We start from the raw sequence: 50767 nt of genomic DNA, 5'->3' as shown, positions 1-50767 counted from the left end.
ATTTTCACTAGTGAAAAATTTCGCAAGTGAAACAATTTTCCCTTTCACTTTTTCGCCTTATCGTGGTCCATGGGGGAGATGGAAAAAAGGCGAAAAAAGAGATAAACAAAAAGATAAAACGTTAGATAACTTTTAGTGTTGCCATGCTGTAGTTTTCTGTGGGCTGTTTGGGGATGTTCGTGGGACATACACATTTTTTGCTTTCCCATAAAAAAATTAATCGATAACAACAAATTTGGCAACTCTGTACAGTAAATCTGTAGTGGTGCTGTCATGTGTGTGTGCGCGCATTTTTTGTTTACTTTGTCCCGGTCCACACTAGCGTGAATTTCATTAAAAAATTTCATGAAACTATGCGTTCTTAAATCGAATTCCCCACTACAGCAATTTTATGATTTTACTATACTATGGAAGTCGATCTAGAGACGCATAATTTCATGCAATTTTTTCAATGAAATCTCTCTAGTGTGCATTCGAGCCTATTCATGTGGAAATAAAAATTGAGTTTCATAGAAAAATACCTATTCTATCAATAATTAAATGGATTAAAATTGCAGCATTGTGTTTAAGAAGGGTCTTTAAATTCATGTTTGTTTTAAATATTGCTAAATATGATGTTTTTATTAATATTTTTGCCCAATTCGCCATCAATTTATTTGCGAATTTTTTCCCTTTCGATTGTGATAGCTACTTTGCACACTTGGGGATTTTTTCCCTTCCGACCTTCTCCATGATAAGCCGAAGGGGGAAAGGGAAAAAATTCACGGGGAATTGCCGTTCATAATAAGGCTGATCGTTTCGTTACAAAAATTAGAAGTCTGGGGTCTCGAAAAACATTTGATAAGGATTGAATCCTTATCAGAATGATGAATACTGATCTATTGAGGTTATGACGGGCGGTATCATTGGGAATTCGGGATTCTTTTTATATTAAATTGTTATGACCACGTACTATCGCTTATTAGGGTCTTCGGTAGCTCTTCGGACTCAGGGAGGGCTCTCAACCTACCCATAACAAGCCTCGGGCCTAACAACGATAAAAGACAGAAACATACAAACAAAATATAATACTAACATGACACAAGACATTAACGGAGAACATCCTTTGGGGACACGAGATCCTTGGTGGATGGACCTCCACTCGCCCTCCCAACCTTGGCCCAAGACTCCCCCATGCATTTTTACTTGGACCCCACAAACTCCCCATGACAACCATATCACCCTTTTTAGCCGTCCACCCCCCTATTTAAGTTGAAACTACTCCATTATGAGTCTTTATACTCTAATACATAATGATATTTATTGATTTCTTTTTAACACTAAACACTACCATAAACATGAAAACATTAACATTATTCGACGATTCTATGAAAAAATCTGAATAAACAGAATCATTAAGAATGAAATATTTTATCTCGTCTATTATTATTTTTACTAAACAGGATCATCAATGGGTTCAGCGATCGGGTTTTTAGGTCTAATTTTCCGACCAGTCTTATAAAACAATCCCAACCTTACTCTACCTAATTGAGCTCAATCAAATAGTTCCGTGGGAATATCAACGTTTCCAAATTTAAAAATAGCTATTACCCTTTCACCCTTCCTTGGTAATCCCTTACACTATTATCAGCAAAAATAAGGTTATAAAAAAACAAAAAAATTATACAAAAAAAATGAAATGAATAAGATTAGAATAAAAGGACAAAAAAAAAAATGTCAATATGCTTATATAAAAAAAATGTACTTTTAATAAATATAATATGGCTTTAAAAGAATGAAATCATTAATTACTGCTTCTCTCGTCAACGCCTAAAGTTCTGCTTCACTTACTAGAACTCTAGGGAATATAATAGTTTTCATTTCTTCGTATGACAGCTAGTGGAAATTGGTATACATTTAGGGCAACACACCGACATGCAAATGGGATCACAAATATCCCCATAACAGGTTATAGCAGTTCCAGCAGCTAAACATATGTTAACGTGTCTCGGCTAGGTTCTTGTGCCAGCTGCAGTTATACAGCGGCTGATTTTTTTCTTAATGTTTTCTCCACACAGGGTGTTCCGTAACTTAGCCAGATTGATACGTGCCAGTCGTAGCGTATGACCTGACGCTTTATAAGAATTTTTAAAAATCTTATTTTTTTGCTTATTACTGGCCTCTACGCCCTTTAATACTATGGTCGTAATCCTACCTTTGATTAGATGTGTTGACGTATCTAATTTTCTCATCCAAAAAGCAGATTCTTTTTTTATTCGTCTATGACCCACTTTGACGCTATTACGCCACTGGCAGCATACATATGTGCACAATTCAGATCTTTAGCTATCTAAAAAGCAAAAACAAATCACATAGTGAATTCGTCGTTCTCATAAATTCATTTCTAAACACTCACTTCACTGTTTTTGCACTTAAAATTTGTCAATATATTGCCTAGTATCCAATCGGTGGACGATAAATTTAAACAAAACTTTTAAACAATTTAAATGACTTTTTTTATCTATTTTGTGGTTATCTTGTCTTGTCTTTTTACCAACGTTAACGTCCGCACTAGCAATGCTCAAGTAAACTTCTGCTCATTAAACTTGGTCTATCCCTTTTTATAAGTGCTAATTCCCATCGCAAATTTCTTCCAATCAATTGTTTAGTATTAGTGTAATTTAACGTTTCTTCTCTTTCGAGAAAAATAATATTTGAATTTACTGCCATTTTCTAGCATACGCCATGTTTACCACTCTCCCATACGTCTACATTCAGGGATGGTACCTGTTTATTCAGACCTACCCTGTCCCAATTCGTACGAGTGGTGAATTTTGTTGACATACATGAATGACAGCTGTAATGTGACAGCTAAAAAAAAAAACAATTGCAAACAAAACAAGCAACACGGATTTCGGGCGGAGCAAATTAAATCAATTTTATTTATGGAAAGATAAAAAGAAAACCGGTCACTACCTATGAGGAAATTAGCCACCAACCATGGGCCATTCTCTAAGTGGTTTTTGCTGGAAGTTGTGGTTTTGCCAACATTTGTGAGCGCATAATAAAATCTATGTTCCTAAGTTTGTATGTGTGTGTGTTGCATTGCCGGCAAACGACGGCATTAGCAATTCACAATAGGATTGTTTTTGGTAAATAATTTACTAAATGCCAGACATTGTGATATTTTTAGACTTATCTTTTCCAGAAACATACCTCCATGTCCGCCTGCCGTCGTGATAAACAGTGTGCAACTAAATAATATGCAAAAATTCAAACAAAATCAGCTCTTTCACGATGTACGAAAACCTCATGTAAACACCATACGGTATCCTCTTTGGCATGATTGGTTTTAGTAGGGCGTGTATGAATATAACTCCAATTAAACCCTACCGCAACAAAACTCCGTAAATTACAAGCCCGCGCTGTAATTTACGGTGTGCGGAGGGGTATTGTCGTGTTGTGAAGAGTTATGTTTTGGTTGTCGGCATTATGCTTTGTAGACTGGGTCCCAACGTGGGGAACTCCCACACCCTGATATCTCATTAGCCGGGCATGTGGCCTCAGGGAAGTTTTGAATATTGTTTTTGGTATGTTAAAGAGTATTTACTTTTGGTTAATCTATTCTAGGTCCCATTCATAAACGTACATGTTGGTGATATCTTAAAATTTTTCTGTGGCTACTGGATATGACTACATTGGACATCCTCAACCTACGGATACGGTGGTAAGTTCCGAAGGGTGTATATTAGGGTTATGACTTTTTTACAACCTGATATCCCTGTGTCATAGCGTGATGAGTTCTGTCATAAGATTACATAAAATCCCAATTATCAGGTGATTCGGTGATTTGAATTTATCAAAATTATGGACAATTTTTTGAAGTCACTGAAAACAGATATTTAATTGAAACTATACTTTAGAGCCTCATGAGATAATTAAAATGACATAAAATTTATTTCTCACTATTTTTCTTTAATTCTGAGTATCGTAAAGAATGTCGTAAACGCTTTTATTCAAAAATATAAATTTTTAACAAAAAACAAAAAATTTAAAATTTTTTAAAAGTGACTTTTTTCGCGACTTTTTTAATATTTGAATGAAATATTCGGTAGCATAGTGATTAATAGGCAAATGCTCATTCATCCCTGCTACAGGAAATCATTTTTGAGGAAAAATGTCAAAAAGTCATAACCCTAGTGTATATAGGACAAAGACTTATGCATATAAGACAAACACGAGACAATTAAATAAATAATTAGTTAAATAAATAATTAAAACGACTAATTAGATAAATAAATCAATAAAATAAATAATTGCCCAGACGATTATCCTATATTGCACTAAGTTTCCTATCCTAATATCACAGTCATGTTTCTCAGTATATCACAGTTTTTTATCACCTTTTGAGGTCCTTGGCATGTGCCACACCTACTGGGCGACCATGGAGATCCTCAAGTTCGTACATATTATTACCGATAAGTTTTGCTATTCGGCACTTCACGAACTTGCGCGCAAACTTCGCATTAAAATTTTTTCCAAAGTCACTCTGGTGGTAATTTCGTCGAAACACTTCTTGACCAGGAGCGAATTTGGTTACTCGGACTCTCTGATTATATTTTTTTGCGCTGATTTCATATGCTTTATGCATATTATCTTTTATTTGCTCTCTTATGAGTTGTAACCGATCACCTTTGTCCAACTGAAGGATTTCATGATCCGATAAAGACCTTAATTTTCGGGCTAAGTGGTAATCGGTTCCCTTCGTGTACATATGGTAGCCGAATAAGGCAAAGAAGGGCGTTACACCAGTCGCTGCATGGATCGAAGTCCGGAGAGAGCACTCTATTTCAGATAGGTATAAGTCCCAATCTCGATGGTCTTTTTCCATGTATGCTCTTATGGCCGCCAGAACGGATTGGTTAACCCGTTCTGAGGCATTGGATTGGGGTGAGTATGGGGCAGTTTTTAGGTGTTTAATTTTATAAATCGTCATTAATTCTTGGAATTGTTTTGAAGTAAATTGAGCCCCATTATCACTATGAATGATCTCAGGTACTCCGAACATTCTGAAGACTTCTTCTACCAAAAACTTAATTACATTACTGGCAGTTGCTTCTTTCATGGACTTGAGGCATACAAATTTCGAAAAGTGGTCCACCACCACGAAAATGTAGGCGTTTCCACTTTTCGATCGCGGGTATTTACCCAAAAAATCTATATATAACTTTTGGAACGGGCGATCAGTCTTAACCTCGTTACCAATTGTCGTTTGGGTATTATAATTAACATTTTTCGTCTCTTTACACGTGACACAGTTGCCAACGTACTGACGTACCTGAGAGGTCATGTTTGGCCAGTAATATTGTTGTCTCAGACGAGCAAGTGTCTTCGACATTCCCCCATGAGAAGCTGTAGGAGGATCGTGGGCTTTTAGAATAAGCTCGTGTGTCAACGACTCGGGTACCCACAATCTCCACTCGTACTCACTAAACACTTCTTGATTGTCCTTTGGCCTCATTCGTTTAAACACCAACCCATCTTTAACTTTGAGATCTGGGAGCCTATCTTGATTGTCCTTAATTGTTTGTTTCAGATCCTCATAGTCATCGGATTTGAATGCATCATCGTCGGATAACTGGTTAATGTCTAGCTCCTCGATCACCGGCAACCTAGATAATGTATCAGCCACCACATTATCTTTACCTTTTCGATGCTCTATATTAAAACGATAATGCTGCAACTGCAGCGACCATCGGGCGAGACGACCACTCAAGTCTTTCAAACTCATGAGCCACTGTAAGCTAGCATGGTCTGTTATGACAGTAAAGTCCATAAGTTCTACATATGGTCGGAACTTCTTTACTGCCATAACAGCCGCCAGACACTCTTTTTCAGTTACGCTATAATTCTTTTGGCTCGCGTTCAACTTTTGAGAGTAGAAAGCTATCGGGTGCTCATCCCCATGGTCGCTCAGCTGAAACAATACCGCTCCAATGCCATATTCAGAGGCATCGCACTGTATATAAAATCTTTTCCTGAAATCAGGGTGCCTTAAAACGGGTGCCGTGGTCAAAGCCTTCTTCAGGCTCTCGAAAGCCACAATAGCTTCGGGTGTCATCTGAAACTTTTTGCACTTCTTCAAGGTGTCCGTCAACGGTGCCGATATAGTTGCGAAGTCCCGGATAAATCGACGGTACCACCCCGCTGTCCCCAAGAAACTTCTCACCTCCCTGGGGTTCCTTGGCACCGCGATCTTCTTGATAGCCTCTACTTTCGCAGGGTCGGTCTTTAGCATTCCTCCACCGATTATAAAGCCCAGGTATTTTAATTCCTGGAAGCAAAATTGTGACTTTTTTAGGCCAATTGTCAAATTTGCGTCCTTAAGACATTTTGCGACTTCCTTTAAAAGAATGAGATGCTGGTCAAAATCGCTTGATATCACCAACAAGTCATCAAGGTAGACAAAAACATGTTCTTTCAGTCTGCTGGGGACGACCTTGTCCATTAGGCGACACAGCCTCTGCGCAGCATTGCATAGCCCAAAGGGCATTACGCGAAATTGGTACAAAGGTCGTCCCGGCACGGTGAAAGCTGTATATTTTTTACTTTCTTCGTCTAGTTGGATTTGCCAGAACGCAAATTTGAGATCTACGCTACTTATATAAAATGTCTCATCTATGCGACTGAGTATACCATCTATATTTTGGAGTGGATATGCATCCTTCTCCGTCAACTTGTTTAGCTTCCTCGCATCGAGGCAGAATCGGTTTTTTCCCGGCTTCCTCACCACGGTGGTTCGGTTGCTCCAGGGACTTTCACTTTCTTCAATCACGTTTAGTTTCAACATTTTATCCACTTCCTCAAAGGTTATCTGTTGGACAGCTGGTGACATGGGGTAATGTCTATCCTTAACGGGCTCCGAACCCTCTATTAACTTGATTGTGTGTTTCTCTAAATGGGTTTGACCCAGTCCTTTTTCCTCAAAGGTGTCAAACTCCTGTATTACTTCCTTCAGCCTTCTTTGTTGGTCTTCTGATAGCACATGGGGTTTTAATTTGTATTGCTCTCCCGAGTTTTTCAGTTCATCCATTATTTTTTCCATTTCTATTTCTTCAACACCTAATATATCAGGGGCTAGTTCAAAATTACGCCAAAAATCGATACCCAAATACAGGCGCTGCTCTAAATCAGGACATAAATATATTATCATTGACCGTCTTTGGTCTTGATATTGTATTACACATTCAATTTTGCCTATTATTCGGAACTTTCTTCCGCTAGCGGTGGAAATATTGTTGTAGACAGGTGTTATTTTTAACTCTAAGTCTTCAGCTAATTCTCTACATCCCTTACCTAGAAGACTGATGGATGCTCCTGTGTCTAACAAGCCATTTACGCACCTACCATTTAGTCCAATATCGACATACATTCTTGGATCTTTAGAATTGGAATCCGCACGACCTACTGTCTCGACCATCTGACGGTTCAATTTCCGTTTCTCAGCAGTTTTTTGACGGATCCTGAGAATACGTTTGGGTATATAACTTTTTGGGTCTATATCTGAAAATATTTTTGCCCTGACTTCTTCATAATTCCTTTCTCTTTCTAATAATGGGATATAATGTCTATTTCCCGACCACAATTTTTGACTATCTGATTCGGTGATAACATTTAATTCCGTCTTCTTTTCAGGTTCTTCTCGTGGCATTATCTGGTAATGGTCTAACTTGCAGGGTTCTCCGCCGGACGTGATTCCCCTGCAGTTTCCACGCCCCTTCGACGGTTTCCCGATTGGCAGTTGGGACATTTTGGCGTAATTGTATTAGGTTTGCCACATCTAAAGCAGAAGTATGCTCTTTCCGTGGACGGACAATCCTTAAATACGTGTCCCGTTGTTCTGCAATTCCAGCACATTATTGCTTTGTTTTGCTGCGGATTTGTACGTATGGCTGATACGGATTCGAACACTTCCCCTTGCATTTGCGGATCCTCAGGTGTGTATTCCTCAAGAACGCATTCATTTACCTGTCTGGCAGCTCGTGGGTTGGATATCAAAGGCTTCACCTCTCTCTTAGGAAAGTTCTTTTCAACATCTTTACATTCCACCCGTAGCATTTCCACAGTGGATATCGCCATTGGGTAGATAATCGCTTTGATATGTTCCCTTAAGTTTGTTTTTATTATCTTGACCATATCATCATCAGTTATAGGAAGCATCAACCGAGAACGAAGCTGTCCCATTACGTGGAAATACGCGTCCACCGATTCGTTCGACATCTGTTTTCTGTCCACTAAGTCCCTCATCGCCTCAAACGGAGACTTAGTGTTCCTATATTGAGTCTTAAGGGCATCTTTTAGCTGCACCCACTGGGTGAATTTGCGAATTTTCTGTGCTTGCCAGAACCAATCTAATACTGGTCCTGATATCAGCAGCCGAAAATCGCGCAAAATTTCGTCCCACGGTATTTCATACTGCTCTTGCAGGCATTCTAAACGAAAGATAAATTCTTCAACCGTCAATTTTTGTGGGTTCCCATCAAAATTGATTCCGAATTTGTCCACACGTATGCGTATCGGATCGATGATTACGGATTGGGGATAAAAACTTCCGTGGGACGACGCAGATCCAGGTGGACGTCGGTCCCCAGAGTTGGTGGACCCAGATGCCCCAGTCTCTGTTTGGGGTACATGTCCATTATTGCTACCATTTACAAAACTGACTGCCCTCGGAGTTGTGATATTGGAACCTATCGCCAGGCTTTGTACTGTTCTCACTAGCGTTTCCAGTGTCTGCCTCATTCCCTGTACTTCCGCACTAACAATCCCTTTTATCCTATCTTCCATCTCTATCTCTGTGAGCGGATTTCTAACCGGTCCTGGTGTTGAAAATCTCTCAGCGCCAGTATCGGCTCCAGTTTGAGATCTTAGAGGGAGAGTAGGAGTATTATCCTGGCCTGGACGATGAATGATTGTCTCTGAAAGGTCTCTAATTTGCCCATTCATATTTACTTCAGCATCTGATTCTGTCATTTTTTTCTTTTTCTTTTCAATATTATGCTGTCCGGAAACTGTGTCGAAGTTTGATGGCCAAATTCTCTTGCTGCCTGACCTGGTTATCATTCCCTACGCACGTATTTGACTGGCTATTATTACTATATCTGGCGGAAATTCAGTTCAATATGGTATACTCTTGATTAAATTTTATTATTTTTTTTTTCTTAGTGAAATATTTTTTTATAGAACTTTGTAATTGTATATATTGGCCTTTCAATTACTCTAGCTTTTAAAGTTGTCGTTTAAATGTATACGAATTATTTATCTTCATAAGGGAGGTAACGGCTATATTTTCAATGGATGATATGGTATTGGGAGAAATATGCAATTCTACATTAGACTGATCAGTTTCATATCAAAAATCACCACTTATTCATTAGAATCCCTCGATTTTGTCATGATCCGTCGTTTGCATAATTTTAAATATATTTCTCTACATTATTTCTTTCTGATAAGAGTGTTTTTATCCACTAAGGATGTCCTAGACAGGCAAACATATGATGAGGGATTTTCGGTGAAGCTTACGGTGCCATGCATGAACTTTTTTTTTTTCTTTTTCTAAGTCAAGACCTACTGGCAACGGCACTAGACACTCTGACTTATGGATAAATCTATATCCGTAACGGATATCATTTTCACCTATCCGTAACAATACACTCCGGATCCCCCACCTCACTAACAAGTACACAACTACACAGAACACAGGTCTCTCACACAAACATTCATAGTTACAAAACACAACTAGAGATTGCACTTTGACCCTTTATAAATTTTTCATCCTAGCCTAACTACCATACCTAATTCTATTATTGCACATTTACACAGAATCTTCGAGAAGTTCTGGCTGCAATATTAGTTAGATACCTTTAGCATTGGTCTAGAACCTGGGCTATTTACTCTAATACTGACTATTGCTTAGTGCTTCGGTGTTACGCACTACCTACATTCTTAACCTAGTATCACTGAAAAATTAAGATCTAGGTTCATTTTTTTTAGAATTGGGCGCCATTCTGTTATGACCACGTACTATCGCTTATTAGGGTCTTCGGTAGCTCTTCGGACTCAGGGAGGGCTCTCAACCTACCCATAACAAGCCTCGGGCCTAACAACGATAAAAGACAGAAACATACAAACAAAATATAATACTAACATGACACAAGACATTAACGGAGAACATCCTTTGGGGACACGAGATCCTTGGTGGATGGACCTCCACTCGCCCTCCCAACCTTGGCCCAAGACTCCCCCATGCATTTTTACTTGGACCCCACAAACTCCCCATGACAACCATATCACCCTTTTTAGCCGTCCACCCCCCTATTTAAGTTGAAACTACTCCATTATGAGTCTTTATACTCTAATACATAATGATATTTATTGATTTCTTTTTAACACTAAACACTACCATAAACATGAAAACATTAACATTATTCGACGATTCTATGAAAAAATCTGAATAAACAGAATCATTAAGAATGAAATATTTTATCTCGTCTATTATTATTTTTACTAAACAGGATCATCAATGGGTTCAGCGATCGGGTTTTTAGGTCTAATTTTCCGACCAGTCTTATAAAACAATCCCAACCTTACTCTACCTAATTGAGCTCAATCAAATAGTTCCGTGGGAATATCAACGTTTCCAAATTTAAAAATAGCTATTACCCTTTCACCCTTCCTTGGTAATCCCTTACACTATTATCAGCAAAAATAAGGTTATAAAAAAACAAAAAAATTATACAAAAAAAATGAAATGAATAAGATTAGAATAAAAGGACAAAAAAAAAAATGTCAATATGCTTATATAAAAAAAATGTACTTTTAATAAATATAATATGGCTTTAAAAGAATGAAATCATTAATTACTGCTTCTCTCGTCAACGCCTAAAGTTCTGCTTCACTTACTAGAACTCTAGGGAATATAATAGTTTTCATTTCTTCGTATGACAGCTAGTGGAAATTGGTATACATTTAGGGCAACACACCGACATGCAAATGGGATCACAAATATCCCCATAACAGGTTATAGCAGTTCCAGCAGCTAAACATATGTTAACGTGTCTCGGCTAGGTTCTTGTGCCAGCTGCAGTTATACAGCGGCTGATTTTTTTCTTAATGTTTTCTCCACACAGGGTGTTCCGTAACTTAGCCAGATTGATACGTGCCAGTCGTAGCGTATGACCTGACGCTTTATAAGAATTTTTAAAAATCTTATTTTTTTGCTTATTACTGGCCTCTACGCCCTTTAATACTATGGTCGTAATCCTACCTTTGATTAGATGTGTTGACGTATCTAATTTTCTCATCCAAAAAGCAGATTCTTTTTTTATTCGTCTATGACCCACTTTGACGCTATTACGCCACTGGCAGCATACATATGTGCACAATTCAGATCTTTAGCTATCTAAAAAGCAAAAACAAATCACATAGTGAATTCGTCGTTCTCATAAATTCATTTCTAAACACTCACTTCACTGTTTTTGCACTTAAAATTTGTCAATATATTGCCTAGTATCCAATCGGTGGACGATAAATTTAAACAAAACTTTTAAACAATTTAAATGACTTTTTTTATCTATTTTGTGGTTATCTTGTCTTGTCTTTTTACCAACGTTAACGTCCGCACTAGCAATGCTCAAGTAAACTTCTGCTCATTAAACTTGGTCTATCCCTTTTTATAAGTGCTAATTCCCATCGCAAATTTCTTCCAATCAATTGTTTAGTATTAGTGTAATTTAACGTTTCTTCTCTTTCGAGAAAAATAATATTTGAATTTACTGCCATTTTCTAGCATACGCCATGTTTACCACTCTCCCATACGTCTACATTCAGGGATGGTACCTGTTTATTCAGACCTACCCTGTCCCAATTCGTACGAGTGGTGAATTTTGTTGACATACATGAATGACAGCTGTAATGTGACAGCTAAAAAAAAAAACAATTGCAAACAAAACAAGCAACACGGATTTCGGGCGGAGCAAATTAAATCAATTTTATTTATGGAAAGATAAAAAGAAAACCGGTCACTACCTATGAGGAAATTAGCCACCAACCATGGGCCATTCTCTAAGTGGTTTTTGCTGGAAGTTGTGGTTTTGCCAACATTTGTGAGCGCATAATAAAATCTATGTTCCTAAGTTTGTATGTGTGTGTGTTGCATTGCCGGCAAACGACGGCATTAGCAATTCACAATAGGATTGTTTTTGGTAAATAATTTACTAAATGCCAGACATTGTGATATTTTTAGACTTATCTTTTCCAGAAACATACCTCCATGTCCGCCTGCCGTCGTGATAAACAGTGTGCAACTAAATAATATGCAAAAATTCAAACAAAATCAGCTCTTTCACGATGTACGAAAACCTCATGTAAACACCATACGGTATCCTCTTTGGCATGATTGGTTTTAGTAGGGCGTGTATGAATATAACTCCAATTAAACCCTACCGCAACAAAATTTGAAATTATATGAATAATTAGTTAATAATGATCTCAGAGTTACTTTTTATATATACAGCCCGATCATGAATGTAAACTCCCCGTGAGTTTTGTTTTTCTGCCGTTGCAACTTAAAGGAGAAAGTGAAAAAACTCTCGAGGAGTTGATATTCATGATGGGGCAGAAAATAAATAATAAGGCATGTTTAAATGCCATTTTTGGAGTAGTGATGTATCTGTGGTTTGTATAATGTGTTCATTTATTGGCCAAAAATTCAATATAAGCATTGTTTTTCCCACAAACATCCCATATATATTTGTTCCCACACCCTTTATCGCCAGACGTCAATTGTAGAGAAGTTTTATGGGCCGATTCCGTACAGCGAGGCGAGTCATGTCGCGTCGTCTATCGTCTCTGTGACAAAATTTAAAAAATGCACTACGTACAGCGATAGAAAATAATCGTCGATAACAAGTTATTTTTATTTTTTTTTTATTTTTTTTTTATTCGTTAGTAAAAATGTACGGCGACAGCTAATTTGTTGTCGCCGGAAAATGAACATTTCGGCGACAAAATTTGACGACGTCAGGCGATATTGCCATACGGAATCGAAAAATTGCATTCGGCAACGCGACACGACTCGCCTCGCTGTACGGAATCGGCCTATTATATGTCGCCAGGATTATGCTAAGGGTATTTTAGTCCCCGTTAAATTTTATGTTGTCTGGCCTGGGAATCGAACCCGAACAATCAGCATACAAAGAAGAGAGTGAGAATACCCACGGGAATTAAGTTCAGGAACAGTGTCCCGAAAATGTAATAGTATGTACATTTGGGTTTTTAAAATGGTTTAATTCACAGTTTATACAGTTGGCCATTCAGAGTTCTGTTAACAACATTTGACAACAAACATAATAGATTGTTCATTATTGTGATTTGATTTCCTTTGTATTTTATGTATTTGACAGCAAACTTAATAGTCAGGGCTAACTAGTTTGGGCTGAATGGCCAACTGTATAAACTGTGGTTTAATTATTCTTTGAATCATTTCAGTTATTTTTTTTTCTCTGGAGCTAGTTGTAATGAACCGTTTGAACTAAGGAAGACCCTGAAGATGGTGACTTGTAAATATCGAGACCAAAAGACCAAAGGGAGCCATTGATGCTGCTAGCTAACAGCCGGGTGGGGGGGTTCGTGTCGTTAATGGGCTCTGATATAGGTCTACCTAAACATAAACAAAAATAATTTTATTGTAGACTCCCGTAGTAAATTTAAATTGGTGCATGGATTAAATGTCTGTCCAACTCTGTACCCCTGTTGGCTCAGACTATGAAATAAACTAAACAAAAGCTCAATCCTAGATTGGAATTAACGAGACTCCCGGTGTTGATTGGAGTACTGCCCTCTAAACCCGTCCCCACCATGATCTCAAGGTCTTAGATTGGTTTTGTTGAGATCCCACTAATGCGATTCTAACCCTCTATTCTACCTCACCTCAGCAAAGAATAAATAAGAAATTAATGTGCCATAATGAAATCAATGGGTTTATATTTTAGTAATAATTCCAAATATATGTACAACCATAGAAACATGAAAATTCATATAATGATATCTATCAGACCAATCATAGAGTATAATTTAGCGTAATTCAGACAATTCATTATTAGTTCTTTTAATATGACTCTAGAAAAACTATTTGTATGAGGATACATGGGATTACAAAAAAAACAATGAAAGTTATACCAATGATAAATCCTCCTCAATAGAACGATTGAAATTGATGTCTTCGAAGATACGATTAAATTAAATTTACAATGAGAAGAAAAGAAAACGAAGGATGATTTAAAATTGGTTACACTACTTTTGAGGTAGATTACATATTTTATAGATATGTCTCTATGAGGTTCTTGAGGATCCAATTTAGAAGAATATAATATATGTATTAAAATGGGATTTAGAAACTCACAGAATTTTAATTTAATCTTAATAACTAATGATAAAGCTCTTAAATTAGTGCAACTAAAGACATTTATGTCAAAAATGGAACCCGAACGACTTTTCAAAGTTAGCTATGAGGCTAGAAGGCACTCATTTAATTGGTATCAAAGGACACTAAAGAATTACCAATTATGCAGGATAATTAATGATATAAATTCCTTTGTTTGCACTAATTTTTTTAAGGTTCATATGCAAAGATTCCAAATTTTTGGTCAACATTTGTAAACTCACTCTGTAGTTTTCCTTGGCTAAATCCTTTGAGCCACGTTACGTCGATCGTCGAGGCCTCGATGAACAGATGCACGTGTGTTTAGATTTGAAGGATGATGATGATTAATAGCTGCAAGACTTTGAGAAACTGATTAAACTTTGGAAATGTTGCATATGTTAAGGATGAGCTTTGATGTGTATACTTATGATAATTTAAAAATTCTCGATTTTCTAAAATTAATTTTTCAATCTAAATATTGCTGGTACCAGGAATCGAACCCCGGTCGGCAGTCGTGATGCACATACAAGCACTGCCCGCTTGCACTCTGAGCTATTGCAGTAGTTGGGACAAGCGAAGCAAGCGATGGTTTTGTGTGCTATGACGTGAAGGTTTAAGGCTCTTGATGTCTGCTATCATCAACCAATCAGAATCTAGGTAAGGCTATTTTTAGCACACAGAATGTTATGGGCACTTGTTGTAACTCTTTTAGTAGCACGTGTTCAGTCGCACAGTCTCCGATTTTTTTTTACAAATGAGGATTATAGTTGCCAATATTTTATCCCCAATTACGGAAAAATACCACTCTTATATTAAGCGGATGTGTGATACATATTCTTCGTTTCAAAATAACGACACCTTTGTTATTGGCCAGTTCCAATAGTTCGGTAAGCAATCTTCGTGTATAGAGAAAGATATTCTGCTCGCTGGCCAGGAATTGTGGTCGGAGTACGTGGAAAGTACAATTTCCTTAAATTGAATAAAATCCGATATGGGAATGTAGTGATGGCATAAATCTTGTTTTGCTCACAAATAAAATTGGATTCCCCATTTACGGCTCAAACAGCGTATTGCCGCAAATGAGGAGGTCACGTCGAATCTAAATTAGATAAGAAATAAAATTGTATGGCCAACAGGTTTTTTTCGGTAAAGTCTATCACTTCTTACCTTAATATTTGGCAAGACACTGGACAGATTTATTTATTAGCATTGGAGCTGATGATTCCGTAATATGTTCCTTTTGGTTTTTTTGTTGGTGGAAATTTTCTAACAAAAATCGTAAGATATTTGTTAAAACAAACGTAAGTTGTAATTGGGGTTGACTTTAAGGAACAAAAATACCTGTGATTTACGGAGGCTAATGATATTTTGCTTTGCTTGTAATCACACTTTATTTGGAAACTTTAAGGTTTTCAATGATTATCTTAGGTTAAAAAAAACAACACTTTTGTCTGAATAATTTGACACAAAACTCTAAGTTAATTGCAATTATGATTCCTCCGTGATGTGTGTTTACTTTGTTGGTTCAGGAAAGCAAAAGAATTATGAACATTACTTGGAGGCTGACAAGAGTGAAGATCTCATTTATTTTTTTGTTTTCACCATTAGTTATTAACCCAGCAAACCAATCGTACCGATATCGTAACGAAATCGGAACAAACTTCGGACGTAACGTCCGATATCTGATCCGAAATCGTAACGATATCTTAACGAAAGTTGTATGAAGTGGTTGACATAATTTCGGAACGAAATGTCGGAGCGAAATCGGATCGATTTCGATCAGAATTCGCAACGAAATCGGAAGAAAATCCTTGGGAAATTCGGAATTCGAATTTTTTCCTCCGAATTTTCGTTCAGATTTCTGAACGATTTCGGAATAATATCGTGTGAAAATCGGAGGTACCTTCCGAACTTTCGTAAAGATTTCTGAACGATTTTGGAATAATTTCATATGATTATAGAAGGAAAAAATTTGTCTCTAATGCCTCTTTTTTATTGGTAAATTTTTTTGTTATGTTTTTTATTGGAAGATTATAATTTCGAAGATATCTAAAGATTTTCATTGTTGTTATCATTTTGTAGTTATAGTAGAACAATGCAAACTCTGTGTACGAATATGTTGAGTCTATCATCACTAACTTGAATTATTTTATGTTGCATTTATATTTAAAATATTTAAAAAATGTATATGCGAATTTTATAACCAACCATTTTGTTTTCGACAACAAACTAAAATGTTGCTTGTTAGATATATACAAAAGGTGGTTGTTGTGCGAAGGGAAGTTTGTTTCCGACATATCGATCCGAATTCGTAACGAAATCGGAAGAAAAACATTAGCATATTCGAAGGGAAATTTACTTCCGACATTTTCTCCGAAATCGGAACGAAATCTGAACGAATTACCATACGAAAAATTGTATAGAAATCGATACGAAATCTGAACGATTTTGCTTCCGAAATTGTTCCGATATGTCGGACATCCGACATTTGGTTTGCTGGGAACATATATAGGTGTTAAATGAGAAGATTTAACGAAAAGATCACAGTTATCTCAAATAAAATTATTATTTGAATATACTCACTAACACATTGACATGGTACCCTGAAACTCTCCAAAAATCGGTTGGGCAACAGATTTAGGAATAAAAAATATAAGAAACAGGCCCGGTCCCATCGGGGATCGAACTCCTTTCCTCATGGCTCAGAAGCAGACACTCCCTCCTCTGAGCTACGTCAGCTCATGTGGGCGGCGCAGCTAACTGAGAACATAGATCGACAATGTTGGTAATGTGAGTAGCTAGTTGGTTTCATTGTCAACTCGATGCAGATACAGAGACAAGATGAGTCATACAATTCAACATAAGATAGGGAATCCCATGGATACCCAGCAAACAATTCGATGAGGCCATAATTTACCACATAGTCTAAAAGAAAACACAAAATTGTTTACGTTTGGATTCAATCATATTTTTGTTTGTTGTATTTAATTTAAATATTAAGATTATTATAATTATACATATAAGTTTAAACCGATTACAATATTTGTTGTTTTTCTTGTTTTGTTTTTTATTATAATAATTATGATTATTTTCTCTTCTGTTTCTTCTGTATTTGTTTGCTTTGTTTTTGTTCTCCTTCTGTGTTTATATTTCAATTAAACTTTTACGACGTATTTGTTTTCTTCTATTACCAAAAAGACTGTTTTTGCTTTGCAACGTGTGTGGAGAGGGGTTTTAGGTTTTATTTTTCTTCCTCTTGTTGATGATTATAAATATGTTTTTGTTTTTAATTTTTATTTTTGTACCCACGCACAACAGGGTTTTTTTTATTCATTTGAATTTTCTCGGGGCATGTTTCTTCTGTGTATTATTATCATTAGTAGTAGTACATACATATATATAGTATTTTGTTTCGTTTTCTGTTTTAATAATTATTATTTATTCTCATTTCCTTCTCTGGTAATATATAATAATAAAATGTAATTAAATTATTTTGTTGATAATTTATCATTGATGTGGTTGTTTTTATTTTTGTTTCTTTTTATAAAAAAAGATGCGAATGCATGAAAAATTTCTATGATTTATGTTGTTGTGTAATGTGTGTATGACGACGACGACGAGGAGGAGGAGGAATAGCGGCGGCATCTTTCTTTATATTGGAGACGTTAAGGTTTATTTTTTTGTTTTGTTTTTGGTTATTTATCCTAAATGGTTTAGCTGATTGAAATGAGAAGACGTATAAAACTATAGCAAAAGGATAATAATTTGCTACAACGGCAATGGCGAGGAGGAATTAGAGATGTGATTAAAATATTTCTTTAAAATATGTTTCCTAAAAAGACGGGGGATCACTAACTATTCTTCTTCTTTTAAAAACTGACGGAGAGATATTCCTTATAGAATTGTTTTTATGTAATAATATGATGTTGCTGTTCTTGTAATGGAGAATGATGAAATATCGTGTATGTGGGGGCTATGTTGTAGAGGTTTATTTTTTTAATTATTTGTTTTGTTCTGCATTGCAGTTTGTTGGTTTTGAAAAAGCAGCAGCAATATTGTTGGGCGATGATGGTAATCCATGTTTTTATCAAAAACAATTTCTTGTTGTCATATTTCCACCGTCATTTCTATTAAGTTTAATGTGTTTGCATCAGTGAAAGGAGAGCGCCAGCAGCATTCTTGTTGTTGTAAAAGGGTATTTAATGTATGTGTGGTAGTCAATAGGAAGGCGAATATCCTTGTTTTGTAGCCGATTTTGATTGGCTACTTGTGGGTTGACGTTGACCAGTGCTGTTCGAGTCCTATAAAAAAATAAATAAAAAAATTATTAACAATCATTGCGCCGCCAAAAATTTACATAATTTGTATGGTTTTGATAAAGAAAAATACTAAAATATCTAAGAATAACAAAACTACAACTAAAAAAATCTTAATACCGAAATGAAATGATCATGAGCATTCATAAAAATTTCCAAACACATTTTTTTGCTTTTTAACAATTTTGAGCCAAAAGGGATTAAGGGTTAAGATAATGACATTTATATTATTTTTTGATTTAAAAAACTTTGCCACTTTAACGCTTTTATTCCAATATATCCCTAATAGATGTTTTTTATGTGATGGTGGTGGTATACTGTTATTAATTCTGGTATTACGCATAACACTATGTAACATAACCTTATTTTTTTGGAAAGCATAAAACAAATGTAATTAAAAATAATTAGATATGTTGTGTCGTGCTTGCAAGATAACAGAACGCCGGATAGGTACAAAAAGGAACGTAGTGAACAGGTTCCCATTATGCTTAAGATTTTAATACATGGCTCAAGTGAAAACAGCACAATTCTGGTGGATGGATGCCCAAGTCTGCTGCATCAAGTTTCTAAAATTTTTAGCGGACTTTCTGTACTTTCTGAATTATCCATCTATAATTCATTCACAAACTTAGGTGTTACCTCTAAACTGATCAATTGCATTGACGATCTATTCAAACATCGTTGAGAGTTCTAAGGTGGTGTCTTATGATCTCCCACAAACTTTATCGCAACTTACGCAAGGAACTCTAGTCAAACTATCGAGATGGATACACAACAAGTAAAAAAAGTATCAGTCGGCTTTGCCGACAGAGATATACCCTCAGCCTGTGTGAAGGTACCCTAAAGAGAAGATCGATATGGACCATTTTGCAAGTTATACTACATTTGGATAAAATATTATGAGATCTTTGGATCCCCTTGGACCAAATTGGTATGCCCGTTTTAGAGATATAGTGTGTACCATTTTAGTGACATTTTTTCAATTTTTTGGGGGAGGTACCCGAAGGAGTGGACCGATATGGCTCACCTTCGAACTTCGAACAAGTTTGGACAAAATATTACAAAGGCCAAACTTTGGACCAAATCGGCTGATCCTTTCGAAACTTACCGTCCGCTCCGGTGAACTTTTGTATGGGAAAAAGTCATCTCCGGTGAACTTTTGTATTGGAAAAGTCATCTCCGGTGAACTTTTGCATAGGAAAAGTCATCTCCGGTAAACTTTTGCATAGGAAAAGTCATCTCCGGTGAACTTTTGCATAGAAAAAGTCATCTCCGGTGAACTTTTGTATGGGAAAAGTCATCTCCGGTGAACTTTTGTATTGGAAAAGTCATCTCCGGTGGACTTTTTTATGGGAAAAGTCATCTCCGGTGAACTTTTGTATAGGAAAAGTCATCTCCGGTGAACTTTTGCATAGGAAAAGTCATCTCCGGTGAACTTTTGTATTGGAAAAGTCATCTCCGGTGAACTTTTTTATGGGAAAAGTCATCTCCGGTGAACTTTTGTATTGGAAAAGTCATCTCCGGTGAACTTTTTTATGGGAAAAGTCATCTCCGGTGAACTTTTGTATAGGAAAAGTCATCTCCGGTGAACTTTTGCATAGGAAAAGTCATCTCCGGTGAACTTTTGCATAGGAAAAGTCATCTCCGGTGAACTTTTGCATAGGAAAAGTCATCTCCGGTGAACTTTTGTATTGGAAAAGTCATCTCCGGTGAACTTTTGTATGGGAAAAGTCATCTCCGGTGAACTTTTGTATGGGAAAAGTCATCTCCGGTGAACTTTTGTATTGGAAAAGTCATCTCCGGTGAACTTTTGCATACGAAAAGTCATCTCCGGTGAACTTTTGCATAGGAAAAGTCATCTCCGGTGAACTTTTGCATAGAAAAAGTCATCTCCGGTGAACTTTTGTATACGAAAAGTCATCTCCGGTGAACTCATCTCCGGTGAACTTTTGTATACGAAAAGTCATCTCCGGTGAACTTTTTAATGGGAAAAGTCATCTCCGGTGAACTTTTGTATAGGAAAAGTCATATCCGGTGAACTTTTGTATTGGAAAAGTCATCTCCGGTGAACTTTTGCATAGGAAAAGTCATCTCCGGTGAACTTTTGTATGGAAAAGTCATCTCCGGTGAACTTTTGTATTGGAAAAGTCATCTCCGGTGAACTTTTGTATGGGAAAAGTCATCTCCGGTGAACTTTTGTATTGGAAAAGTCATCTCCGGTGAACTTTTGTATAGGAAAAGTCATCTCCGGTGAACTTTTGTATTGGAAAAGTCATCTCCGGTGAACTTTTGTATGAGAAAAGTCATCTCCGGTGAACTTTTGCATAGGAAAAGTCATCTTCGTTGTACTTTTGTATTGGAAAAGTAATCTCCGGTGAACTTTTGTATTGGAAAAGTCATCTCGGGTGAACTTTTGCATAGGAAAAGTCATCTCCAGTGAACTTTTGCATAGGAAAAGTCATCTCCGGTGTACTTTTGTAGTGGAAATGTCATCTCCGGTGCACTTTTGTATAGGAAAAGTCATCTCCGGTGAACTATTGTATGGGAAAAGTCATCTCCCGTAAACTTTTGAACTTTTTTTTTCGTAGGGGTTTTACAGCTTTCGGGTCATTTTCTCAGGAACTATAGACTTGGCCCTGAAAAAACTTGTTCCGTCGTAATGAGGACAACGAATACAAATTGCTACAACAGAAATCAAAGGGATTTGAGAGCAGCTCTTAAACTGCACTTTTCGGAAATTTTGTGTGGGAGGTACCCGAAGGAGTTGACATATATAGTCCATATTCGAACCTAATCTATGTCTCGTAGAAATATTCATATGTGCACCGTATGGACTAACTCGGTTACTAACTTCGAGAATTACCGTTAGCAAAAAGCTTAGAACTTTTGTGAGGGAGGTACCGGAAGGAGTTGGCCGATTTTCTCAGGAAGTATGGACTTGCCCCTGATGAAACATGTACCGTCGTATAGGGGGCAGTGAATACAAGTTGTTACAACAAAAATCAAAGCGATTCGAGAGTAGGCCCTAAACTGAACTTTTCCGAAATTTTGCGTGGGAGTTACCCGAAGGAGTGGACAGATTGAGTCCATATTGGAACCTTATTTACGCCTGGTCGAAGTTTCGCGATGTGCAAAGTATGGACCAAATCGGTTACTTCCTTCAAGAGTTATGGTGCGCACAAATTTTCCGAACATTTTTGAACTTTTGTGGGGGAGGTACCGGAAGGAGTGGACCGATATAACCCACCTTCGAACTTAAACTAAGTTTGGACAAAATATTACGAAAGCAAAATATTGGACCGAATCGGTTGATCCGTTCGAGAGTGCGCTCCAGCCAGCCAGACAGACAGACGGACGAACATTGCTAAATCAACTCCAAATTGTATGAAACACATTTCGTCCAAACATACTTGGGGCCTAAAACCATTATTTCGATGAGCTACATTTTGCCCGTATGAAAGTGTATATATCCTCGTTAGCATAAATGCTGAGGGTATAACAATGGTCGTCTTGGTCAAAAAAGTTAGTTCTCTTGGTTCACAAACATGAGAAAATCAAACCATCCATTGTGGTTGCTTTGAGCAAACATCGCATTTACGTAAATTTAATATGTCCAAAGGGCAGCATCAATCCTAATCACCGGTGCCACTAAGAGCACTCCGCATGTTGCCCCCAATGTGCTACTTGATCAATCTTCATACACTGGATCTGCACTATAGTAACTGACATCCAAGAATGCTCTCGGCTCAATTTATGCCGCAGCTCCGAATACTGTCGTGCTGTCATCTTACGGGTAAAAGAACTACCACCGAGCTCCGAGGAAATCATTTATTATACATCACCAAGGATAAACTACCGTGTGATAAATGTACACCTCACAGAGAGGCCTGGACAAATAACTCCCCACCACTAGGCAGTATAGAGATTTATACCGGTGACTCTAAGATGGAAACTCTAACAGGATTAGACTTATTTAGCGATAACCTCAAACTACGACCCTAATATAAATTGAAACGAACATTGTTGAGACTTACAAGCCGAAATCTTTGCAATCAAATAAGCTACAGAACGGATAAGCAATATGAAAACAGTTGAACCGGCCCTTAAACCATACACATACCCCACCCCAAAGGGAGGCCTGGACTCACAAATCCCCACCTCTACTCCGTATAGAGGTATATACCGATGGTTTCGAGATGGAAACGGAAACAGCTACAGACGCCTACAGCGATACCCTCAACTTACTGCTCTCATACAGATTGAACAAAAATTGTAGCGTCTTCCAAGCTGAGATCATTGTGATTAGAAAAGCCTCAGAACTGATAGGCATCATGAAAAGGGGGACATAGTTGAACTGGTGAATATCTACGCGGTCCTTAAAACACTCACCTACCAAACAATCAAGTCTGCGGCGGTTTTGGACTGCAAGAACGGTACCTTGTGTTGGGTCCCGGATCATTGCAACATTGAAGGAAATTAATGGGCCGATTCCGTACAGCGAGGCGAGTCATGTCGCGTCGTCTATCGTCTCTGTGACAAAATTTAAAAAATGCACTACGTACAGCGATAGAAAATAATCGTCGATAACAAGTTATTTTTATTTTTTTTTATTTTATTTTTATTCGGTAGTAAAAATGAACGGCGACAGCTAATTTGTTGTCGCCGGAAAATGAACATTACGGCGACAAAATTTGACGTCGTCGTGCGACTTTTGCCATACGTAATGGAAAAATTGCAACTGGCAACGCGACACGACTCGCCTCGCTGTACGGAATCGGCCCATTAATAACAGATGACCTGGCACTTTGCGGATCAGAGTCAACCGATGTGGAAGTCGACAACTCAATCAAGCCACCCTTGTGCAATTTCATGTGACAGTTGGAATAAGGCTAGACAGATCTGAAACAATAAACCTAGCTGTAAGGTATACAAGAGAATCGGATCAATCCTCTACTCTATGCGAAAAACTACATCTGTGCTTTCCATGAAGAAATCTGACCTGAAACTAACGGGGCACTGCAGAATAAGGTTATTTGTCCTACAAATGAGAAAGATATACTGCTGACTACTGCAAGTTATGCGAAGATAAGGAAGAAACCGAGACAATCGATCACTTATTGGGGGTTATCGTGAACGGCAATTCCCCGTGAATTTGTTCACTTTCTCCCTTAAGTTGCAACGGCGAAAAAAGAATACTCACGGGGAAATTCCATTTATGATAAACCCCATTATGTCGCTGCCCGATGCTCATGGTAAACGATACAATCTTTGACGACCCGCTACCGAACCGACCAAACAAGTTTGCTTACCAAGTGAGGAAGAACTATCGCACCAAAATAAAGACCAAAACTCTCTCTTCTTGACACCTAAAAGCTTCGATATCTTTGACTATCTTAAAAATCTCTGCCATTTCTTATTTTTCTCCTTTAACTTCACATTTCAGCACTCTACTATTAGGATGAACACCATGGACCATAAAGTTTCCAAGTGAAGTAGCTGACTAATACAACTGCTACGCGTCCTTCCTAAGAGCAAAGTGAAAAATTCGTTTTCCGAATAAAGCCCTTGGTGAGTATATTAAGAACCCAAAAGGACCAGATATAGTCAAAATGGCAATGTATAAATATCGATTAGTTGTCTATGAGAACCGTATCTAAAATCTTCTGCGCAACAATTTTGTAGAATATTTGGAAGTTGAAAAATCTCATTTTGTGGTACTTTTTTACTGGCACTACTTTCAAGAAAAAAGGACGGCAATGAGTTTCAGGAACGATATGTTCTACCAAAAGAGCCCCCTTTCGGTTTGAGTATAAACATCTAATCCCAGAACGAAGCTACAATGACGCTAAATAGAGATAAAAACTATTTTCGCAAGCATTAACTTGGGGACAACCAAAAAACCACGCCAAAACTTTGCCGAAATTTCCTTTGGATTCTTAGTATACGCTCCAAGGAGCTTTCATACCCACCAAAAGGGATCAAAATGTATATAACAAATAGAAAACTGCAATCCAAATCATTCCGAAAAAATCCATAGGGTACCACAAACAACAATGCCCAAATAAGCAATTGAAGATCACAGTTGGGGACGACTTTACTTGGCAAAAGTAAAACAGTTGTGCCAAAACAAATCACAGTTGAAAAATTTCCTTGTTCCATATTCGAGCTAATGACATAAATGTACATAAATCCAAACCACGCAAATTTTCATCACTAATAATTAAACACTGGGTTTAAGCCTGACCACAATAAAGTCCTACCAACAGAAATGTAATATGATACAAGTTCTAGAACTAAACACAGCAAGGGTTTTCCAACGTCTTTGCATCGCCACGCTTCCATCGAACAAACACAAAATTCAACATACCCATAAATATTTTATAATTTAAGATGTGTGTGTGTGCCTCATTAACCCTTATGAACATTTTCTTAAAGTTGTCTATCTGACCCCATAACACTACAGCAGTTCCTTGAAAACTTCAAACTAATTGCTGGACATGATTAAAACATTACGTTACATAGTGTAGTAGAATTTAAAATGATGATTCCAGATTATAAAAAAAGTAATGTTTTGTGGTATTAGTTAGTAGTAAGGGGGAGAGAGGAGGGCAAGGAAAATGTAGAGACTGCCAAATTGAAAATGAATTTTAATCATTAATGACTTTCTTTAGTTGATTGTATGATTTTGTAGTTTTGTCTAAACTCTAACTCTAAATGGTGTGTTTATTTCTATAAAAAGGGGAACATGACTTAATGTTGTTTTTTGTTGTTGTTCTTGTTATCAACTTACCCGGCGGGATGAATTGTGAATCCTGCCGTCCATCTATTTGTTGATGTCCAATAAAAACCAAAAGAAATAATAATAAAAATCAAACAGGAGAATATTTCATGCATAAGTAGAGTTTTGTTGGTTTGTATTTTTGGTATTGTTTTTTGTTTTTTTTTTTTTAGTTGAGCTTGATGGGAGGAGAAGGGTGGTGGGTGGTGGTTGGTGTGTGTTTATATTCTTTTGATAGACATATTTCTTTTAATTTCGATTTTTATTAAAAATACTGTTGCTGATTGAAAGGGGGGAGATAATTAAATGAAGAGAAAATGATTCGTTTTTAATTTAAATTGTTTTGAAATGTTTTTAGTTTTGAAAAAAACACAAATAATATATTTAATTAAAACAAAAACCAAATAAATATAGGAGGGTATTATGCTTGCATATGAAAAAACAAGAAAGGTAGTAGTTCAAATGAATTGTTGCTTATGGGCTTTTAATGAAATAGGCGGCGAACAAATACACATTTATGTAGGTATTAATGATGACAGGTGGTGGTGGTGGGCGGGCAGACGACAAAAAATGTTAACAAAATTCCACTTGAAGTTGACAAAGGTTTAGATTAGAATGATTTACATATATATGTACGTATGTTGTTAATGAGATAAAACATTGCCCCTTAGTCACACAGTTACACAAAAACATATTTAAAAAAATAAGGGTGGGTGGTAGTAGTAAATGCGTTATGGCAAAGTTTTTGAAAAATAAATATTTATCCCATTCAAATTGCGCGTTTCCAATTAAAAAAAAAAAAAAAACAACAGCTGAATAACTAAACTTTAAACATTGTTAGGTATTATAATGTTAATAATGAAAGAGTAAAATACTTGTAAATTCAAATCTAATTACTTCGTAATCAAAGTGCAATACACATATTTGAAGTTTCTAAAGGGGAGGTAGGTAGTGTGCCATCGTGGTGCAATGAGTGGGTTCGATTACCCGACCAGGCAACATCAAAAATTTGCAACGGTGGCAAAATATCCCTCAGTAATGTTGGCGACATTTCCTGAGTATTTCAGCCATGTAAAACTTCTCTAAAAGTGGTGTCTTAAGACACGCCGTTCGGACTCGGCAATAAACAGTAGGTCCCATATCATTGAGCTACTAATATGAAGCGGGATATACTCATTGATATGAGAGAAGTCTCCCTTGTCCCGTATGGGATGTTTATGGAACTATTATTACAACGGAGAGGTAACTAATTCGTAAATAAAAAAGGAAAAAGTTTCAGTCGGCTTTGCCAACAGATATAAGTCCTCAGCCATTCAAAATGTTGACATAAACAAAGGAACAAATCCAAATCTATTCTTCCTAACCCCTCAAAAAATGTTATATCGTTGTAATATAAACCGCCAAAACTAGTTTATGAAAATACTAAGCTCCTCCGCCATGGTGTCCCTACCAAAACATTGCCTGTATTAACAATATGTATATAACGAATAAGACATTTTTATCCCATTTCGGGTCCGTGACAAAGAACCCAAGAAATACAAAAAAATCGGACGGTATAGTTACATGGTTGCTATATTAAATCTAGAATCTATACCGACAATTTTCTCTAGGAATTTTTTATACCCCTAGCGAAGACTCACAGGTATGTACAGTGTCGGCCAAAACTAAAGCACCCCCCTCAGTACATATTTTTAAAATGATAATTTTTTTAAGAAAACAAAGTTATACAAATAATTGATTTTCGGAAAATTTTACTTAAATCCTCAAAATACTGACAATCGGGAGGTACCGTTATGTGGGGGCTATACCCAAACGTGGACCCAGATCCACGATTTTTGGTGGAAAATACCGAAGATCGGAAGGTACCGCTTTAAGGGGGCTATACCAAAAGATTAGCCGATATTGTTCATATTCATCCAAAAATTATGCTACAGCATCCTCCGGTCAAATACAAAATCGCTTAGATTTAAAAATTAGCAAAAGAACGATTCACAGAAGAATAGTAGACGCCGGCTTATTCAGTCGACGACCAGCAAAAAAAATCTTTCATATCGACAAAAAATGAAGGAGCCAGACTGGAATTCGCCAAGACCCATTTGAACTGGATTGTAAAAAAATGGAGGACTGTGCTGTTTTGCGATGAATCTATGTTTAATTTAAAGTATTCAGATGGTAAAAGGCGTGGACCAAATGGGCAACGGTTAAATCCTAAATATTGCAAAGACACTGTAAAACATTGTGGCCGAACATAATGGCCTGGGATTAATGGAATTATGGATCGTTTCAAGTATCGTAATGTCCCAGCAAACCAATCGTACCGATATCGTAACGAAATCGGAACAAATTTCGGACGTTACGTCCGATATCTGATCCGAAATCGTAACGATATCTTAACGAAAGTTGTATGAAGTGGTTGACATAATTTCGGAACGAAATGTCGGAGCGAAATCGAATCGATTTCGGTCAGAATTCGCAACGAAATCGGAAGAAAATCCTTGGGAAATTCGAAATTCGAATTTCTTCCTTCGAATTTTCGTACAGATTTCTGAACGATTTCGGAATAATGTCGTATGAAAATCTGAGGTACCTTTCGAACTTTCGTAAAGGTTTCTGAACAATTTTGGAATAATTTCGTATGATTATCGAAGGAAAAAATTTTTCTCTGATGCCTCTTTTTTATTGATAAATTTTTTTTATTGGAAGATTATAATTTCAAAGATATCTAATGATTTTCACTGTTGTTATCATTTTGTAGTTATAGTAGAACAATGTAAACTTTGTGTACGAATATGTTGAGTCTATCAACACTAGCTTGAATTATTATATGTTGCATTTATATTTAAAATATTTAAAAAATGTATATGCGAATTTTATAACCAACCATTTTGTTTTTCGAAAACAAACTAAAATGTTGCTTGTTAGATATATACAAAAGGTGGTTGCTGTGCGAAGGGAAAATTGTTTCCGACATATCGATCCGAATTCGTAACGAAATCGGAAGAAAAACATTAGCAAATTCGAAGGGAAATTACCTCCGACATTTTCTCCGAAATCGGAACGAAATCTGAACAAATTCCCCTACGAAAAATCGTATAGAAATCGATACGAAATCTGAACGATTTTGCTTCCGAAATTGTTTCGATATGTCGGACATCCGACATTTGGTTTGCTGGGGTATTAAAAGGCGCGATGTTGCCTTATGCCGAAGAAGATATGCCACTTAGATGGATCATCCAGGAAGATAACCATGTATCGAAATTGGTTAAGGAGTGATTCCAAAACAATTCGAGATGTTCTCCATTGGCCAGCCTAATACCCTCAACTTAACTCCCGATTGGGACGTGTGGGAGATCGCTAACTCAAAAATCAACCGAAAAAAAATTGCAAAACCAAAGAAAACTTATTTGAAGCCGCAAAAGTAGCGGGGGAAGCAATATCGCCAGCAATAATTAATAATTTAATATCCTCTATGCCTAAAAGTCGTGTTTATGTCATCCAGAATAGAAGATTCACAACGGAATATTGATAACAATAGTTTTTGTTATACTTCAAATTGGGGGTGCTTTAGTTTTGTCCGCTTATAACGGATGATTTTTTATCTATTATCTTTTTGGCAACACTGGTTTAAACAGCTGACGCATGTTTCGTGTTTTGTTTCACTGTCAAACATCTTCAGTTCGGTCTATAATTTAAGAATTGAAGCCGAACGACCTACCACAGACTATTTTTTGTGGGGCTATGTTAAAGCTCATGTCTATACACACATGCACGCTTCAATTGACGCATTGGAACTCAACATTGATGAATTTATTCACGAGATACCGGCCGAAATGTTGGAAAGAGTATGCCAAAATTGGACTAAGCGGATGGACCATTTGAGGCGCAGTCACGGTCAACATTTGCGTGAAATAATCTTCAAACATTAAATTATATGGAGCGTAATATCGATTCAAATAAAGATGTCATGCATTTTTCTTAATTTTATGTGTTTCATTTTGAAAAACTTTCCTATGGTTCTTAAAAAATCAACCTTTATTTACGACCTAAAATGTTTTTTGAAATTTAACTTTTGTTTATTAAATAATATTTTTAAAATCCTATCGCCATTTTAATATAATATTCACCTCAATTCCATATACACGACTTATACTTGTCGAGACAAATTTATAGGGGAAAGTTTTGTACTCCCAATGAAGACCAAATACGAAATTTTCGCGATTTCGGCGGGATAATGAGGCTAAAACTTTCAAGGAACGTACCGTTCTAAATGGCCTATATCAAAACGGGGTCCGAAATAGCCCTTTTTCAATACCGAATCCTAGGAGTAATATAAACTTCTGTACCAAATTATACAGCTCCTTCTTGTCAGTTCTTGGGTGTTGGGAAATATTTTATTTGTCCTATATTTCTTAACTTCCAAGGTGAGAATTTGGCAGTCAAAAGAAGCAGATTTGATAAGCAAATTGAAAAAGGGCTTAGCTGGATAGGTGACTATGTGGATAGTCAAGCGGCCCTTAAATCACTTAGATCCCACTCTATCAAGTCTGCAGCGGTTTTGGATTGTAAGAACACCTTGGAAGCGCTAAAAGCAATCGTTATCTTGTGTTGGGTCCGGGGTTATCGCGACATCAAGGAAATGAAAAGGCAGATGAAATGGCACGTTGCGGATCGGAGTCAACCGATGTGTAAGTCGGCAACTCAATCTAGCCACCCTTTTGTCATATCATGGGGCAGTTGGAATATGGATATGGTAATAAGGCTAGCCAGATCCGACACAACGAATCTAGCTGTAAGGTATCAGGGCAATCTGGCCCATCCTCTCCAAGCGAAGAAGTACATTCCTGCTCTCCATGAAAAAACCAACTAGAAATTAACGGTAGGAATTATCACGGATCACTGCAAAATAAGATCAATGTTCTGCAAGTGGGAAAGAGGCGATACCGTTGACTTCTGCAGATTGAGCGAAGAATAAGAGGAAACAGATACAATCGAACACTTATTATGTCGCTTATGCTCGCGACGCGGAGACTGCGAATCTTGGGTGTACCCACGATCAGGGATGCCAATGAGGTGGTTTTCCCGCTACTTGTGGTGATTTTTGTCGTACAAAAACCACTGTTTTGGCAGGGGTTTCCACTGTTTTGAGGTAAAAATCGCTACAGACCTCCCCTATGTATGTGGTATATAGTGATTTTTACCCCAGAACAGTTGGCACCCCTGCCCACGATCCAATCACTGACAACCTTCTGCCAACCAGAGCCAACAAGTCTGCTTCTTCTTGCCACAAGTCTGCTTCTTCTAAAATTAATTCAGCAAGACCAAAATATTGTACCACAAAAGGGCATACTTTCTCTCTTTTCTATACCTAAATCATAAATATCCTTTCAATATCTCCAAACCTCTGTTATACCTATTTTCCTTCTTTTCAAAACAACTATTCTTCTCTATAACTTTGTTTTTTCAGCACTTTATCAGGATGAACACAATTGACCACAAGGTCTCCGACAATGACAGCTACGCGTCCTTAAACCTAACCTAACCCTAATTAGAGAGGAGAACAAACTTTCAGACATGATTGAGTAGTATTAACAGGGTTGCAGTAGCTAACATTTTAAACCAATACAGTGTGGATCCTTAGGTGGATTCATTGCACCACCTCTTTGACAGCAAGAAAAACAGTACTAAAGAATCTTTGTTATCACTGGCAGTGTGGAGTTATAAAGACAAGAGAAAAACAAATTTGATTATTTTTTCTTACATCCTTACAAAGGGTTAAGCGTGCGATTTGCAACATAACAATAATTGCTATTAGTTTGGAAGTACACCAATCAAATCAGATTCTCTCAAATTCATATGGATTTTATGGACAAAGTATACAAATGTAATATTAAAAAATGAAAAGTTGGCTTAACAAAAAATATTATAGAAATCTTTATATATTGAGGATGACATAAATATGTTCTTATATACGAGCTAGTTTATTAGAATGGAAATTTATTGATTAAGTCTAACGTCCTTTTTACTGTTAACCATAATTCCCAATGGAAGAGATTTGAAAATACATTATTTCCTTTAAAAATTTTGCATGCAACATTGTATAGCCTGGAAAAAGAAACCCTAACCAAAGAAGTCCAACTATTTTAACTTCAAACTACATACACACATTTAAACTTATTTTGAAGGCACACTTCTAGGCACTTATAATTTATACTTTCATTGTTTTTGTAGTATTTAGAAAACTGTTAACTAGGCAGAGTATTATGTACACATAAAATGTATAAAACAATGATCTTGTGATCGTAATGGAACATGTCATGAAACGTGTTTGGTAGTGCGTTTATGGTTGGTTAACTATCTACAAATGTGTAGCATATGTTTTATTAATTTCAATGTGTTTTAGCAAATTATCAAATCATTTCAATAATTTCCCTCAAAAAATGAGGACAAATATTCGAAAAAAAATTAAATTGAAAAATGTTTTAAATTACCTGATGAATTTGGGGATGAATCATATGATGACCTGCGGCAGCAGGCATAGTGGGTAAATACATGCCATAAGGTTGTGCTGATGTGCCACCAGCTGTTTGGGTATTTGCCATATTAAATGGCGGTGGTGTACCCGAATGGAAATTTTGTTTTTCGTACGACTGCAAGCAGAAAAAAGGAGCCAATTAATAATTAGTTTTCGAGATTGAAACATTCAACAAAACGCGACTACTTACATTGACCTTATTAAGTGCTACATGCGTTTTGCCATACATAGACGATGTAATATCTGAAGCTGTTCCTGCTTGAGGAGGATTTGTTACATTTTGGGATTTTGTGGGCTGATTAACACTTGAGGGGTACGTTTTGTTGGTATAGTCTTGAGAGGCTTGAGATAGAGCATCATAGTTCGTAGAACCATAGCCGGTGTTGTATGAAGGTTTAGGGAATTGTCCACCAGAAGCTGTATTAGCAGCAGGAATTTGCTGTAGTGGGAAGGAAAAACGAAAACATTAATTCAATTCATAAAAATTTCACATTTGAAAAATTACCGGATAAATAGCAGGAGTGCCATACTGAAAACTACCAGGCATAACATTACCGCCATAGAAATAAGCATAAGGAACATTAAGCATGGGTCCACTAGAACCAGCTTGTTGTGACATTGTACTTGAAACCTGGAAAAGAATATGCAAACATGATTAGTATATGTCATCCATCCACTGTTCTGGACTGTGTTTCTATACTTACATTACTAACAGGACTGGAATTATTGTCAGTTCTGGTAAATCGGCCATCAGTCATTGTGGAATAGGCTACTGAACCCAAATTGTCACGACCAGCACCAAGGCTTGTGGGAGTGTAATTCAGGTCATAATAACCTTGCTAAAAATGGGAAATTAGAAAAGAACAAAACCACATAAATACAAGACCAATGTCGTAAAAGCCACTTTTACATTTAAGCATACATGGGATGTTGTTACCGCAAATATATAAAATACATACATATGTACATGAGTAAGCAGCAAATTGTTTGGACATTATTTTGAATACATTGGAAACATTATTCATTTAAGAGAAAGATATATGTATTATAATCTACGCTTACTCATACATATGTATATTTGTATATTCACGCCATGGGTATGTATGTGTATGAAAATAAGGAATGGGATATCATTATTTCAGTAGATGCAATAGCGGGAATGATGAGAGGACGAATTATTTAAACCAAGTTATATGAGATAGGTTCAATGCAATACAATAAAAACATCAAACAATATCTGAATAAACTAGATGATAGAAATTAAAAACTAATCAAACCGCTGTTTTGTAGAATATAGTTATCATTTAATATGTAGGGGCCTGCCTATAGAACGATTCTCTCATTTTTTGAGTTACCGACAAAAATCGGTAGCAATAAAAATCAAAATTATGAATGAAATAAAAGTAAAAAAAAAAAAAAAATCGATCATCAAGCTTAACTCTAAACGAGAAAATTGATAAAAATCATTAAAAATCGCTAACTTACAGAAAAATATCGTTAATTATCGAAATTATAAGCATTTTAATTTTTCGATAATTATCGGTAAATCAAAAAGTGAGTTAGATAATCGCACTACTGGGATTTGAATGTAAAATACATAAAACGAAGACATACTATCAGGAGATGGTAGACAATTATAAAGTAACAGCAATACCCAGTTGACTGAACTGGGCTGTAACGTTAGTGTCAAATTCCATACAACATTTAATATATTTATACATATTTTCGATGTACATTAGGGATATATATTTTTGAGGAAAAAATATATCATTACGAAAAAACTATTTCCCATAAAGACTATTTTCAAATGTGAAAAATTATTAGTTTTTTAATAGTACTTTTATATATAGCCGGATTTAACAAACCCACTGGGTTTCAAATGTCAATTCCTTTGCCTGCCTATACGTCAAATAAATCCTCATTAAAAAGGTTAACCCTGCCAAAAGGCTATAATATAAACATGGCTTAAATTCCAATAATTTATAGACATTTACTTATTTTGTTTACATATACCGGTGACACTAACATTACAAACAAAATCAAATATCAATGTGGTAGTTGTTGAGTTGTATTTGTTGTAGTATTTACTTTACCTTATTAGTTCTACCATGCTATCAGGACAATCATGAATATTTTGCTCGGAATTTTTCTACACGGAAAATAATTTTGAATGGTGGAATTCTTTAAAAATCTAATTATGCCAAATCGACTGAAATATTTCCGTTTTGGACATAAATACGGAAGTACAAATATGTGAAATTGGGGAAAGGGAACAAATTCCGCACCGAATTTCTATTCATGATTGCCCTGTATAGTTTAGATATAATTGCTTCCCGTTTGTTTGCTTAGTTTGATTCTTTACCGACAAGAATCGGTGAAATTAAAATGCTTATTTTGTTTTTTTCAAAATAGTCTGGCTTAATCCCATTGTTGTTGTTGTTGTTTTATTATTTTATAAACAACTAATTTATTAGTGGAACGATTAAAAAAGTATCAGTCGGCTTTGCCGACAGAGATATACCCTCAGCCTGTGCAAATTGAAACACTTTTTCACAAAAAACTTATGTATTTAGGGGTTTCAAAATGTTGGTCGTATGAACCGACAAAAATGATGATTGGGATTAAAGTTCAAAAATTTTGCGGAAAACGTACTTAAAGGAATGGACCGACATAGACCATGTGGGTGCCATAGGGGGTTTTTACACCCTTCGGGCTGTTTTCTCAAGAAGTATGGACTTGCCCCTGAAACAAATTTTACCATCGCAATTGAGGCAGCGAATGCAAGTTGCTTCAACAAAAATCAAAGTGATTCAATAGCAGGTCTTAAAGTGAACTTATCCACAATTTTGTGTGGGAGGTACGGGATGGAGTGGACAAATATAGTCCATATTCGAACCTGATCTATATTTGGTAGATATTTTAGGATGTGTAAAGTATGGACCAAGTCGGTCAGTCCCATCAAGAGTTATCGTGCGCACAATTTATCCCAATATTTTTCAAATTTTGTGGGGTAGGTACCTGAAGGAGTGGACGGATATGGCTTATCTTCGAACTTAAACTATGTTTGGACAAAATATTACTAAGGCCAAATTTTGGACCCAATCAGTAGATCCGTTCTAGAGTTATCTTGCGCTCCAACCACCTCACACGGTGTTACAGGGGTTTTTGCAACTTTCAGGCTATTTTCTCAGGAAGTATGGACTTGCCCCTAATGAAACTTGTACTATCGTATAGAGGACGGTGAATAGAAGCTGCTACAACAAAAATCAAAGCAATTCGAGAGCAGGTCCTAAGCTGAACTTTTCCGAAATTTTGTGTGGGAGGTACTTGAAGGAGTGGACGGACTGGTCCATATTGGAACCTCATCTAAGTCTAGTAGAAATTTCACGATTTGCAAAGTAGGGACCATATCGGTTACTCCCGTCAAGAGTTATCGTGAGCACAAATTTTCCGAACATTTTCGAACTTTTGTGGGGAGGTACCGGCACAAAATATTGCGAAAACCAAATTTTGGACTAAATAGGTTCATCGGTTCGAGAGTTATCGTGCGCACCAGCCAGCCAGACAGACACATTTCGTCCAAACATACTTTGGGTCTAAAACCATTACTTCGATGAGGCACATTTTGCCCGTATGAAAGTGTATATACCCTCGTTAGCATAAATGCTTAGGGTATAAAAATGTCATGGGAATGTTCTTGTGAGCAAATCCATGCTTTCTGACACAATAACCAAAAAGGCAGGATAGTTACCGAAAGGAATGACTTCCGAATTATATCGGACCATTCTTCGCAAAAATTCAATAACTTTTGATCTTTATATACATATGTTCCCATAACATCCCGAAGGGACAAGGAAGACTTCTCTCATATCACGCCGATTCATATTGGCTCAATGATATGGGACCGAGTCGATTTTATCTCAGAGATAAAGTTTTTCATGATTGAAATACTTAGGAAATTACACTGAGGGGATTTGCCACCTTCGAAAATGTTCTGGTCGGGGATTGAACGGCAGACCATTTAATAGAGTTTAAGGACACGTCTCCTGTTGAAATTACCATCGCATGGGATCTGTTAATAGAAAAATTAGGCCCATAAAAACGCCGAAAAATGTACTATGGAAACTTCTAAGACTTATTTTATCACAAACGAAGAAAACGCTCTTCACTTTTAAGGTTAGGTTTGTGTTAAAAATACACAAAGAGGTTGAAATGTCGAGAACTTCTCCAATATGTATTTTTCCTATTTATTTTATTACTTTGCATTTTCTATTACTATTTTCATATTAATTTCTGCCGAATCTCTATAAAATTGAAAGTGTGAATGACACTCTGAATCTATGTACATTCTTATGAAAGGATTTTAAGCAGGGCTGTTTGTCATGCATTGTTTTTGGTTGAATTCGGTCTGTCTTTCGATGCAAATCTCTGACTGTATCTAAACCTGAACCGACATCGTAAATAGGGTCACGCATGTGCCAAGTTTCACCACAATTAACGGCAAATTTTACCTAAACATTGACTACAATAATAAAGAGACACATGAATGGGTCTGTCATATTTCCTTTGACAACAAGTCCATGAATTTCAAATACTGCATGCCACTGGCTACTAGCCCTCGTTGTATGACTTCGTTTTCAAATTCATTTCACTTATTAAATTGCAACCGACTTTGAAAATTCACAAATTTAATGGTTAATACAAATTCCTGATCGAGCAAAAAAGCGGTCCAATTAATTTCCTTTCTAATTATTTACATATTTCCTTGTTAAACCGTGTTAAATAATGATGGGCGAAGCAATGTTAAAATGTTTAGCTTCTGATTCAGGATTAAAAAATAGATTTTGTTCAATAACACAATGAGTTAGAATGGTTGGTTATTTGTTGTTATATGAGTTGATGGTTGGTTGTGGGTTCGTTTTTCGTTTTGTTTTATGGATAAATAAATGTGTATGTTTGCTTGTATTGTGTTGCATTTCTCCATGAACTCACCACATGTGGCACTCTCTGTTGCATCATTTGTAAATCCTCGTAAGAATAAACTGGTTGCTGATAGTATGGCAATGAAGTCTGAATATATTGACTAACCATTTGGATGTTGGGTACCATTCCACTACCAGCTCCGCCACTACCACCAGTAGGTGCACCACCACTACTACCCGTTACACCACTACCAGTCTTATTCGTCGCCGACGATACACCACTTGATGATGCAGCAGCTACGGCAGATGATGTACTACCACTAACACCGGACGTTGAGCCACTACTGCTGTTAACATTAACATTACTGCTACTAGTGTTACTGCTGTTAACACTGCCAACACCGCCAACGCCACTGCTGCCGCCGCCAGCAGTCTGCGATACCACATTTGATGTGACATTATTTGCAGAACTGCTATTCGAACTGCTGCTATTGACGTTGTTGTTAGCTAGAGAAGAAGGATTATTAACATTTGTATTGCTTGTTAATGCACCCAAAGTGGATGAGATCATACTGTTTGTCACGGCATTATTGGAATTGACACCACTTGATACGGAATTTACAGATGTACCACTGTTGCTGCTAATAGCATTACTAGAGGATACACTGAAACAGAAGTACATGGAATGGGAGAAGAAAAAAGAAAAACATGTTAAATTAATGACAATTACTCAAATACAATAATTAATTATTACTAATTATTGTTAATATAACTTGTTAAACGTTATCAAAACTAAAAAAAGAACAAATCAAACAATTTAACAATTTCGTCTGCATGACATCAACACTTACCTTTCGTAATGGGAAGTATTTGAAGATGTAGAGGTGGGATCCTTCAATTTTGCGCTAGTACTAAAGTTACTATACTGAGACGATGGTGTGTTCGTGCTGCCCGTGTACCTAATTAGGCATGTTAGTGGAATAAACAACGGTAATGAATGATACGGATGTGCTGGGAATTTAAGTTTCGCTTTAAAAGGTTAATAACATGATTTGGATGGAGGCAATTCGTTTAAAATTTGTTGGCATTTCTAGTTTACTTTGACTTTGGGGAGGTCAATATCGTTATTTATGAGTTGTTTATTTTTAAATTTAATTTCTCCTAATTTTCATTATTTGCATAGGTTTTATTTTTTTATATAAATTGTGTATTTATTATATATTTGACTAGAATGTACGGTTACATCTTAGCCAAACAATTATTTTTGGGTCTTAAGTCCTGTTAGAGGCCTCAACTCCATTAGTTTTAGGATTTCAGGTAGGTCTTTTTAAGCCAACAACAATAAAAATGGGATAAATTAACTAAAAATGCCAAAAAAATTAAAATGAAACACCTTAAAATATGCCTTTTCAACTCCATCCTATATCCATGGCTAAAATATCCATCCAAATCCATGGATAAAACAACATTACATTCTTCTATTCACAATACATACCCTGAACTATTTGACAAGCCAGTGGTGCCATAAACACTTTGGCTAGACTGGTAAGCATTTTGTTGTGATCCATACGCAGATGACAAATAACTGGAATTTGTGTTTGCGCTAAACAAACGGAAATGCAGGCACGCACACACAAAAACAAGGTCAGGTGGCAATCAACAGGCACATTTTTTTGTTTCAGTTTCAAAGCATTCATTTGATTAGAAAAAAAAAACAGTAGAGGAGATGGATGGATGGTTGGATGATTAGCAGTTGGGGAAACAAAAATAAAAAAGAACAGACATAACATTATGTTAGAATTAAATTGTAAATACTTAAGTCAAACAAAATTGGTAATTAGTAGTAAACGTTTCAACTTTTACTAACTAACGAAAAAGATGTATCTTTCCACAGCTTTATACTTACGTTGCACTACTGTTACTGTTGCCACCAACAGAAGGAATGTTTTGTGTCGAATTAGATACACCACCCACACTGGCTACAGAGCCTCCAGTAACATTTGAGGCACTCTGTGCTGCTTGGGAGGCAGACTGTTGCTGTTGTTGTTGGTATGAAGCCATAGAATTTTGTTGATACGAGCCATACGCTTGTGGTTGATATGAATTAGCAACCGATGACTATGAAAAACAAAGAACAAAAACAACGTTAACTAAATCCTTTCGCAAATGAAACGGCTGCTTAAGCCTACCTGAACATTTCCATAAGCGGAATTACTGTAACCTTGTGATGCCACAGAAGGCTGATAAGCATTTGCAACGCCTGTTTTGTTTGTAACATTGGTGCTGCTTTGGTAAGAACTTTGATAAGCCGCTGAAGTGGTATTTTGTTGATAAGGATCACTTTTGGTTAATTGATCCAACGCATTAGTACCACTCGCGCTAACACCTTGTGCAGTTGTACCACTGACACTGGAAATTTGTTGAGTCTGTTGTGGTTGCTGTTGTGTTGCAGAACGTTGTGTGTAAGCAGCAGCAGCTGTTAGGGTATCAGTCTGTTGTATATAAAAAATATTAAAAATAAGTATGTATACATCAATGAAGTAGGGTAAACTGTTATCTTACCACCAAATGAGAGTTTGGTAAACCAGCAGTTAACGATTGTTGTTGCTGTTGTTGTGTTACCGTTTTACTTTGATCATAGGCTGAAGCACTAACATCTTGCGGCGATTGCACCAACGATTTTTGTTGGGCTTGCTGTTGTTGTTGTTGCGATTGTTGGCTATCCAATGTAACCGATGTGTTGAATTTCTCCGATAGATTTTCGAAGGAATCGTCTGTACCAAAATCTAAGCCACCGAACTGCACATCGATGTAACCCATGTTATTTAATGAATCACCTGGCATTTCGACAGCACTTGAAGGAATCTAATAAAATAAACAAAAATAAGTGAATTAGCGTATTGAACTTAAACATTATCGGCACTTTGTACCTTTGAGGGTGGGGGTAGTTTAGCACGGGCACGACGTACTTGTGGTTGTTGACCACTTTGTATCTGCGACGTGGGATCACTTGCTATCGCCGAACTGCCTGTACTTGTTGTACCCGTACCAAACACATTGGCATATGATGTCGCATATTGCACACTACTTGGATTCTGGGCATATGAAGCCATTTGCTGCTGTTGTTGCGGCACACTGCCACCCACCACAGACTGTCCAGCAGTATTCTGCGACGTCAATGAATTGAAATACTGTGATTGTTCCACCGACAATGTTGTCGATGATTTCATTTGTTGTTCGAGATGCTGTTGTTGAACCTGTTGCACCAAATTTGCTGCTGCGGTTGCTGCATTCGAGAAGCTATCAACGGCACTGCCGTATTGTGAATTGCCCAACGTTCCACTGATACTGCTTGTGCCACCGGTTAGCGAACTACCACCAACAGTCGACGATTGCTGTTGTTGCTGCTGCTGTTGTTGTTGTTGTTGCTGTTGAATTTGCGGCGTACTGCTAACTGCGGCACTGTACTGCATAATCGGCGTCGATAAATTACTGGTCGTGTTGTCATCAAGGCCGGAACTAACGACATTACTACCAACTAACGTATTCAAATGAGATCCCTGTGACTGAGCCTGCAACGAACTGCTGCCAATCACTGATGTACCAAGATGATGATGGTCCAATCCCTGTTGCGATGATATTTCCCCTGTGACCCCTGTTGTTGTACTCGTCGTACTGCCACTGACAGTGCCACCACCACTGCCAGCTAAACCACTGCTTAATACACTGGCCGCCGTTTGGTTCGGTAGATTACTCGTTGTGAATACCTTACTATCCTTTAGAGAACCAACATACTCTTCATTATCCCAATCACCCCAGGCATCGTCTTGGCTCTGTTGGTGCTGCTTTTCGGCATTTTGGGCAATAGTATTGTCCCACAGCTCCACTTCTTGGTGGTCATCGTTGGTGTTGTTGTAGCGTGAATTATAACCGCCGCCACCACTACGATCTCCACGACCACCAGTGCCACGACCACCGCCCATGCGGCCACCACCTCTGCCACCACGACCAACGTAACCGCCACCGCGGCCTCCTCCGACACCACGACGACTGTCACCGCCGCCACCAACACCTCGCTGGCCGCCACGGTAGTTGTCGTTTGCACGATCATCTCGATCGCCACCACCTCCTCTGGCGTTGCGTTCATTTTCTCGGGCCTCTCTGCCACGCCCTATTTATGCAAAATAACAAAAAATATTTTAAGAGGATTAACATTGGAAATTGCAGAATTAACTTACATCCCCGACTGTCAGATCCAGCACGTCCACCACGATTACTACTGTTGCGATTACGTGATTTTTCACGCTTGTCCGTGTTGGCATTGCCATCGGCCCAATCTCCATCACCGCCACCGGCATTATTATCCTGTGCAGCATTTGCAGCTTTGTTCTTTTTCTTCTTAGAAGATGTTTCAAACGCTCCCTAAATAAGTAATAAGTGAGGTGAGTAAATTGAAAACTTCGGACGCTTAAAAGAGACGTTTTAGCAGTTACATACCACTGGCAGCGTCTCCAACAGAAACAATACTGCATTTTCCAAATTGTTGTCACATTCATACAGTGCACAACAGACCTCCTCCTCGGATCTTTGTGTCATCTCTATAAGTGTGGCGACCTTTTCACGCATCTGTGGATCTTCCGATGTATTGCTGTTGGTTATTTGGGCAATACGTAACTGTTCTGCTGTTGGCTGTATAGTCGTAAAAAATACAAAGAAAAATGTCAGTAATATGCAAAACAAATCGTTTCAAATTGTTTTTAAGAAAATATGAAGGAGGTACCTTTGGATGAGATTTCTCCTTTTCTGTCTTTGAATTATCCGTTTTCTTGTGTGAAGTCTGTGAAACTGAGTCTCCACCACCTCCTCCACCGCCAGAATTTGATTTCTTCTGATTGCGACTGCCGCCGCTATTACGAGTTTGTGTGCTCATATTCTATGTACACTGTATTTACAAAGTAAGCTGAAATGATGCACAGAAACATAAAACACATTAATGAAAATGCAAAATAATATTTTTATGGCCAACAGTAAATTTATGAACACATTTCGAGGTGAAATCTTTTGTGGTGCCAAAATGTGTAAGTAGACAATATTCATAGTTTTTAATTATATTCCCAACAATAAAGCTTCAGATTAAAACAAAGCATTTATAAAATATCTATCATGTCCAAATGAAACGTCACAATTGTTTTGTATGTCTTGAAAAATATAGTCTGGGCAATATAAAGATTCCAAGAACTCTTATCTGTTTCAAAAGAAACAATGAATTACTTTAGACAATCATTTATGCATTGTCTAAAAACATGAATTCCAAATAATGTGTTCAATAAACGAAAAACATTTTCCAAATTTGTATTTATATTTGGGTATAATTGGAATAAGGAAACTTGTTGCCATATTTTGCAATACAGTTACATTCGCTTATAAAATCTTTCAAGTATTTATTTACCTGTGGTGATTATTCTACAATCAATCTTATCATTGCTCTTATGTTGACAACTAAAAGTCCTAGCCGAGTAAAAAGTCAAATCGTTTCGAAATGACTAACAACCTATCTGATTTCACTTGTTCTAGGTTCTGATGCTTATATTTTTATACCAAGTACGTTTGTGATATTTCATCATTTGAGGAGATTTAATATCTAACGGCAATGAAAAAAAACTGACGTATTGATAAGATGGGTGGTGGTGATTGATTGGTTTGTAACGATTGAGTATGTTTTTTTACAAACTGAAGAAAGTTTTTTTTTCACTAAAGAATACTAATGTACATGAACATTATGTCTAGAGATTGGAAATGGGTAAATACCCAAAAACGTGTTAGACTTGTAGAATTTGTGTTGGCTAGTGTTAGTAGTGCAATGTAGATTGGAGTCGTGACATTTTATTTACATTTTATTAGCACTTGCATATGGCTCCCAACAAGAAGCGACATAAACTCTTAAAAAAAAACATAATAATAAATAAATGAGTAAATAAAAAGATCAGAAAAGTGTGTAAATATTTCCAAAATTTTGGGTGATGCGAAGACAATATAAACGACCATTCAGCAGATAAATCAAGAAGAATTCAGCTTGGATTAAATGGAGTGCGGAGGAAACAAACTCAGTTGCGAGCAGTGGGGTATAGTGCTTTTTATAGCTTTGCGTTTTGCACGGTCAAAGAGGGCGCCCCTAGAAGAATTAGTGGAAAGTGTCACTTTTCGCCAATATAACCATCGTGTCACCTGGTCTGATAATTGACCCAGATGACGTCGTGTCAGACCATCTCCCTATAATTGTCTCCAGCAACAGACAGACAGAACCTCAAACCCAGAAAGAAGAAATATAGAACGTTTGGATACGTAAAGCTTACTGATCCGAAGATCTCCTGTCGAGGATTTTGCCAATGTCATCAGAACGCTCAATCATCCAAAGCTTTGGGCCCTGAGGAATCTACATGATAATGCTAAAACAGGTGGAAGTGCCGGGAGTCGAGTATCTCATTAAAGTACTCAACCTGACGCTAGACACACGCAGGCACATCAAGACGGATATTCAAGTTCTAGAGTAGGAGGTCTAACGATACAGGAGAGAACCCCTAGAGCAACAAGCACACCAAACAGGTTTGAATAACATTCACACGGATGCAGTTGCTAAGGTCATAAAAAAAACTATAGGATGAATAAAGTCCTCGGGTGACGTAGGGGATGGAAGATACCAAGGAACGGTCCTGAACTCCCCGTGGTGTCACCTGGGGAACTGCCTTTAACACCCGTTAAAGGTAGTGAGCTAACATGTGCCGCGCGTTCGCCCATAAGAACGTTAAAAACTTGGGTTTGGGCGTCGGGTTAGTAAACCTCCCCTAGAAAAAACAGCCTACTATGAAAAAACGAAAGAAAAGAAAATCAAACCCCTCTAAAGTTGTCGAGATCCGCAAACGGTTTAAGGACCATGATCTGCGAATCTGTACCTGGAATGTTCGCACTCTTTATAGAGAAGGTGCAGTTAACGCATTGGCAAGTACAAGGCCGACATTACCGCCATACAGGAAATACGATGGATTGGTAAAGGCGTCACAACACACCTAAAGGTGACGCACGGTATTATAGCTGCCATGACGTAAAGCATGAGTTTGGTTGCGGATTCGTAGTTAGTCGGAGACTAAAACATCTGGTATCCAGCTTCACCCCATTCGAATAAAAGCTAAATTCTTCAACATCAGCTTTATTTGCGCTCATGCTCCCACTGAAGAAAAGGACGAACAGACCAAAGATATATTTTACGAGCGCTTAGAAGAAAGTTATGTCCGTTGTCCTGCCCATGACATAAAAATTATACTAGGCGATTTTTATGCCGAAATTGGTAAGGAGGATATCTTTGGCCCAACAGTCGGGAAATTCAGTCTCCACAGTGAAACATCTGACAATGGTAAGAGGCTGATAGACGTTGCAGCTGCAAAAAACATGGTAGTTAGCAGTACCAGATATTCATAAGGGCACCTGGCTGCCTCCAGATCAGAAAACAAGAAATCAAATTGATCATGTTGTGATAGATGGAAGACATTCATCGAGCTTGTTGGATGTACGATCGTTCCGAGGCGCAAACATTGATTCGGACCACTACCTGGTTGCAGCAAAGGTACGTAATCGTCTAAACGTTGCAAATAATGCACGAACAGACACAACGAGGAAGTTGGACATCGATAGGCTGCAAACACAACAGATAGCCACAGCATATTCCACTCAACTAGCCCAATTGCTTAACGCGAGCACTCCTTGTCCCGCTAACATATCAGCGCAATGGCAAATCATTGCCCACTACATGCAAACTGCCGCAAAATCCATACTTGGATACCAGAGACTTCCACCAAGGAATCCATGGTATGATCAGGAGTGTCATGCTGCCACCGAAGAGAAAAATGCGGCATACAGAGCTACTTTACTATCAGTAGCAACGCGTAGCGCACGAGAGAGATATCGGGAGAAAAGGAGAGAGGAGAAACGTCTTTTCCGCAAGAAAAAGAGAGAAATGAAAAAGCGGGAGTGTGAAAAAATCGAGATGTACAGGAGCCAGAATGAAGTCCGAAAATTCTACCAAAGAGTGAAACATCAAACAGATGGCTTTGGTACAGGCACATCCTCCTGTTGAGACCAGCAAGGTAATCTGGTAACAGATACAGATAGCGTGCTCAGGATATGGAAAGAACATTTCTCCAATCTGCCGGTATCCAATAGTAACGAAGACGATGATACCACAGATCCAATCCCAGAAGATGGTATAGAATGTATACCGCCCGGCCAAAATGAGGTAAAAACAGCAATCAACCGGCTGAAGAATAATAAAGCAGCAGGAGCCGATGGCTTACCAGCCGAGCTGTTTAAAACCGAAGGCGACGCGCTGACAAGGCGTATGCATCAGCTAGTTAGCACCATCAGGCAGAAAGAACGCGTATCCGACGATTGGAACCTGAGTATCCTATGTCCCGTCCACAAGAAAGGAGACAAGACTGTATGCTTCAACTATAGGGGCATAAGTGTTCTCCCTATTGCCTATAAGATAGTGTCAGGGATATTGTGCGAACGACTAAAGCCAATGGTCAACGAAATAATTGGACCATACCAACGTAGCTTTAGACATGGCAAGTCCACCATTGACCAGATATTTACCTGCGGCAAATCCTAGAGAAGACCCAAGAGATGCAGATCGACACATTTCACATTTTTGTCGATTATAAAGCAGCATTCGACAGTCCCCTCCGATCAAAGGTATTCCATGCAATGTCTAAATTTGGTATCCCCGCAAAGCTCATCCGGCTTTGTAAGATGACTTTAACTGATACTGGGTCCTCAGTTAAAATTGAAAAGAACCTCTACGAAGAATTTTGTACCAAAAGAGGTTTCAGACAAGGAGACAGCCTTTTGTGTGACCTATTCAACATTTTGCTGGAAAAGGTAATACGAGATGCAAATGTCAAAAGAAATGGCACAATTTACACCAATAGCCACATGTTACTTGCTTATGCTGATGATATAGACATCATGGGACGATCAGTAAAGGAAGTAACTGATACCTTTAGGAAGGTCGAAGCAGAATCTGCGAAAGTGGGTCTGGCGGTAAACGGCGAAAAGGCCAAATTGATGGAGTCGACGCGCAAAGCGTCCATAGAGCTCGGACCAACTGTGGAAGTTGGTACCTACAATTTTGAGGTAGTTAAAGACATCGTCTACCTCGGCACTGCCATATCATAAGAATGAGCGATGATGAACCAGCTAAAAAGGCGTAAGAATACATGCCTCATGGCGGTGCACGCAGAATAGGCAGGCCTAAGCTTCGCGGTATTCCAAAAAGACAAGCGAAAAACAGAGAGGAATGGAGATCTTTTCTTAGTTCGGTCTATGGAACAAATGTTCTGTAAAAAAACCACATATTGTTGTGATCAGGATCCCAATAGCTACCTATGGTAAAAATTTGAGACCGATGCGAGAGGTGGCCTAAAGGTATTTAAGTCCAAGGCCCATATCTCGGGAAGTATTACATATCGTTGTGAACAGGGAACCAAGGACTATATTCTATATGGTAAAAATTTCAACCCGATCCAAAAGGTACCTCTAAACGACATTAGTAAATTAATTAAAGCTTTTTGAAAGATTCTATCTCGAGAAACAAAAAAAAAACTATAAATATTCCAGGGTGAAGCAGGTTTTTTTGTAAGAATTTCTTTATATTTAAACATATCGTATCTTGCACCATAGGCATACCTATTGTTGAAAGCTTTCATGGACACAATCGCAATTTTTAATAAATGTACCACCACCATCCGTTTGTGGGCAGATAATATTGAAACACCTTAATCCAAGGTATTCAGACATATTTTTTAAGTGTTTTCTTCTATTTTCAACATTGTTGCACTGCTCCACATGTGGTGGGAATGTTAGCATAAAAATCAGGTCAAACATATTGATAGTATTCCCAATTCATTAAATAAAAAAACAGCAACAAAAACGGAATCCAAATCCCAAAACAGATACACAATATTTTCTATTTCTATACAATAATTTCCTAGTTCTTAGAACGATGTTATAGTGGTGCTGCACGACGCCACCGCGTTCTATGTAAACAATTTTTTAGCGTACACAACTCACCCCCCTTCATGCTAAACACAACAGCGGTGGCGGCGGACTTATGATTTTTCGTCGTCGGTCCCACACACGCACCACTTAATGATGATGACAAACAAACACACAAAAGTGCTGGCTTGTAAAGGTTTTGTGTTGAAATGGCAGATCGCCGCTTTCAAAAGAAGAGAAAAAAATACACACAAACACACATACATCAGTTCATTGAGCTTTCCCATGACCGTAATCAGATATAGAGAAGTGACGGCGACAGCGGTGAAGTACAACAAATGGGGGATATAACAGGAATCCATATCTTTTCTTTTTTTGCTCCACTCTGCTCTGCTGCTGTTACAATTTGTACACCACACCGGAAGGAAAGATGGCAAATTGCATCCAACCAACAAATCAAACACTGCTGCCAGAGTTGTTACAATAATATTTTTAACCAAAATATTAAGAAACTCTTTCTAAAGGCTAAATCCACTTTGGAAGCCCAATACATACATATATAGACCATCTTTAAATCGTCAGAAGAAGAAAAAATATCAGCAAAGAAATGAAGACAATGGCGAAGAGAAGAAAAACACATTTTCCATTTTGCGACTACATACGAATATTTCAATAATTTTCACATAACTTTTGATATCCACATCACACACAATGCACCAAGAACGCCTTGGAGGTTGTTACAAAATATTACCAATTGAAATTTTGGCTTTTAAAATACCTTATTTTAGCGTTAAACAGACACAATTAAAAAAAATGTCAGACACTCCGCTTGCTTCGGTTATTAAAATTTTTCTTTTGTGTTCGGCTTTCGTTAGAATCGTTTAGGGGAGCGCGATATATACATCTCTTTCTAATTCTATATTCACCCTTGTCTTTGGACGGAAGTGAATACCAGTTAACGGCGACTTTTACATGATTTGGTAATCGGTTATCGTACAACACAAATTAATTACACAAATTCTTTAAGAGTGATGCCATGTAGAGGCAAGCTAAAAAACACCGAAAACACCGGGAGTCAAGAGACTTGCGAGTCATACTTCTCTCAATTCTCTGAATTCAGTAACCCATATTATTCATATACATATTCTTTCAACAATGAGATTGTTGATTTTTGTCCACTTTTTTCTTTCTACATTATTATCTTCCTCAGATTTCCACACTTATAAGGATTTTTCTTTCTAAATTATGTCAGTTTCTATTTTTTTCACAGGGCACGACGACGCATCTCTACACACATTTTTTTTATCCTCAACCACCACCAGCCACTCATTCTGTTTTCCAACAAGACGTATATTTCTAGTTTACCACAAAAAATTTCACTTTATTATTATAAAATGATCACTTGGATACAATGTCCTCTTGTATTTTCTTTAATTAAACCATTTAATTTACTCTAAAATAATTATTTTTTACAAAGCTCTGCGACCAAACCAACCTGCAAAAAAATGCGATAGAACGCATATGGTTATTGATTACTTGTTCGTTAAATTAGTTGTTTCAAAAAAGTGTTGTCAACATGTCCATTTTTTTCTGTGTTGTGTCAATTGAACACAGCGTCTGTGTGTTTGCTATAAATTTGTTCCCGTTGTTTCCCACAACTTAAAAGTTTTTACAATTTTTAACACTTTTGCAAAATGTTTTTTCTACTCTAAAACACAGCACAATTTGTATTGGAGTCGTTCACCACTTTTACTACCTTTGCACCTTTTACCATTTAATATGGTACGGAAAGACAATTACAGTGTTAGTACGTTTACATTTATGAATTCCACTGTCAATTCCATTGCTTAACACTATGTTTACATTTACGAAATCCACTCGATTTCAACTGTCAATTCCATTGCTCAAACGTCAAATGAAATCGATTTCAGATGAGTTTTCATTTGACGTATGCGAGTGAAATGGAGTGGATTTCGTAAATGTAAACATAGTTTAAACATCAAATGAAATCAAATGGATTTCAGATGGGTTTTCATTTAACGTATACACAAAGGAATGATTGTTGAAATCGAGCGGATTTCGTACATGTAAACGTAGTATTAGTCAAATTATACGCGCGAGTTTACATTTACGAAATCGAGTGGATTTCAATTGTCAATTCCATTGCGCATACGTCAAATGAAATCTTATCTGAAATCTATTGGACTTCAATTGACGTTTAGCATGAATTAAAGAAATTATATAATGCGAAAAAACAAGTGTGCAATTTCTTTTACAGTCATGGAGTAGGATCTTTGTTCTATGAAAATTTGAAAAGAAAAATATTTTCTTTAGCTTTGTTTCAGAAATAAAAAGTTTTTACAATTTTTAAGACTTTTACACATTTTACCCGAAAACCCGTTCCCGTACACAAAAAAGTTGTAAAATGTTCACTTCTCTTTAAACAAAAATGGCGCTGAATGACGCTCTCTTTAAAAACTTTTTACTCCACAGCTTTTTTAACTTTTTTTTTCATTTTTGCGTTCCCGAACTTTTTGAAAAGACTTTTGTGTGACAAAAAATTTTCTCTCTTTTACGAGTTTTACTATTAAAAAGTACGGTAACAAAGCTTTTATATTTTTTCATTTCATTTATTTCCTTTATAAAAGCTCTGTTCCAGAACTAAATAGTTTTTACAATTTTTACCACTTTTACGCATTTTGCGTTCCCGTACACAAAATTTATTGCTATGTTCCAGAACCTGCAAGAAGCTACTATTTTTTACTACGATAACATTTTTTCCTTTATGTTATCGGAGAAAATAGCAAAAATTAGTAGATTCTTGCAGTACTGGAACAGACCATATATGAAAATCGTTTACGATTTTTACAACATTTACGACTTTTACCACTTTATAAAGTACGGGAACAGGCCAAAAATATTTCATTTCACAGTTTCATAAAATAGCAATTGAGCCCATGGACATATTTTCAAACAAGTTAATCGTGCGGTCTTCATAGTGGTTTAGTTAATTTGCATTTGCGATCTGCAATTCATTTGTCCAGCCGATGAACCGTTCTGTCCCGGTCCACACTAGAGTGATTTCATAGTAGAGTAAAATCATAAAATTGCTGTAGTGGGGAATTCAATTTAAGAACGCCTAATTTCATGAAATTTTTTAATGAAATTCACGCTAGTTTGGGCCGGGACTTAGGGGTACTTTACACGGTATGTTTTTTACATATGAGTTGTCACTTCTGCCATACAAAATGTATATGCAAAGTGACAACTCATATGTAAAAAACATATCGTGTAAAGTGCCCATTAGGGTGATGAAGCAAAATCAGACGCGCGCTCTTTTGTAAAATTCCTAGGTGAATTCATAGGAAAATATGTACTCCCAATTGTTCTAGTGATTTAACTGCATCCGCGGATGCAAACTTTTTGCTGGGTAGTCTTTTGCAAGATTAACCTTCTTTATGAGGATTTATTTGAAATATAAGCAATGAAATTGACATTTGAAACTCAGTGGGTTTGTTAAATTGTAAAACTTTTGAAAATTGTAAAACCGACAATAGTAGTAAAAGTTGTAAACTGCTCTCATATGAATTGTATGCTGTCTGAAATAAAGGAACGCTTTTCCAATAAAAAGTGGCAAAACTTGAAGATTCTTGCGCTTAAAGGAACAGGGCTACAGTGTGTAGTATAGGGAATAGGGATCAAAAAACGATG

The 50767-nt window shown here is 37.2% G+C and overlaps 1 protein-coding gene across 40 annotated transcripts; it reads right to left on the bottom strand.

Annotated features, from left to right (window-relative positions):
• Positions 1–17407: 17407 nt before the first annotated feature.
• On the bottom strand, positions 17408–48622 carry lig (ubiquitin-associated protein-like lingerer). Of its 40 annotated transcripts, none has more exons than XM_073991834.1 (18): positions 48552–48622; positions 41790–41969; positions 41507–41698; positions 41248–41431; positions 39940–41180; positions 39572–39874; positions 39199–39501; positions 38916–39127; positions 38505–38612; positions 37861–37968; positions 37583–37662; positions 37080–37516; positions 32792–32926; positions 32593–32718; positions 32278–32526; positions 32044–32202; positions 25568–25600; positions 17408–18762 (listed from the first exon to the last, which is right to left on the bottom strand). In XM_073991834.1, exons 2-18 carry the CDS (start codon positions 41937–41939, stop codon positions 18679–18681), a joined length of 4104 nt encoding a protein of 1367 aa, XP_073847935.1. In that variant the 5' UTR covers positions 41940–41969; positions 48552–48622; the 3' UTR covers positions 17408–18678. The 40 variants fall into 40 exon arrangements, with proteins under 40 accessions (XP_073847935.1, XP_073847931.1, XP_073847932.1 ...); XM_073991830.1 differs by having other exon boundaries at positions 37583–37674; positions 48552–48615; XM_073991831.1 differs by having other exon boundaries at positions 37583–37674; positions 48509–48568.
• Between the last annotated feature and the right edge of the window lie 2145 nt (positions 48623–50767).

This window comes from Musca autumnalis, unplaced genomic scaffold, assembly GCF_047663935.1.
Source record: "Musca autumnalis isolate F117 unplaced genomic scaffold, ASM4766393v1 scaffold_5, whole genome shotgun sequence".
NCBI classification, from domain to species: domain Eukaryota; kingdom Metazoa; phylum Arthropoda; class Insecta; order Diptera; family Muscidae; genus Musca; species Musca autumnalis.
The sequence above is the reverse complement of the archived record's forward strand: the minus strand, read 5'-3'. Positions and strand labels throughout refer to the sequence as shown.

Bases quoted from the DNA above. Each gene is read 5' to 3' on its own strand.
- lig (XM_073991819.1), bottom strand. From the start codon at position 41,939: ATGAGCACACAAACTCGTAATAGCGGCGGCAGTCGCAATCAGAAGAAA. The intron at 41,432-41,506 runs GTATGTAACTGC...TTACTTATTTAG, and splicing joins TGTTGGAGACGCTGCCAGTG to GGAGCGTTTGAAACATCTTC. The intron at 25,601-32,043 runs GTAATTTAAAAC...ATCAACAAATAG, and splicing joins TTCATCCCCAAATTCATCAG to ATGGACGGCAGGATTCACAA.